The sequence below is a fragment of the Bos taurus genome, chromosome 4 (genome assembly GCF_002263795.3).
Source record: "Bos taurus isolate L1 Dominette 01449 registration number 42190680 breed Hereford chromosome 4, ARS-UCD2.0, whole genome shotgun sequence".
NCBI classification, from domain to species: domain Eukaryota; kingdom Metazoa; phylum Chordata; class Mammalia; order Artiodactyla; family Bovidae; genus Bos; species Bos taurus.
In genome coordinates, this window is record NC_037331.1 from 14,848,611 (window position 1) to 14,920,699 (window position 72,089).

Below are 72,089 nucleotides of genomic sequence, written 5' to 3' on the forward strand. Positions count from 1 at the left end.
AGTGCTCTCATTGTCCCTAAACTCCTCCCAAGTATTCTAAGTCTGACTGGCATTAACAGTACAATTTGATTGAGTTTTATTTGGCTCAAATTGCTGTTTTGGTAGCCTTACTGCCCAACAGCTGCTCATCTAATCCAGAAAAAGAAAAAGCCAAAACTCACTGAAGAGCCATTTCCTTGCTTCATTTTATTCATGTGCTACTGGCAATTGAATTACATTTTCAAAATATTTCATATGCAGAAAAGTTTAGAACATTCAATAAAGCCAGCTGTGGAAGACAAAGTCAGATTAAAGCCACAGCAAGGCACAAGAGATTTATTTTGATTGGAAAGGTCACCCCTGGCAATGGCATTTTTTTTAAACTGATTTGCCCCTCTTCTGTAAGTATACTGTTGTTTCAGTAAGTAAATGTGACATTCTGAGCAAAGCCACTGAGCTTTTCCTGACAGTGCCACCTGGAAATACTACCCCTCTACTGATTTAGGTAGGCTTCCAGTCACTGCCTTTCCGTAGCAGTAGCAGATACGTGCATGTGTGGGAAGTCTCTTCAGTCCTGTCTGACTCACTGCGACCCTATGGACTGTAGCCCACCAGGCTCCTCTATCCAAGAGCTTTTCCAGGCAAGAATACTGGAGTGGGTTGCTGTGCCCTCCTGCAGGGGATCTTCCCGACCCAGGCACTGAACCCATGTCTCTTACGTCTCCTGCAATTGCAGGCGGGTTCTTTACCACTAGTGCCGCCTGGGAAGCCCCAGCTTCCCTTTAAGAAACCCATTGGCCTAGATGAAAATAGAAACTTGCTTACTTGATTTCCAACTGAATTCTGCCAAAGATCACAGCAGAGAGTAAGCACAGCAGGGCTCGCTAATCTGGAGTCCCAAGGATAGTAACCATGTGTATGTCAGCACCACATAACTCCAGGGAGCATCAAGCATCCTCTTATATTCCTGTGCTGTTTCTCTAGTGTTCCTATCATCGTGCATTTTTCTCAGAAGAGAGTCCATAACTTCCATCAGACTTCTAAAATTATTCCTGACATCAAAAATTAAGGATATTCATCAGGTTCCAAGAAAAAGAATAGAAAATATCTTGTCTTTGTATCTGATTTCTATTTTTTTCTATATTATGCAAAAGAGACAATGCTGCAAAGTGGCTTCTTTGCGTTTATGTTAAAAGCTTTGATTTATCATTAATCAAGATTATTCAGAGGCAAATTATGCATGTCTGCATTTGTCAGTCTTCTCTGCCTATTTTATTTCTGACTATCTTCACTAACTGATTATATGCTTGTCTACCAGAGGGTATACAGAAGGTAATGAGGTGAATATATTACTTATTCATTCTGCTAAAAAGCTGGGTGAAGAAGATATAATAATATAATCTAATATAATCTATTGGTTTTCAATGAGAAACTATTATTTGACATTTTCAATTTTCTTGTTGTTTACATCTCTTTTACCACTGATAATTGAAGGTCAACCTTGCAGTGAGATAGGTATGTATTACCCCACACAACACAAGTATTTTTCTTTCCTGCTTATCCAACTGTATGATCTTCCAAAAACTTTTTGGAAAAGAAAACACTATCTATCAAATGTACAGAAATGACTGACGAGTGATATTCTGTGAAATCAAGTACAGAAACAAATAGGTTGTATGTGTGTTGGAATAGCGGGGTGGAGGGGGGTGGGTCAGAAAACATCAAACGTTCAGCCCAGAGACGAAGTGACCAGTAGTTATTCGATAGTAATTATCTTCCTGGTGAGTATGAGCAGTCTCTTCTCCACATTCTGATACAAAAGACATAGAAAATTTGCTCATTCACACTAAACAAATGGCACTGGAATCTACATGCACTGCAACAATGTAGAAGATCATTACAGCTCAGGCAAAAGGAATTCAATCACCTCGTGGAGATAATGAAAGAGCTGCACACTTTTAATCAGATATTGATTGATTACTGTAATATTCTCCTATAACAGTAGCTGTGGGCATAAGAAGTAGGGGAAGAATGGAAGAGATTTTCAGGAGGATATAAAGTAAATAAATCTTTGAGACTTGAAAACTGCAAAACAGCTCAACTGATACTTTAAAAGCCTGATTTTTACTTTTGCAGCCTATAATGAAGTCCGTTCTTATTGATTATTGGGCAGCCGACAGAGTATAAGAATTTGTGGATGGTTCTCCAGTGTTAATAAATGTCCTTGTTTACTAGATTTCCTGCCAGCTATCCCAACCATTTAGTTTTATTAGTGGCTCAAACAGCAAAGTCTTAAAACTACAAGTTCCATTTTATTTTATATTCCAAGTTGTGTGTGGAATGGGCTTCCCTTGTAGCTCAGCTGGTAAAGAATCTATCTGCAATGTAGGAGACCCTGATTTGATCCTGGGTGGGGAAGATTCCCTGGAGAAGGGATAGACTACCCACTCCAGTATTCTTGGGCTTCCCTCATGGCTCAGATGGTAAAGAATCTGCCTGCAATGCTGGAGACCTGGGTTTGATCCCTGGATTGGGAAGATCCCCTGGAGGAGGGCAGGGCAACGCACTCCAGTATTCTTTCCTGAAGAATCCCCATGGACAGAGGAGCCTGGCAGGTTACACTCCACAGGGCTGCAAAGAGTTGAGCACGACTGAGTGATTAAGCACATACATAAACTGTGTGTAGCTGTCATATAATCGTGTTACTAAAGTGAAAAGTGAAGTCGCTGAGTCGTGTCTGACTCCCTGTGACCCCATGGACTGTAGCCTATCAGGCCCCTCCATCCATGGGATTCTCCAGGCAAGAAGACTGGAGTGGGTTGCCATTTCCTTCTCCAGGGGATCTTCCCGACCCAGGGATTGAATGCAGGTCTCCTGCATTGCATGCAGATACTTTAACCTCTGAGCCACCAGGGAAGCCCCTAACTTTAGATGAAATCTACATTTCTTGCTTTGCAGAACGTGCAGCATAATGTGTATGGACTTGTAATAACTGTTATAGATGAAGAAAAAGTCCTGGAATGGTCTTTTACATCTCTATTCTGAGTTTTCACTAGTTGGTGAGACTTTTCTGCATGTCTCTGAGGACAAGTGAATCAGCATGACTATGTTAATAATAAGAGATCAATTCCATTTTGCAAATGTTTACAGAACATATTAAAAATGCATGAACACATTTTACATTACTTTGAGATATTGTATGTTTTTCTTGTTTATCTTTTTGAAATGTGTTTCTATTTAATTTTCCCACAGAAATTCTTATTTAAATATCATACTTTTATGATTAAAATATTTAATTGATCATTTGTAGTTCTTTCCAAAATATGCTAATAAATTGAAATGATATTTTTCTGTGACAGGAAAAGCTCATTAAATGTTGAAACATTCTTTCAGATTCAGCTATCATTAAAATTATTGCTATTATATAATAGGTCAAAAGAAAGTAAAAATTTCCAGAAATGGGCTATTTAATGAGCAAAATAAGACTATATTTTTTCCACTTAGCTCCTGCATCCATGAATGGATACCAGTTATTGGTAGAATAACACAGAGCTCAAGATCCACTATTTTTACTTTTGTTTTATAAATAAATACTTTGAGGAATCTTGTTCATATCTGTTTTTTTAATACTAATGTTATTCAAGTAAATGAATTCCTTTTCAGTTAAATACTAAAAATCATAAAATGATCCACCCTGCAGAAACAATTTAATCCTATCCTCCTTCAGTTTTCTTGAAAGCAAAGAATTAGGAGCCACCTGACTTTCAAAAAGATCTTGTTACTCGATGATTTGAGTTATTCATTTTCTCAATTTCTGGGAAGATTACCAAGAAGACTTTTCTAAGACTTATGAAATGCTCATTAATTATACATTTTAAAAAATTTAGAGGCAAGACATTTTTCATGGCCAATGCAGTTAGTCAAATCAGACTTAGAAAAAAATTCAGAGAAAGTCAGAAAAAGGTTGACTTTAATATATGCATCAATGAATATTATAAAATCTACTAAGAAATAGATTGTATTGTACAAAGTATTTATTTGGGTTATCCAGTGATTGCATATGAAACCACCTTAAAACTTAATGGATTTAAATGGCAACACTTTATCTTTTCCATGATTCTGTGGGTTAACTAGACAGTTCTCCTGCTTCACATGAGATACTAGGATAGCTAAAACGTTCAAAATGACCTCACTCACATGACTGGTGGTTGGTACTCGTCAAAGGTTGGGAGGTTAGATGTGGCTGTTGGCCAGGGACCCCAGCTCTTAATAGAAGCCTCTCTATGTCTCTGCTTGGACTTCTCATAGCAAAGCTGTTCCTAAACGAAGCTTCAGGAAGACAAGCCCCAGGGTACAAGCACTTATTAAGACTTGTATCATTCTCACTAATGTCTCATTGGCTGAAACTGACCACTAAAAGCTAAGCACTCCTTGCCTACTGTGGTCGAAATGGTGGAGCAGGAAGACCCTGAGCTCACTCCTACCATGGGCACACCAAAATTACAATATTTACAGAGTAACTACATATGAGAATGACTGGAAGACTAGCAGAAAAGACTTCTAGAACAAAATATATAAAGAAGTAACTACAGTGACACAGGTAGGAAAGGCAGAGGTCAGTCAAGACCCCGATCCTCAGGTGGTGACCCACAAGCAGGAAGATAATCACAGCTGCAGAGGTTCTACCAAAGAAAAGAGGGGTCCAAATCCCACATTGTTCTCCCCAGACTGGGAGTCCTACACCAGGAAGATGGGACTAGAAATCAACTACAAGGAAAAAAAAAAAAAAAAAAAATCCTACCAAGCACATGGAATCTAAACAACATGCTGCTAAAGAACCAGTGGGTCACTCACCTAAGTAGTCAAAGGGGCAATTAAAAAAATACCTGAAGACAAGTGAGAATGAAAACACAACCATTCAAAATATATGGGGTGCAGCAAAAGCAGTCCTAAGAGGAAAGTCTAGAGCCATACAAGCCTACCTCAAGAAACAAGAAAAATCTCAAATAAACCACCTAACTTTACACCTAAAGGAAGCAGAAAAAGAAAAACAAACAAAACCCAAAGTAAGTAGAAGGAAAGAAATAATGAAAAACAAAGCAGAAATAAATGAAATAGAGACCAAAAAAAGAGAGAAGCTCAATTAAAGTAGGATCTGGTTCTTTGATAAGCCTCTAGCCAGACTCATCAAGAAAAAATGAGAGAGGGCCCAAATAAATAAAATCAGGAACAAAAGAGGAGATATTACTACAAAATCCACAGAAATACAAAGGATCAAAAGAGATTACCATGAACAATTTTTATGCCAGTAGAAAGGACAACCTAGGAGAAACTGATAAATTCCTAGAACTTATTCTATTATTCTCAAACTATCCCAAAATATTGAAAGAGGAGAAGTGCTTTGAAATTCATTCTACAAGCAAGCATTTCTCTGATACCAAGATCAGACAAAGACACCATAAAGAAAAGAAAGTTACAAGCCAATATCATCAATGAACTCAGATGCAAAAATCCTCAACAAAACATTAGCAAACTGAATTCAACAATATATGAAAAGATAATTCACTATGATGTTTTGGGATTTTCCCCAGGATACAAGAGTGATCCAATATCAGTAGATCAATTAATGTAATACACCACATTAACAAAAAAAAGGATAAAAATCATATGATCATCACAATAGGTATAGAAAAAGGTTTTGAAAAATTTCAACATCCATTTACAAAAAAATTCTCAGCGGAGTGGGTGGAGAGGGAACGTACCTCAACATTACAAAGACCGTGTATGACAAACCAAGGGAGGGAAGAATATACTATAGGGAAAAGACAACCTTTTCAATGAGTGGTGGGGGGAAAACTGGACTATTATATGGAAAATAGTCCAACTGGATTACTTTCTCACACCATATGTAAAAATAAACTAAAAATGGATCAAATACTTAAGTGTAATATCTGAAACTATAAAAATTCTAGAAAAAACATAGGCACAAAGCTCTTTGACGGAGGTCTAGCAATATTTTTTTGAGTATATCTCCTCAGGCGAGGGAAACAACAGCAAATATAAACAAATGGAACTACATCAAACTAAAAAGCTTTAATACATAAAGAAAACTATTAGTAAAATAAAAAGACAGCCTACTGAATGAGACAAGATATTTGCAAATGATATATCTGGTAAAGCGTTAATACCTAAAATACAAAAAGAACTCACACAACTCAACTTCAAAAAACAAAAAGCCTCATTAGAAAATGAACAGAGGAAAAGATATTTTTCCAAAGAAGACATACAGATATCATAGACATGAGAAGATGCTCAATAGTCTTTTGATTGATAGGGAAATCAATTGATTGCTAATCAATACCACAATGAGATATCACCTCATACTTATAAAAATGGCTATTATCCAAAAGACAACAAATAACAATTGTTGGTGAAGATGTGGAGAAAAAGGAGCCCTCAAGCATTGTTGATGGAATTGTAAATCGATACAGCCACTATGGAAAATGTATGAGGTTTCCTCAAAAATTAAAAATAGAGCTGCCATATCATCTAACAACTTCACTTCTGGGAATTTACCCAGAGAATACAAAAACACTTGTTTGAAAAGACATATGCACTCCAATGTTCATAGCAGCATTATTTACAATAGTTAAGGTACAGAAGCAACCAAGTGTCCATCAACAGATGAATGGATGAAGACGTGGTACACACACACAATGAAAAATTAGCCACAAAAATTAAGTTACAAATGGTGATTTGTAACAATATGGATGGAACTGGAGACTATTATGGGAAGTGCATAAGTCAGACAGAGAAAGATACATACCAAGTTGTCCCACTGGTATGTGGAATCTAAAAAACAAAACAGCAAAATAAAGCAAAATGAAAGACTCATAGGTACAGCAACCAAATGAGTAGTCTCCAGGAGGTAGGGGGAAGGGCCTTCTCCTTGTGGCCTTGTTTTATCACTAAGTTGTGTCTGATTCTTTTGTGACCCTGTGGACTGTAGCCCACAAGACTCCTCTGTCCAGTGGACTTCCCCAGGCAAGAATACTGGCTGCTGCTGCTGCTGCTAAGTCACTTCAGTCGTGTGTGACTCTGTGCGACCCCAGAGATGGCAGCCCACCAGGCTCCCCTGTCCCTGGGATTCTCCAGGCAAGAACACTGGAGTGGGTTGCCATTTCCTTCTCCAGTGCATCAAAGTGAAAAGTGAAAGTGAAGTCACTCAGTCGTGTCCGACTCTTAGTGACACCATGGACTGCAGCCCCAGGCTCCTCCATCCATGGGATTTTCGAGGCAAGAGTACTGGAGTGAGGTGCCATTGCCTTCTCCAAGAATACTGCAGTGGATTGCTATTTCCTTCTCCAGGGGATCATCCCTGGCCCAGGAATCAAACTCCCGTCTCCTGCATTGGCAGATGGATTCTTTACCACTGAGCCAGCAAGGAAGTCCAGGGGGAAGGGAGGGTGGATCAAACAGATGAAGAGGATTAAGAGGAACAAATCTCCAGTTACATAATAAATAAGTCATGGGATTGTAATAAATAGCACAGGGAATACAGTCAAATAATATTGCTGGAACTTTGTGTGGGGACAGATGGTAACTAGACTTATGGTGTTGATCATTTCATAATGTATACAAATGTAAAATTATTGTGTAGTACTCCTGAAACTAACATAATAGTAGTGTGTGTTAGTCGCTCAGTCATGTTCAACTCTTTGCAACCACGTGGACTGTAGCCCACCACACACCTTTGTTTATGGAATTCTCCAAGCAAGAATACTGGAGTGGATAGCTATTCCCTTCTCCAGGGAATCTTCCCAACCCAGGGATCAAACCTAGGTCTCCTACATTGCAAGCAGATTCCTTACCGTCTGAGCCACCAGGGAAGCCCCCATGGAGGCCATAGTTTTACTCCTGAAACCAACATAATATTGTATGTCAACTATGTTTCAATTAAAAAAAGAGAGAACTAAATACTACTTAAAAACCACCTCTTAAACCAATAGCCAAGCCCAGAGTCAACACAGAAAAGGAAAGACTATAAAGCAGTCAGAATATTGGGAAGCATGATTTATTGGTGGGCCACTGAAGGAACAGTGTATCATAGAACTTTTTAAAATAGAAAAAGTATTCAAGAAAGTTTAAGTTTTTGTACAAATAATATCCTTTTGACACTGTAAATGTTTAACTCTATTCTCCTCTTACTTGTGTGGTCTCTGAAAAAAAGTCTCATGTAATTCTTCTCCTTGTCCCTCTGTAAGTAAGCTATTTTTATTTTTTCCTTCTCTGGCTTCTGTCAGGATTTTCTCTTTGTCTTTAATTTTATGAAGCTTGAATATGATATTGTTGAGTGTCAATTTTTTTTTATATTTACCATGTTTATTGTTCTCTGAGCTTCCTGGATCTGTTGGTAGGTACCTGTCTTTAAATTTAGAAAGTTCTCAGCTGCTATTATTTCAAATATGCCTTCTGTTCCTTTCCCCTCATTTTCCTTCTAGTGCTCCTATTATATATATGTTAAACCTTATGCTGTTGTCCCCCCGTTCTTGGATATTCTGTTCTGCTTTTCTTACTGTTTTCTCTTTGATCTTCAGTTTGGGAAGTGTCTACTGAGATAGTCTCAGTCTCAGAGGTATTTTCCTCAGTGATGTCTAGTCCACTAATAAGCCCATCAAAGGCATTCTTCATATCTGTAACAGTGGTTTTTATATCTAGCATTTGTTTTTAGTTCTTTCTTATAATTTTCATTTTTTGCTTACATTGCCCATCTGTTCTTGCATGCTACCTACTTTATCCATTACATTCTTTAGCATATTAATAGCAGTTATTTTACATTCCTTGTCTGATAATTCAACGTCCTTGTCATACCTATTTCTGATGATTGCTCCATCTCTTCAAGTTGTGTTTTCCTTTCCTATTGGTATGCTTTGTAATTTTTTCTTGATAGCCAGACATGATATACTGGGTAAAGGAGCTGAGGTAGCTAGGCCCTTAGCATGAGGTCTTATGTTTCTCTGGCTAGGGGTTAGGCAGTGCTTATTGTTTGTTATAGCTGTGTGTCAGAGGCTAAAATTTCCTCTAGAGTCTTTGCTTTTATTTCTTTTGTTGTCTTTTTACACCCCAGAGATTCATTAAATAGCATCTGAGGCTTGCAGTTCATTTTAGCTCTATTACTATGCTGAAGCCCTGCTGATACGGTGTTAAGTTGTCATTGAATGAACCTGAGTTGGACATTTCCTTTTCCTCAAGTGGGTTAGGCTTTGGTGAAAACCCAGTCCACTACATTCTGATCAACTAATTTCCTTTGATGGCAGGCCTGGCTGTGGAGAGCTCTGGATGCATTTCCAGAACATATTTCCCCTCCTCCTGCTGGGTCTTCACTGTGAGAACCAAGGCTTCTGGGTGTAAAGCTCAAAAAAAGTGCCCCCCACCCAAATATTGGATCCCTCAGTGTGGACTAACTGTGAAGTCAGTCCACACTGAGCCTCAAGCAGTTCATCAATTACAGTCTAAAGTGTTACTACAATTACTGGCCCCAAATGATAGCCTTTTCCCCCAGCTTTGCTGCCTGTAAGCTATGGTTCTATGTATCTGCCTGTTTGTCCAGTTTGGGGGCCAATATTTTGCCTCGGACCTCAATTCTCTGATGGATCTAAGAAGAGTTGTTGGTTTTTATTTTCTTCAGCTTTCTTCTTATTGTAAGAACTTCTAAGCACTTTACATGTTGAACTGAAAACAGGAGGTCCTTAAAATAATATTAATTTTCCATTGATTTATTTTCATGCAGATGCTGTGTAGCTAAAATTATAAGTTATTGTGAAGCAAGCTGTAAGATAAAAGACTTGGATTTTCCTCAGTAAATGTGTATGCATGAGTTTGGCTTTTAGAAATAATTCAGAAATCACTCCATTAATTTTTTAGATACAAATGATAAAATGTTACTTACATATTAAATGAACAATCAAGATACATATTACTAAAAAGTAATCACTTCTAAAAATATTTTGTGTTAATAGGAAATAAAAATATTAAACATTTCATAAAGTAACATAAGAGGATTGTAATGACTATGATTACTACATGATATGATTTGATAATATAGGTTTTAGGTACCTCATTGAAAACCTCACACCTTTGTTAAAAGAAATCATCTATAATTTGAATATGTGGTTTTATCCAGTATAATTTGAAAGGTCTAATAATCCATTAAACCTTACAGTTGAAATTAGAAGTAGAGCATCATTAATCTGTTCCATTTTGACTATTTGAAGTTACTTTTCTTTTCAGCCAATAAAAAAGAGATGAGTATAGAGAAAACCTGAAACAAAATTGTTTGCATATAATTACAAGATATGAGATTAGGCAAGATAAGAAAAAAATAAAATAAATCATTCTAGAATTCACTGTCAAAAGAACTGCATGTTCTGACAGGGGATAGAAGAGATGGGGTTGCTAAATATTTGCCAATACGCTCTCTACCCATATTCTATGTTCTACACTATATTTAATTTCAGAACCTCCCAACAAGGACCAAAACATCCTAATTCCAAGGTAACTTTTCACCATTTTCAGAAAAACTCTAAGGCCAGCAAAATGAGAATGCCTTGTCATATGTTTATACGTCAGTAGAGGAGGCTTCTTCAAACACCAGTATCCAAAATGATCCTTTGTTTAGGGTCCTAGGTGTCTCTACTTCCAAGGGCAATATATTAAAGTAGGATTTAGAATAGATGAGGGCTTCCCAGGTGGCTCAGTGATGAAGAATTGCCTGTCAATGCAGGAGCCGCAGGAGACATGGGTTCGATTCCTGGGTGGGGAAGATCCCCTGGAGAAGGAAATGGTAACCCACTCCAATATTTTTGCTGGATAATCCCATGGACAAAGGAGGCTGACAAGCTACAGTCCATGGGGTCAGAAAAGAGCTGGACACAACTGAGCACACACACAGTAGGACAGACTTTTTGTAAAAAGAGAGAGAAAGCCAATTATCCAAGGAGTAGAAAACTACTTCTCCCAGCCTACAAAAAGCTGGGAAAGTATATGAATGGAATTTGTGAATAAGCAAAATGATCCCCTTAACACCACAGAGCCCATATACCCTGAAAAAGTCTTTGTATATTTTCAGAGATACATGTTCACCAATTTGGTGACCAAGAGCCCACTTCCATATTTTTTAAACGGATATGCAGAAGCTCATAGAAGTTAAATGGCCTGCCCAGCCCTTCACAACCACTTGGTGGAGGAGGTGGGACTAGAAGTTAGGTTTTCCATCTCCCAAACAGTGTTTTTCCAGCACACTGTTATTCTCATTTTATCTATGACAGAACTAGGTTCCAAGTCCAAAGATGTTAAGCATCCTGACCAAGATCTCTGTAATCTGGGGCAGAATTAGGGTTAGGAAAAACTTCACGTACTCATAGATCCTTCATCCTTCAATTGTCTAAATTATACACTTAACCTATTGTTAAAATATCAGTTTGGAAGGAGTTAACATTAAATTATGAGTCATTTATCTCTCAGTGTGCATAAGGTAGGTTTCTATCAGAGAAATAAAAAGAAAGAGACAGTGCCTTTGTATCAGTTACAGTACAGTCAGAGGAGCAGACTCACTATGAGTGATGCGATTCTCCAGAGTACTCTGCTCTGGCATGGCAGCTAGGACCGTTGGATATGGTGGAGTCTGGAGGACTGGAGTAATTGAATCAACCAGAGTCTCTCTGCTGCCCTGAGATAAATACATTACATGAGTAAGAGATAAAACTTGGTTATTTTAAGCACATGGCATTTGGGGGAGTGTTTCTTGCATAGCATAACCTTGTCTACCCTGAGTAATGTAGAAAGCAGGGCAATTATCTAGACATTTAAATTAAATAATATTCTCTAGTCAAGTGAATGACATCCTTAGGAATGTCCAGAGTGGGATAATAGCAGTAAGGAACAATTTGAAGAATGTTGGCTAGGTCAGTGTAATCCCCAAACGTCTGCATTGTCTCATCCTTCCCTTCAGTGTCTAAAATTTCATCTTGAAGTTGGGAATCAGTCTCAAGTTATCCATTTAAATAAGGCAAAAAACCCTGGGATAAGTAATGTATAAATGATCAGATGTTTGCATGCTCCAGTGAATGTGTTTTTCCAGTCCATTTCCAGGATGAATCAGGGTAGCACAACAGTTATGCTGGAGATAAACTCAGAAGGTTTTCCTGGCATATATCTCAGAAAAGAAATATGTGCATGAGGGAAATTATGGAGGCTGTTTAATTATGGAAACAATTACTGAAATCCATCCTGACTTACTATTACAACAAGCCCAACCAATTAAAAGGACTACTGTAAGTACAGCCTCAGCAACTAGCTCAAGAACACTTGATAAGTTATAGCAAAGCTCCTATCTGACTCCCATATCAGGACTTTAGCCACCATACCCTGATACTACTTTGCCAGTTCTAAGACAAGGTGCCATGCACCACTGAAGAGAAAGAGGCAACAAAACAGACACCCATGAAGGAGAAGAAATGAGGACCCAAGAGGTAAAGAGTGAATCCCTTCCTGAGATCCAGTCTCATGCCTATCAACAGGTAACATCAGAGAGCCTTGTATCCTTTCTTTTGTTAGAGTCGGTTTAGGTTTATTTCTCTTACTTACCATCAAGAGGGTCATAACTTAATGCTTGATTCCTAGCTCCATGGCTCTGTTTGAATTGGGAAATTTACAAGCAAGTTTCCTTTCTATCAACATTTGTCTTTTCTCAGGTTTGAGTAACAAGCAGCCAGACCTGAGTTTGGTAACGGTTTTCCTCTCTGCATAAAAAAGTTCTTCATCAATTCATTCTTCTCTGCAAGACAAGGAAGTTCCCATATCCCTTTACAGTTGTACTCGTGCTTCTGTTGTTGTTGCTGTTGTTATTGTTAAGGAATGAAATGAATGAAGTTGTATCCACAAGTGGATCAGACAGCAGTACCAAGATGGTGGAAGGTTATCAAAATTTAAATTAAACTAGGAGGAATTGGAAGCAAGACTTGATAATCATGAGGAGACAGAAAGCATCCATTCCTTCCTAGGAATCCCAGGATCCTTGGAAATATATCAGGGCACAGCAATATTTGAACTCAAGTCATTTTATCTGGACATAAAAATAAAGGATATAATCTAAGGACTTTAGGACCACCCAGCAGGGGCCATCTGTCTAGATTTCTATGTGGGTCTTATGTGTCATTTCCCTTGACGAAGCCATGAGAACAACAGAGTTTTACTCTGAAACGAATGAAGCTAAAGTCCAGGGCCCTACATTTGCCTAGGTATCTTCAAGACTCTGGGAGGGATCCTCTCAACATTTTTGTTCAGTCATGAGCTTGGCAGGCTCTACAGTCTATGGGATTGCAATGAGTCAGTTGTGACAAGGCACAGTGCTACATGCTTCTGTAAACTCTGCACGGCACTGATATTTGGACTGTATTTACTTAAGATCACTGCCCCTTTCTCCTCTGACTAGTTTTGGGGTCTTACTTCCCATTGTGTCATACGGGATTGAGGTGATGATGGGGCTCAGGATATACTACCCCAAAATACGGCACCTTGGCATATTGAATATTGTTAAGTTGTAGGAGTCTAAGCAAATGGAAGAAGCAGGGCAGTTATTCTGACCCCACCCTCTCCTTCTTCCCTAAACCAAGTCATAAAACCCTCAAGTGAGAGGTGACCTCTCTATACCTTGAGGAAAGGAGTATCTTAATCTCTAAAATAACAAAGGAACATGAAAAAGAACCCTAACAAGCAGGCCTTACTAAATTTCCCTCAGTCTAATACAATTACCTCCCATTAGTTAACTGCCGTATTCTCCCATGACTGTCCACTCTTCATGGAACCTAGCATTAAATACTCACATCTTAGGGTCTTCATTTCCTTATGAAGGTTCCTGCTTCACATAAAACTTATATTAAACAAAATTTTATGTTTTTATTCTATTAACCTGTCTTTATCAGTTTAATTTGCAGATACAAGCAGGGACCTTAAGAGGGTGGAGGAAAACTACCCTCTTGTATAATGACCATGGACAATTTTGGGATCCAGCTGTGGGGAAGTTGAGTTGGGGTACATTTAGTTTGTGTGTGGTGGGATGTATTCGTGTGATTCTAATCACTTCCATGCACAGAAACAGGAGTCATAGCTTTCAGGAACCTTCTACCCTGCTGCTTTACCTGGCATCATATGACAGAAGTGAGGAGTGAGATCATATGGGAATAATAGTATTCCCTCCTCATAGTATCAGGAGCAGATGATAAGGAGAAGAAACAAGCACTGAAGTTCACCTATGGAAAGTTCTTCCACTGATCACATGTGGGAAATTGTCAGCAGAGCACCCTTAATACCAACAGACAGTGGAAGCTCTCTCTCATTAGGAATGCAGCACAGATACACAAGATTTGTGTTTCTTTTTTGATGGAAATTGTAGGATACACAATTGCTCAGAATTCCTTTGTTTGCAAGGCACAAACCTGTAGCAGCCCAACAAAAAGTGAGTATGTCTGTGAAAAGTTGCAGATCTATGGATCTTAACTAGCAATAATTTCAAAAGCAAACTTTGATCAACCCTGTAAAGAAAAGATTGAATTATATTTCTATTGTCTCTGAAGAAAATAGTACAGAGTTTACAGAGCATTGTCATAAAAATGACTGTAAAATGGTGACCAAAAGAATGTTGAAACATTATACAGAAATGTTGAGAAGTAAATATTTTAGAGTTTTAATCTAGTGTTTTAGTTGTGGTATTTGTCAGCTTTTGTTGTGATTTCTTATCTCATGCTGAAATATTCATGTTTATGTCTAATTTTGTATTATTTTCATTAAAGACAATGTCTTTAATTGTATAAGCTTCAGATTCTACAAAGCTGAACAGTCCCTAAATAGGAAGCAAAGACAATTTACAAGACTTACTTTCATTGCTCCAATTACACTTTAAGCCTATTTCCTATACTATGCCTTGTGGAAATGCCTCTTTCTTTCAAATGTGTTGCTGTCAAAGAAAATGAAATTAATAAAATTAAATCAAAGGAAAGTCTAAGACTGTAGTTTGAATTGGAAAGGAATTACTGATCTTGAAACAGAATCACAAGAGGTTTTGTATATATGTGTATTATTTAGTGCAAAGGATTATTTTTAAGAACACAAATCATGTAGGTAAATGTATATTTGTGATCACTTGTGGTTCTTTTGTTAGACTAATAATTAGTTTTAATTTCATATTCAAAATAATGAATGACAATATGCTTGAAATGTAACTGGGCAGTTCTTGCAATATACACCGGAGGAACAGACAATGCATTCTGTAGGTTCTGATCATCCATGTTTGTTATTTTTATCAGTTTACTCTGCAGGCTTCTATAAAGGAATGAATGACTTTTAAGAAATAGTAAATAGGGAAAAACCTACATGTATTAGTTAGAGGAAACAAATCATTAATCCCATTTTCATTTTAGCAAACACAAGTCATCATCATTTACGTGATAAAAATTACCTGAGCTGCATGAGATAGTATTTCACACTGAACTGATACGATTCCAAGCCAGAACAAAGACTTTTAATAGCTTACACAGATTATCACCGTCTAAGTACCATATGTTCAGAATATTACCAAAAATGGAAAAAGTTTTTTTGGAGCCCCAGGAATAAAACAATGGCCAAATCATTCATTTAAGATGCATTTTGTGTGTTTTTTCACTGCTGTGTTCCTAGACAGCACCTGATACACTACAGATGCTCAATAAATAAGGCTCATCGTGTGGCTGTACAACAGACTGAGGTACATCATAGTTCACATGAATGGCACTCCCTAGAATTGTGTTATGTTCAACCTATGCGACCAAACTTGGTGGCCCTAAAAATTACTTGTTGAATGAATGGATGGATGAATTAAATATAGTGAAAGTCTTCCATTCGTCACCTCTGTACTAGGCACTGAGGAAAGGCAAAAGAATAAGACAGTCACTCCCCAATTAGCAGGGAGAGGCAGAGCAATTAGAGCATAATAAAATGTTATACCTGCTAATATGGACAGATGAAAATTTCCATGGCAGTGATTAAATCTGCCTAAGGAGGTTAAGGAGTCTTCCCAGAGTCGGTTATATTTGAGTTGGGTAAAGGGTTTTTGCTAGGCAAAAAAAGAAAAGGAAAGGGACTTTCAGAGAGAAAGAACAGCCTGAGCCGAAGCCTGCAGCTGTGAAAAGACAGACTGGGAACCAGTGTGCAGTGAGTGTGGTGTGGTTCAGATGGAGACATTATCGGAAGTGGCAGAAGATACAGCTAGAAAAATTAGTTCTGAAATATAAAGGGATTGTAATCTCATTTATCTCTGAATTCCCTAAAGCACTTAACACAGTGCCTAATACATAATCAGTGCTCAGAGGCTTAATATGATGGATAGATGCATGTAAACCTGAGCAAGCTTTTCAGCCTGGCTCAACGCTGTTACAATCCGTAATAACCTCATATCCTCATCTAATGTTAATGTACTGCTTTTTACGATGCTCAGAAAACAGTCTGTCCACTGACACTTTGAAATAGAAACATCTTTGACTATATGTGCATAAACCTGACTTGGGGCTTCTGAGGTGACTCAGTGGAAAAGAATCTGCATGCCAATACAGAATGCAAGAGATGCAAGAGACATGGGCTCAATCCCTGGATCAGGAAGATCCCCCGGAGAAGGAAATGGTAACCTACTCCAGTATTCTTGCCTGGGAAATTCCATGGACAGAGGAGCCTGGTGGGCTACAGTCCATGGAGTCACAAAAGAGTCAGACACGACCTAGCAACAACAGCAAACCTGACTTGCTAGAAGAGCTTGTCACCCCTCAGTTAATAATAAATGCCCACTGAAAATATAGTTTATTTTATAATACCTCCCTTGTAAGAATTTGTAATAAATCTTTTCTTTGATAATGTCTAAAAAGGAATGTTCCTCTCTGGTTCAAAATCTTGTTACAATATAGAAAAACAAACTCTCAGATTCTTGTTGGTGCCTAAGTTATGCTGAATAGCTCATTAATACATTACTAATTTTCATACATATCATATTAAGACTCAAACCCAGTGAGAGATTTTGGTAGTAAAATGTAAAGATTCCAAGAAAGAAAACAGAAATTCACCTAAGTTGAAACTGAAAAAAAAAAAAGGGGAACTGCAAGGGGAATCACATGACAAGCAGCCCCATTTTGAGGAGTACTCACCTCTCTGCTGGGCCTGAGACTCGCCACCCTACCATAGGACTCCACACCGCTGAAGGCATCAATAAGGAAGATCTAGAATAATAAGCTTTTGGCTGCCTGGTGGAAGCGCTTTCATCTTTATGGGCTGGAGGCTCGCTCATCCTACTGAGAATGGTGAAGTTCCTTCTATAACTCAAGCAAAGCAGCAGGGACCAGTGGAACCCCAGTGGCATGAAATAAACCAAAAATGATACTGCAAAGCCTCCCAAGTTTCACTGGAATTACAGTTCACAAAAGTAGGCCAGGATCTGCAGGACAAACCTAAATAGGTTGACTACCAGATAAAATAAAAATTTTAAGTAGGATCTAGAGTTTTCTAACATAATAGCTGAAAGGTGCTAGCTTTAATTTTTAAAAATCTCTGTCTTACCAAGAACCAGGCAAATCATAACCTAAATGTGAGAAGACAGCCACGGACACCAACACTGACCTGCATCTGCTGTTGGAATTACCTAACAAGCACTTTAAAGCAACAATTACAAAAATGATTCAGTAAGCAATTACAAATTATTTTGAAACAAATGAACATAGAGAAAAGTCTTAAAAAGAAACAAAAAAATTATTTTAAAAGAACCAAATTATAGAACCAAGAAGAAAAAAAAAAATCACGCCAGAAAAATATAAATTCTCTACCACTAGTCTCAGGAGTAGAGCAGAAATGACAGAAGATTCAATTGCTGAACTTGAGAACATATCAGTAGGTTTTATCCAATATGAACAACAGAGATAAACCAGACTGGAAAAAAGTAAATCACAACTCAGGAAACTGTGGAACAATAGTGAAAGATGCAACATTCATATCACTAGAATCTTAGGAGGAGAGGGGTAAAGAAATGGAGCTAAAGTATTCAAATAAATAACAGATAAAACTTTCCAAATCTGTTTAAAGATTTAAAATCACAGGTCTAAAAAGGTGGACAAGCCTCAAATATAATAAACCTAAAGAAATCTGGGGAAAGCAGCTAGAGAGAAATGGAACATTAGCTATAAGAAATACAAATTCAAATGTCAGTGGATTTATAATCAGAAAACATATAGGCCGGATGGAAGTGACATAATATTTTTCCAGTGCTAAACGAAAAGAACTGTTAACTTATGATTAACAGTTAACAGTTTTTTGATACCCATAAAAACTGTCATTCAGGATTCAGGGAAATAAAATCCATATTTATAATGTTTGTTCACCCTTAGCAACTGATAGAGATATTAGACAGAAAATTCACAAGGATAAAGAACTGAACAATACAATCAACCAACAGGATATAATTGACATATTCTTCATCCAACAACTGCAGAATATACGTTTTTTCCCCCAAGTATTCATGGACTATTCACCAAGACAGTACATATCCTGGGATGAAACAAACCTCAAAGCATTTCAAATAATTCAGATTGTACAGTGTATGTTCTCTGACAAAAGCGAAAATTAAGACAAATCTCTAAACAATTACATCTTAAACAAAAATGTCTCTAAATAACTCCTATGTTAAAGAATAAGCCTCAAAGAAAATAAAAGCATACATACAATTGAATAAATATGAAAACACAACATAAAATATATGGAATGTATCTAAAGTAGTGCTGAGAAGGAAATGTATAGCCCTAAGTGTTAAATTAAAAGAGAAAACAGATCTAAAATCAATAATCTAAGTTACTGCTTCAAGAAACTAGAAAAAATTCAAAGAAAAAGAAATAGTAAGAGCAAAAATAATACCAATGAACTTGATAACAAGAAAACAAGAGAAGAAATTAATAAAGAGAAAAAACTGGTTTCTTGAAAAAAATGAATAGAATTGATAGACTTCCAGCAAGTCTAACAAATATAAGATGAGAAAAAGACACAAACCATTGATATCAAAACTAAAACAAGAGATATGACTGAAGACTCTGTAGCTATTAGAAGAAATACTATGAACAATTATGATTATAAATTCAAGAGCTTAGAAGAAATAGAACAACTCCTCAAAAATACAAACTAGCAAAATTAAAGCAAGATAAAATGGATAATCTGAATACTCTTATAACCATCAAAGAAACTTCATTTAGAATTAAAAATCTACTGAAAAGAAAGCTCCAGGTCCAGATGGTTTCACTAAATAATTCTATCAAACATTTAAAGAATTAACATGAATTTTACACAATGTACTTCCCACAAACAGAAGAGGAGGTATTACTTCCCAACTCATTTTATGAGATCAATATTACCTTGCTACCTAAAGCAGACAAAGATAATAATAAACTAATATCTAACAAAGATAATAATAGACTAATAAATTAACAAAGAAAACTAATAAACCAATATCTCTCATGAACTTAGAAACCAAAATCCTCAATAAAATATTAGCAAATCAAATTCAACAATGTAGAAGAAGAATTATACATCATGGCCAAGTGGGTTTTATTCCAGGTATGCAAGATTGGTTCAACATTTAAAAATCAACCAACATAAACTATCACCTCTATCAGATAAAGAAGAAAAACAATATGATTATATCAATTGACATGGCAAAAGCACTTTACATTTCTGGTCCATACCAGTGTTAATAGATAAAGCTGATAAAATCTGTATCAAAAGGAAAGAAATGTGTTATTTTATTCACCTCTATAGTTTTATTATAGGAAATAAATTTTAGGTAAATATCACAGGTAAGAAATTTCCATTTTTTTAAATAATGAATATAATATGAGCACCAACAAAGAAATATTCTTTGGCACAATAATAAAGTCACAGCTTTCAAGTGGTCCGAAATGCCCAACTCACAGCTTTGGGCATGAGGGACTTACTATGAGCTCTTATTGAGGGTTTGAAATAGTTCAGATGTTACTTCAAATCCCAGATTCACTATGTACCTCTTGTGTTATCAAGAGACTCATCCTCTGTAAATCTTAATTTTCTAATCTACAAAATAGGAACAGTTATATCTATTTCTTATAACAGCTGTTATAAGAGCTAAAAATTTATAGATAAAAAATTATAGCTAAATCTACTGTTGGATGATCAAGAGTATAAACAACAAATGAGATCCCAAAACAGAGCCATCTCAGTGGGGTTAGTCAAGCATCTTTCATACAATTATTTTTACATGTATTCTCCTTTCATTTCCATCTTATTCTGTTTTTCTTTTCTAGAACTAGGGATAGACATTGCAACATAAAGGAAGTATAGAAGCAAAAGACAGGCAAGAGAGAGCTGGTGAAAAAAAAGCTATCTACCAGAATCATGAGCTTAGATTGCTCATGGTACTTTGAAATGTCATGGTCTCTTACAGACTTAAAAGAATGAACTTGTGGTTACCAGGGAGGAAAGCTGCAGGGAAGGGATAGTTAGGGAGTTTGGGATCGACATGCAATAATACATATTGCTGTATTTAAAATGGATAACCAACAAGGTCCTACTTGCTGCGCTGTCTCAACAGCATGGGAAACTCTGCTCAGTGCTATGTGGCAGCCTGGATAGGTGGGCAGTTTGGGGAAGAATTGATACATATATATGTATGGCTGAATCCCTTCACTGTCTACCTTAAACTATCACAATATTGTTAATTGGTTATATTCCAAAATAAAATAAAAAGTTTTTAAGGAGAGAGAAAATCATGTTCTCTTGTTCTTCTCTTTTGAGGTTAAATTTCTCAGGTTTTCCCTGGTTTCTCATTGTGGCAGACACAGGAAGTTGTTCACCCAATAAGCATTCTCCCTCTTCCTCATTACCAGAACTCTGATTTTGTACAGGACAACAATGAGCCAAATTAAAGATATGTTCTTCCTCCTACCTCCCTGCAGATTGAGCCAGAACTGATAGTAAAGTCTTCGAGTTTAATTTCAGCTGTGCAGCTAGAACTTGCAGACAAGGCTTTCCTACTGTCCTCAGTTCTGGCCAATGAGATTTAAGTAAATACCTATTGGGTGGTCCTAAGAGGAAAAAAAAAAATTTTTTTTTCTATTTAAAACAAGACATGTTGAGCTGGCATGCACCTTTTCCCTTTAGCACTCCCATACTTTTTTTTGCTGCCTGAAATGCAGTTATAATGCCTAGAAGTAGAGATGCCATCTCACAGCCAAGGAAACAAAAGCCACACTTCAATAGATGGGATGGGGGAGCAGGATTTAGATTATGTGCCTCTGATATAGTCCTACCTGATATTTTTGTGAAGCTTAAGTTCCTGTCCTCTTTTCATGTGGATGGCTGCTGTCCTGGAGATTTTGTGTATCTGAGAAGCACCCAGAACCAAGAATGATTGACTTCAGCCCAGAGGAATGAAGAAATCTCTAAATCTGTCTCTTAAAGCTCTTGCTTTACATCACTGTTCATGCTTCAACTGCAATATCAGTTTCTCTACAGAATTCATGCTTTACCATTCACCTTTCACTCTTTCCTATAATTGAGGTCAAATATATTCACCTTGTTTTCTATATTATAGCCTCTTTTTTCTGTATTCAAGTCCTTCAAGCCACATAAATAGCTACTAAATTACTTTCTCCTCTTCTTGGTTATAACTCACAAAGCTGCAAACACACAGCCGTGATCCATCCCCGCCAATACTGCTATTTACTATAAGGAAGAGAAATCTCTGTGGGGACCATCAGGGAAGATCAGATCAGATCACATCCGTCGCTCAGTCGTGTCCGACTCTTTGCGACCCCATGAATCACAACTTGTCTGCAATTCAACCACTGATATTAAACTCCAAGATTTCACTAGAATTTTCCGTTCAGCCCAATCAGTGGCTCCAAGAATTTGTCACATCACCCCACTAACGAGAGATCACACTCTAGATTCACAATGGTAACTTTTCATTTTTATGTATATTCTACTTTTTAGAAAAGTTCAAACTCCCTTAACTGTATAAAAATTCATAAAATTGCTGACCTCAATTTGTTCCAATGTGTCTAAGCTTTCCAGGTGGTACTAATGGTAAAGAATCCACCTGCCAATGCAAGAGAAGCTAGTTCGATCACTGGGTCGGGAAGATCCCCTGGAGAAGGAAATGTCAACCCACTCCAGTATTCTTGCCTGGAGAATCCCATGGACAGAGGAGCCTGGTGGGCTACAGTCCAGGGGGTCAAAAGAGTCAGACACGACTGAGTGACTGCACAAGCAGGCTAAGTTTAGGTTCCCACAAAAGTAGAGTGTGAGGCAGGAAGATGGGTACAGGTTTGCTTTTCTTTCTTTCTTTTTTTTTTTTTTGAGGTGTGTGGTGGGAGGTGATACCAGGAAGCAGCAGCAAAGGGCAGAGAAGACTAAGATTGAGACAGAGAAGGCAGAAAGCCCAGATGTAGATTTGTGACTGAGCTAGTTGCCACCTTTTCACCCTCTGAGAAACCATCCGTCTGAAGGACAGGATGCTAGGCACTTAGTTACATTTGGAGGGTTTCTCCTGGAAAAATCTCCTGAGGCCCAGGTCCTGTCTGTATGCTGAGGGAGCCCCCAGAGGCAGTAGTGAAGCATGAGAGAGGAGAGGCTCTGTGGGATCCTGAGATGGATGGTTCACAGTGCATAGGAACTGTTTACAGCAGCTGCAGCTGGAGTCAGAGCTGAGGCAGCCTGGGGCCCCTTGAGTCTCTGCTTTTGCATTTTCCAAACATAATCCAAATAGATAAGATGCTTTCAGTGGCTATTCTATCTATCAAATTATTGGTGATAAATAATCAATAAAAAATTTCAAAAGTCCCAGGATATTAAAAAAATTTAATTAAAATTAGTGAAATTCTATTGTAGTGGAAAGTTCACAGTACCATTTAAACTGCTTTATCCTAATACAGTGTATTAAAAATCTAAACCATCTTTGAGCAAGAAATTAGATAAGGCAAATTTTCTGTCTCCTCTTAGGAATTTTACACATTTCACTTCTTCTCATCTTTGTTATTGACTCATCTTATACATTCTTGTTTTAAGGGCTCTTCATGGCCAGTATTTCGTTTTGAATCACAGCCTTCTTAGGAATGAACTTTTGCCTGGTCTAAATCTAGACAAGACTGTCTATAATGGGGTCACCTGACTTAGGTCTGTTTGCAGATGTGTAGGAAGGTAAAGCTAAGAAATACTCTCAGGGAGAATTTATCTTCATGAATATGAAAAGGAGCCAGAGACTGGGGCTTGATTGAGGTCCTATCTAGAATTCCCTGGAAAGCAGAATCTGAGGTTCAAAATCAGATTGGCATGGCGAAGGTCAGGAAATAATGGGAAATGAAGTAGAGAAAGATGGGACTCAATGGACTGGACGTGTTACAATGCCAGTCACGACTCTTCAGCATAACTTCCCAACAAAGAGACACGGCTGACTGCTCTGCAAGCAGTTTCCTCGGCAAGCCAGTCTTCTTTAAGTGTAATCTCTTTAGCCTGCTCCTGAAAGGGAGCCAAAAAGGGGAGGACCATGTGGTCCATCACAATGCCCATCCCAGGTAATAGGGCTGTAGGGCAGGAGACCACAGGAAGGCAAGCAGAGAGCTGAGCGGAGAGCAGCCATTGTTAGGCATCCCATGGCCCTGTCTTAAGGAAGCGTGGAGCCCCTGCTACTGGCAACCTCAGGGCTACACTGTGCACTTTCCTTCCCAGAGCATGTGTGCTCAGCTTCTCCATACCTTCTGTGATTTCCCTAGACATCCATGCATCCTCAGTCATGTCTGATTCTTTGTGACCCTATGGGTCATAGCCCGCCAGTCTCTTCTATCCAGGGATTCTCCACGCAAGCATACTGGAGTAGATTGCCATTTCCTACCCGGGTGGATCTTTCCAACCCAGGGATCGAACCTGTGTCTCCAGCATCTCCTGCACTGCAGGCAGATTCTTTACCTGCTGAGCCAACAGGGCTTCTGGATTGACCCAGGTGTTGTCCACTATCTTTCCTACCACGATTCCCCAATGTGCCTTCTTAAGAGAGCCGGAGTCTTGTCTTTCTCCCTTGCAAACAGAACAGATTGGGAGGAAGAGGAGGGAATAAAATTTAAAGTAAAAACTTCTAGAAATCTGCCTTATGCGACTGAATCTAATTCTTGTTAAAAATTTAAAAAGATAGCTTAGAATTCCTGGAAATGTCAGTGGAGTTTGAAAATTAGCTTATCTGGACAGCTGACTTATTATTATTATTTAGTTGATCTAGTTGGTTTCTTCCAGGATTTATAGACCTGAATGTCTTCTCTCTGATGGTTTTAAAACCCTGTTATTATCTATTGCATTAAAACTGTCACTCCAATGTTGCTAACAACACTGTTAATAAAGATACAATAACCCAAACATAAATTTAAGTATATAATGATACTGAAAGCATTAAAAAGCTTATTTGCATTTTGTGTTGCTTCTGCATATAAATGTCAACCCTGCCAAGTAAATTTATATAAGCAGTTGAGAGAACACGCCCTTGTTCTCCCTGAAGAAAATCCATTCAGAAGGCCCTTATTTCACACTCTGAATTTCGGTATGCCAGTACCTAACAACCCTCCCAGTCATAATCTCCCAGAAAGTATGACAATTAGCATCCAGCCTCCAAGCATCTTCAATCAAGACTGGCTTCTGTTCTGAAATCCTGGCACAGATTCCACTCTAACCAGGCTCTCACAAGAATCTCCTGGGGATCCAGGAAACTTCAGTGGAGACAAAAACCAATGGATGTGCTTATAAAACATGAGCAGATTTGGACACTCACTGTAAGGTCGGGAGCAGGAGCAGGAAACTAAATATTTAACAAGTGTATCAGGTGACTCTATAAATATTATTTTTTAAAGCCTGTTTTTGAAGGTACTTTTTTTTTTTTTTTAGTGAGTTAAGTTTTATTTGGGGCAAAATGAGGACTGCAGGAGGCAGCATCTCAGATAGCTCTGAGAGACTGCTCCAAAGCAGCAGTGGGGGAAGGTCAATACACAAGGTTTTGGTGAAGGGGGAGTTCAATGCCATGAAGCACTCATTTTACCAGTTTTTTGTTTGTCACAAGGATCTGAAGTCACCATGGAGGGATTTAGTGCTTCTCTAGATATGAGAAGATGCAAGGATTGAGATAATAAAATCTGCTCCTAAAAACATCCAACTATCTAAAGACCTGTCCCACCAGATTCCCTGGAGCACAGAGTTCCTCACTCCACCCTGAACTCCCTCAGGGGTTGCTGAAGGCCAGCAGCTGCAGCAGCAGGGGGTTCAGGCTCCAGAGGCAGAAGGCAGATGCCTTCGTTGTTCAGTCTTTGATGATGCTCTTGGTAAGTGCTAACTTGTAATTGACACATCCCCACTGTGGTCATAAATCCGACCATACTTTGGGGGGCATTTCATGACCATTTTGTCCCATGTTGCTGGGAAGGCTTGTTCCCAGTTCTGAAGAAGGTTTTTTTTGATAGACCAGTCAATGTGCTATTACTGGACCAAGTCTTAATAGTCAAAGATCTCTGGACACCTGTCTTCTGTTATGGTCCAGGAAAGTATTCCCTTTGTTGCATCTTCCCACATCTAGAGTTATACTATTACAATCATTGATCATATATCAAGCTATACTTTTGATCAACTGCTTCAAGTCTAGCTAACATTATTTTCATTGGAGGCTCAGTCATACACTTGGTGATATAAGAAACAATAATCTTAATGAAACAGGCAAAATACAAATAGTAGTTAATGACATTAGTGGAATTAAAGTAAATAGTTTAGCCATGAGCCTCCCACACCCAAACCAGTTTTTTTAAAAGATTGTCAAGACTAGGGAATGGGTCGCTTAAAGCAGAAGTCTGATTTTTCATATTCATCAAATGTATTACATTAAAGGATTTATCAGGTATGAAAATATAGCATTCATTTTGAATTATAGCACAGATATCTCCCTGAGATGCTATAAGATGTCAAGGGCCTTGCAATTAAGTAGTACTGCCTTTCTCATCATCAGTTCAGTTCCGTGCAGTCACTCAGTCATGTTCAACTCTTTGTGACCTCATGGACTGCAGCACACCAGGACTCCTGGTCCAGTCCAACACCAACTCCCAGAGTTTACTCAAACTCATGTCCATTGAGTCGGTGAAGCCATCTGACCATCTCATCCTCTGTCATCCCCTTCTCTTCCCACCTTCAATTTTTCCCAGCATTAGGGCCTTTTCAAATGAGTCAGTTCTTCACATGAGGTGGCCAAAGCATTGGAGTTTCAGCTTCAGCATCAGTCCTTCCAATGAACATTCAGGACTGATTTCCTTTAGGATGGACTGTTTGGATCTCCTTGCAGTCCAAGGGACTCTCAAGAGTCTTCTGCAACACCATAGTTCAAAAACATCAATTCTTCAGTGCTCAGCTTTCTTTATAGTCCAACTCTCACATCCACACATGACTACTGGAAAAACCATAGCCTTGACTAGACGGACCTTTGTTGGCAAAGTAATGCCTCTGCTTTTTAGTAAGCTGTCTGGGTTGGTCATAACTTTTCTTCCAATGAGCAAGTGTCTTTTAATTTTGATGGCTGCAGTCACCATTTGCAGTGATTTTGGAGCCCAAGAAAAAGTCTCTCACTGTTTCCATTGTTTCCACACCTATTTGTCATGAAGTGATGGGGCCAGATGCCATGATCTTAGTTTTCTGAATGTTGAGCTTTAAGCCAACTTTTTCACTCTCCTCTTTCACTTTTATCAAGAGGCTCTTTAGTTTTCCTTTGCTTTCTGCCATAAAGGTGGTGTCATCTGTATATCTGAGGTTATTGAAATTTCTCCCAGCAATCTTGATTCCAGCTTGTGCTTCATCCAGTCCAGCATTTCTCATGATGTACTCTGCATATAAGTTAAATAAGGAGGGTAACAATATACAGCCTTGTCATACTCCTTTCCCAGTTTGGAACCAGTCTGTTTTTCATTTCCGGTTCTAATTCTTGCTTCTTGACCTGCATACAGGTTTCTCAGGAGGCAGGTCAGGAGGTCTGGTATTCCCATCTGTTGAAGAATTTTCCACAGCTTCTTGTGATCCACACAGTAAAAGGCTTTGGCATAGTCAATAAAGCAGAAATAGATGTTTTTCTGGCACTCTCTTGCTTTTATGATGATCCAACAGATGTTGGCAATTTGATCTCTGGTTCCTCTGCTTTTTCTAAATCATAGCGATCTCATCATTCAATAGGCTAATAGCCCAGTTAGCATCATTTAAAGCTTATGAAAGTTGTTAAGGCTTCAATATGGCCAATTACATCCTCCAACCCCAACGAAGGTGCACACACACACATAAAAGCTGCTAAATGGTCATACCAGTAGAATGCAGATCTTTGACCCATTGGGATCATACCAATGGTAGATTGGTTAGGGTTACCTCTAATTTGTTAACTGTATGACCTTAAAGTCATGAGAAACCCAGGCTACACCTTTGTATCCATCCCTGTAAATGTCAAGGCCATAAATTAGTGCCACAAATCCACTGAGCTCCATACCAATCACTCTCTCTAAGGGTAATGATAGTCATAGTTCATAAAGTACCCAGCCTTGTCTCATAATTACCAGGTTGATCATTTTTAGTATGAATTAACCATTTCCAATATAGAGGAGCTTTTAAATTTAAATGATCATAGCCGGTGTTAACCATACAGATCCTCCCCCTAACTGTGAGAGTTTCCTTTTAATAGATGAGAGGTTAATTTTTTTATTGAGATTTAGCTCATCACTCCAATTGAGTTTGAATGACCCTAAGAGAAAAAGCTATGGCCAGAATTAGAGCAGGTATTATTGATTGGCCAGGTGAGAGGATCACATCTAGTAATATCATAAATAGACAGAACAGGACTGAACTCTCGTCTAAAATAAATTTCCTAAGGAGTATCCAATCAGAGCCCTAGAAAATAGAAATCCACCCAGGTAACCCAGAAGTACCAGACACAGGTAATTGGCCACAACCCAACAATTGGATTGAATTTTAAACTAGCATAGAATTGTGTCCATGGTAGAAAACATTTGATTGATAGGCATAGGTCCAAGGAATCAAGAAAACATTATAAATGATCATAGAAGTCAGATTAGCATCTTGGGCAAGCTGCCTACTTCTGATGTCGTCTTCATCTTGTCCTATTGTAGTTTCCTCTGTTTGAGCATTGTTTTAAGGTGAGTTTGAGGTCAGCAGGCCTCTCTATAGACCAGTCCGGCTTAGGGGCCTTTGGAAGTGAGAGTTAACCCAGGAGTCAATTTCCCTTCAGTTTCATTGGGTATGAGCTAGTTAAGAGTACCTGATAGAAAGGTCCTTCCACCCAGGTTGGAGACAATTCCTTAAATTATGTCTTCTTCTGGTCTTGGTTGCAGGTCATGCATGAGGCACCTGATCTTCAACCAAAGACAGATTACTGAGATAAGTTTCAGAAACAACCCTAGAGTGTCCCAAATTCATCTGCACTCCCCGAGGAGGTGGATGGGCACAAGGGGCCTCTGCTGGTACCAAGGCTCCATTTCCTCATGGAGTCCAGTTGAAGTAAGGAAGTCTACCATGGGTCACTTCGTTGGTCACCGTAACTGTCGACTAAAAAACATGTACAACTTGAGAGTTGCAAGTTAAGTTTTATTGGGGGCAAAATGAGGAATGCAGCCCAGGAGGCAGCACCTCAAACAGCTCTGAGAGACTGCTCCCTCTGCAGGTACTCAAAAGAGAATGATAAAATCACAAGAACTATCCAGTAGTGTGGGGTGTGTGTGTGTGTGTGTGTGTGTGTGTGTGTGTGTGTGTGTGTGTTGAGAGGAGAGGGAGATGGTGAGAGAGAAGAGAGCAAAAAACCACTCACACTGATGCTTAAGAACAGTGACCATAAAAATCAGAAAACAGTACTAGTCTCATATCTACCATCAATACACTAAAATGAATTTCACACTTAATATCTTCTTTAGGAGGTTTCTTCATCTGCAAAAATAGACAAAACTTATATCCTACCCAACTCAAGTGTTCTAAAGATTTTAAAAGGTAATAGATATTAGAGGTGAGCATCATCTTATTTTTTAAAATTTAAGAAAGCTGTGGTGCATATACACAATGGAGTATTACTAAGCCATTAAAAAGAATACATTTGAATCAGTTCTAATGAGGTGGATGAAACTGGAACCTATTATACAGAGTGAAGTAAGCCAGAAAGAAAAACACCAATACAGTATACTAACGCATATATATGGAATTTAGAAAAATGGTAACAATAACCCTGTATACGAGACAGCAAAAGAGACACTGATGTATAAATCAGTCTTATGGACTCTGTGGGAGAGGGAGAGGGTGGGGAGATTTGGGAGAATGGCATTGAAACATGTATAATATCATGTATGAAACGAGTCACCAGTCCAGGTTCGATGCACGGTACTGGATGCTTGGGGCTGGTGCACTGGGACGACCCAGAGGGAGGGTAGGGGAGGGAGGAGGGTGGAGGGTTCAGGATGGGGAACGCGGGTATGCCTGTGGCGGATTCATTTCGATACTTGGCAAAACTAATACAATATTGTAAAGTTTAAAAATAAAATTAAATTAAAAAAAATTTACAGATAAAATTTTTTGTGAAGAACCGAATATAAACTTCTATTATTACCAAGGGAAAATTTATTAAGGAAAAGATTCTTCATATTCAAAAAGTTTCTCTTTCAAGCACTTCAGTGATGACACATATAGCAGCCACTCCCCTGATACACACCTGAACGCAGGGGAGTGCTGGTGAGGCCTGGCCCAGAGATGGGCTATGCCCCTCATGCATGCTGAAGGACCACCTGGCGAGGACTTGAAGCAGAGGTGGGACTGAGAACAATGGCGACTCCTCAGAGCAGCGCCTGTGTGGGACAGGCAGGAGCCTGGGGCCTTCACACCAGGAGCCCAGGTCCCGAAGACCTGCTGTGGAGGTTCGGAGTGGGCATATACCTGACAGCTTTTCCTACCCCCTCTTCTCTGAGTGTGATACGGTGGTTCAGAGTAGAATGGGAGAGCAAGCAGGAGCAGCAGCCCAGACAGATTCAATTTGAGTTCTAGAAATCCTCTGAGACACTAGAATACAAAAGGAGAACTTTGGAATGTGTCTCAGGCCACGCTGTGGGAGGCTGGTAAATTTCAAGTCTAATTGTGAAAGTAGGCTGCAGTTGTCCTCACTGTCTGGTGAGGTCTAGGCTCTCTGGATTGCATGTACAAAATCAGATGCACTTACAGAAGCTAGAGCTGGATCCACAATTTATCTTAGGAAGGCATCTGCTTTGCAAAAACATTTTGACTAGAGCTCAAGGTAGAAGGCAAATTTATCATCCTTCCTCTGAAAATGAGGATGTTGCTTGACTCTACGTCCCCAGAGGAGGGATACATTGCTCTTAGTAATATACAGAGAGAGTAATATGGTGCCCTCTCTACTGTGCAGAAGAGAAGGAGTGATAACAACAGGGAAGAGACTAGGGTACCAGCAAGACGGTGGAAACTACACTTGTGAGATGTCAATTCTTCTGAGGATTCCCACACCAGCAGCACTAGATCCCACCACCGTGCACACAAATTGTCAGTAATATCCTCCAGATTCATCAGGGCTTAGTGTGAGGGAATTCTGTAGGGCAAACTGAGAGGGGAGATGAGTTTCTCATAGGAGTCAGAAGATGAAGACAGAAGAACTAATCAAGGAAGTCAGCAATCAAGAAGACCCCTAGGTATGAGCAGAAATTTTAGACAGGGTCTCAGACTACCCAGTCTATACAGTAAGGGAATTCAAGGTTATTCCACCCAGATTTCAGGAATGAGGGAAGTCTTAGCTGATTTATGAGTTACCCAGGGTTTCAAAATTCGTAATTAAAAGACAGGCAAATTGAATTCAACAATAGTTTGAAAAATTAATCTCCAGGACTAAATAGACTTTTATCCAGGAATATAAAGTGGTTTAATATTGGGGAATCAATTAACAGTATACCAAATGATCTAACTGGGAGCGAAAGAGGCAGGTGTTTTCAACTCTCTCTAAAAAACAATCAGGTTTCTGTTACTTAGCAGGAAAAAGTGACAGATAACGGTAGACATTTTACAGCTTCTATCACAAAATATGATGTCAAAAAATTGAGATCGATTTATGTTAAAGATACTAATCATAGCATTATTGGTATAAGCTAAAAACTGCATAAGGTGGAAGTCTAACAATTTCTAAATGGCTAAATGAATTATGGAACATTCATACAATGGGATTCCATGCTGCCATTACAACTGTGCCTTGAAGAATATTGAGTGCCATGGAGAGAAAAGGAAGATATAAAAATTGACCCTAGTGTAATTTTTCCTTTCTTCCAAGTTCCCTCATGGGAAGAAATTCTCTGCCCTCCTCAGGATCCCTGAAGATTCCAGTTTGTGGTGGGGAAGATGGGATACTGCCCATGTCTGGCTGTCACCCTTCTCTCTGAATAATAGGTCTCATTTTGTTTTCAGTAGCTGTTTGTTTTCTCTCATCTCAGCTTTACTCGTGGAAGATGATGAATCTCCGTCAGTCTACAAATACTATGCCTGAGGCTACTGGGTAGAGCAGAATTGGTCTGAACACCTGAGAGGTAACTGAGACGTACTGTGGCACCTCACAATGTAGAAAACAACTTTTACTGAAAAATTAGGCATCACCATTATATCACTGCGATGCAGTTTTGCATCTGCAAACCAACTGCAGTAAACTTATTATCAGCCTAAACGTACTGAAAACTGGATGCATGGCAGATACTCTTCTAAGCCTTTTCCTGTATCATCTCCATTGAATTCTCAAAACAATCCTGTAATGTAAGGGGCATTATAATTGCCATTTGATAGAAACACAAAGTGGAAAGTTTTAGGATTGAGAGCAATGTCAAATAGAGCCATAGTTATAACCCCTGATATGCTGGTTCCCAATGAAGTATATTGGAAGGGCTGCTGCTGCTGCTGCCGCTAAGTCCCTTCAGTCGTGTCCGACTCTGTTCGACCCCATAGATGGCAGCCCACCAGGCCCTGCCGTCCCTGGGATTCTCCAGGCAAGAACACTGGAGTGGGTTGCCATTTCCTCCTCCAATGCATGAAAGTGAAAAGTGAAAGTGAAGTTGCTCAGTCGTGTCTGACTCTTAGCAACCCCATGGACTACAGCCTACCAGGCTCCTCCGTCCATGGGATTTTCCAGGCAAGAGTACTGGAGTGGGTTGCCATTGCCTTTTCCGATTGGAATGGCTAGAAGTTTATAAAATTGATGAGAAAGCTGGAGAACTAGATTTAGTGATGGGCAGCCCCCTCAGTGTTAAGATGCAGAAACTACTGCGAGCATCTTTTGGGCATCAGTGCCAGAATCAATCTATTTCAACCATTTTCAGACACTCTATTCAAATCACAATTCCAACTAGTTAAGTTGGGTCACATGCCTGCCTTTTGATTCAAGTCAAACAGGGCATCTGATTAATTGTCTCACATTCTGTACCCAGTGAATAACAGCTAATTCTCCCAAACAATTCAGGTTTTCCTTCAGTTCAGTTCAGTAGCTCAGTCATGTCCAACTTTGCAACCCCATAGACTGCAGCACTCCAGGCTTCCCTGTCCATCACCAACTCCCGGAGCTTACTCAAACTCATGTCCATTGAGTTGGTGTTGCCATCCAACCATCTCATCCTCTGCCGTCCCCTTCTCCCTTTTGCCTTCAATCAAAAAAGGAGTATGCCAAGGCTATATATTGTCACTGTACTTATTAAACTTACATGCAGAGTATATTATGCAAAATGGCAGGCTGGATGAAGCACAAGCTGGAATCAACATTGCTGGGAGAAATATCAGTAACCTCAGATATGCAGATGACACCACCCTTATGGCAGAACATGAAGAAGAACTAAAGGGCCTCTTGATGAAAGTGAAAGAGGAGAGTGAAAGAGTTGGCTTAAAACTCAACATTCAGAAAACTAAGATCATGGTATCTGGTCCCATCACTTCATGGCAAATAGATGGGGAAGCAATGGAAAAAGTGACAGACTTTATTTTGGGGGCTCCAAAATCACTGCAGATGGTGATTGCAGCCATGAAATTAAAAGATGCTTGCTCCTTGGAGAAAAGCTATGGCAAACCTAAACAGCATATTAAAAAGCAGACATTACTTTGCCAAGAAATGTCCATCTAGTCAAGGCTATGGTTTTTCCAGTTGTCATGTATGGATGTGAGGGTTGGACTATAAAGAAAGCTGAATGCCGAAGAATTGATAGTTTTGAAATGTGGTGTTGGAGAAAACCCTTGAGAGTCCCTTGGACTGCAAGGAGATCCAACCAGTCAATCCTAAAGGAGATCAGTCCTGAATAGTCATTGGAAGGACTGATGCTGAAGCTGAAACTCCAATATTTTGGCCACCTGATGCAAAGAACTGACTCATTTGAAAAGGCTTTGATGCTGGGAAAGATTGAAGATGGGAGGAGAAGGGGACAACAGAGACCTTTCTTAGAGAAATAAAAAAGGGAATGATGCTGAGTAGTCAAGTAAACAAGGTCACTTACCACCATTTATAAATATTCCCTTGGCCACTCTTCAACCAGGAACTCTTCACAGTACTCTTGCTCCTGTCTGTTGGCATTTGAAGCCAGAAGGCAGGAGAGCAGTGAGGCCCTCATTTTCACCCTCTGGATTCCTCTCCTCACTCTGATGTCTCTTCTGGGCACAACACCTCTAATTCCCTTTTTCAGCTGCCTGTCAGAGGAAAATTGAAGTTTCCTATTATTTTCCTTTCTAGGCTAAGCTGAGGCCTCTGCTTGCATTCCAGAAAAGCCTAACTTTGCACAAACAGTCATTAAAGTGTTTTCCTGAACCAAAAAACCTTTAACAGATGTACTCACTCTTAATAACAAAATAGTCCCAATTTTTCTTTTTAGTGAAAATAGCCATTTTCCCCTTGCCATCCAGTTTTACATTTTTTAACACAAAGGGCAGACAAGATCAAATAACTAGACAGTAAAACACCAAGAAGCTTTGTCTTAAGAGATCATTTTTTTAGCTAGTCCCAGATCAATATATTTGGCAGAGGTTTCTTTCTCTACAAAGAATCTCCATAAGAAGGAGCTTCACAAGGAATATTGTCCTCTTCCTTCTGAGAACAGTGTGTTTTCACTTGCAATGTATGCCACACTAAAGTAACCAGATGAGGCCAGAGGTGGATTCACTCACACTAAGCCCCACATCAGCAAACCAAAACTGAAGCTTCTATGCTGAGCTCTCCCAGAAGAGGAAGGTCTAAGTCTACCAATCAGCATTGGCCTGCTCCATACAAGTTATCTGACCGGCTCCAAGACCTCTCTTCTCCATGTAAAGAGGGTAACCTGCTTTGACCAACTAGCAAATGCCCAGGATAACTTGCTTCTTTCTGTTCACTTGGGTCTGTAAAAATTTCACGTTTAGAACAGCTCTTTTGAAGGTCCTTTCTATTTACTAGACTAGATGTTGCTCAATTCATGAAAATAAAGGCGACTAGGTTAGTAAATTGTGGAAAATTTTTGTAACACCCATAAGTTTAAATTTCATGGTCTTAAGAGTTCACAGGCCCTGGTATAATACAGCTATACTGATAATGGTATATCATAAATTATATATCTATATTTCTACATTATATCAGAGCTTGTGAACCATACAAAATAGATAAATAATTTCACAGTATTGTGAGATACATATATATATTTCAATTATTATTATCTTCTCTTATAATTGGGCTTCCCAGGTAGCGCTAGTGGTAAAGAACCTGCCTGCCAATGCAGGAGGCATACAAGACATGAGTCTGACCCCTGGATTGGGAAGATCCCCTCCAGGAGGACATGGCAACCCACTCCAGTATTCATGCCTGGAGAATCCCATGGACAGAGGAGCCTGGCGGGCTATAGTCTATGGGATGGCAAAGAGTCAGACATGACTGAAATGACTTAGCATGCACACAGGCATAGTTATAATTATGATTAATAATTTATGATATCTTACATATCTCACACTGACATAATTTATTGTACCTCAAATTTCATATATCTATTTCTGCTTTATGGACTATGCCAAAGCCTTTGACTGTGTGGATCACAATAAACTGTGGAAAATTCTGAAAGAGATGGGAATACCAGACCACCTAACCCACCTCTTGAGAAACCTATATGCAGGTCAGGAAGCAACAGTTAGAACTGGACATGGAACAACAGACTGGTTCCAAATAGGAAAAGGAGTACGTCAAGACTGTATATTGTCACCCTGCTTATTTAACTTCTATGCAGAGTACATCAGGAGAAACGCTGGGCTGGAAGAAGCACAAGCTGGAATCAAGATTGCTGGCAGAAATATCAATAACCTCAGATATGCAGATGACACCACCCTTATGGCAGAAAGTGAAGAGGAACTAAAAAGCCTCTTGATGAAAGTGAAAGTGGAGAGTGAAAAAGTTGGCTTAAAGCTCAACATTCAGAAAACTAAGATCATGGCATCCAGTCCCATCAATTCATGGCAAATAGATGGGGAAACAGTGGAAACAGTGTTAGACTTAATTTTTGGGGGCTCCAGAATCACTGCAGATGGTGACTGCAGCCATGAAATTAAAAGATGCTTACTCCTTGGAAGGAAAGTTATGACCAACCTAGATAGCATATTAAAAAGCAGAGACATTACTTTGTCAACAAAGTTCCGTCTAGTCAAGGCTTTGGTTTTTTCAGTAGTCATGTATAGATGTGAAAGTTGGACTATAAAGAAAGCTGAGCGCAGAAGAATTGATGCTTTTGGTGTTGGAGAAGACTCTTGAGAGTCCCTTGGACTGCAAGCAGATCCAACCAGTCAATCCTAAAGGAAATCAGTCCTGGGTGTTCATTGGAAGGACTGATGCTGAAGCTGAAACTCCAAATATTTTGGCTACCCGATGCAAAGAGCTGACTCATTTGAAAAGACCCTGATGTTGGGAAAGATTGAAGGCAGGAGGAGAAGGGAATGACAGAGGATGAGATGGTTAGATGGCATCACCGACTCAATGGACATGAGTTTGGGTAAACTCCGGGAGTTGGTGATGGATAGGGAGGCTTGGCATGCTGCGGTTCATGGGGTCTCAAAGAGTCGAACGTGACTGAGCAGCTGAACTGAACTGAATATCATAGTCATGCCTTATACATCACAATTATATATATATAATTTTATTTGTATATATATTTCTTTAAATATTTCTGTCTGACTTTATTTTTGGCTCAAACCTCTCATCTGCCTAATGCAGAAAATTTAATATAGTTATTTTCAAGTGAGCTCTGTCAATTTCTGTGTTTTCTCAGGCAGTGCTGTTCTAAGACTGCCTCACACTTTCTACCAGTGTTGATACCTGGTTCAAGGCTTATTGAACACCTTGGCACAGCTTCTGCCTGTTCGGTATGTTCTCTTTCTCAAGAGATAACCAGCCTCCTCTGCTCTTCCTTTTGAGCTGACTAGCAGCAGCAGTGAGTCCAGCGGAGCAGTCGGCTTTGCCTTGGCTTTTCAGTCACTCCCCAGGGTAACTCAGCACATTCTCTCTGTCCTGGATTATATCCATGGCCAGTTTGAGGGTCTCATGGAAGGCTGTCCATTCTGCTTCCCTTTGGAACAGACTACTTCAGGACACCACACTGGATGCCCCTGACATCCCTGGCAACCATGACTAAACTGAGGCCCCACCCCACTGGGGCACAGGAAATGAGCCTGCTGCTGCTGCTGCTAAGTCACTTCAGTCGTTTCCGACTCTGTGCGACCCCATAGACGGCAGCCCACCAGGCTCCCTCGTCCCTGGGATTCTCCAGGCAAGAACACTGGAGTGGGGTGCCATTTCTTTCTCCAATGCATGAAAGTGAGAAGTGAAAGTGAAGTCGCTCAGTCGTGTCCGACTCTTAGCGACCCCATGGACTGCAGCCCACCAGGCTCCTCTGTCCATGGGATTTTCCAGGCAAGAGTACTGGAGTGGGGTGCCATTGCCTTCTCCGGGAAATGAGCCTGAGAACCATCAAAACGCAGCCCAAGCTCACCTTGAGGGCTGTGTTGCCATCTCTTTCGCTTTCAGTTCTGCACCTCCCTCCACAGTTAGGCAGGAGGAATAGGGGAGGCAGGGAGGCAGAGGGCAAACTGGAATCTAAATGCTCTTGGAATCTTCATCCAGTCCATAAACAGGGGCATGAGAAGGAGAAAATGTTTCCAACCAATACTATGACTTTTCCAATCTTGCTGTGTTCAAGACTTAAAAAGTACTTTTGTACTCTGGTTCTTTTGTTGATAATCCCTAAATAGAGAAATGTCACAGGATAAATACAGAGTATAAGAAAGAATATATCCAATGATGATACTTGACATATTAAGCCATATGCTTATAAGTGGAGTTTCCCTTGTAGCTTAGTCAGTAAAGAATCTGCCTACAATGCAGGAGACCAGAGTTAAATTCCTGGTTTGGGAAAATCCCAGAGAAGGAAATGGCAACCCACTCCAGTATTCTTGCTTGGAGAATCCCATGGGCAGAGGAGCCCAGCAGACTACAGTCCATGGGGTCACAGAGTTGGACGTGACTGAGCAGCTAAACCACCACCACCATGCTTATAAGTATGAACCTGTGTGTAATGCCAAATATGGGTGTACTGTGTTATTATATAATATAGAGACTACAATTCTAAGTTCAATAAATAAAAGGTAAACTAGACTATGAGTCTAATTTAATGGACAATTAATTTAACCAATAAACATACCTACATAGAAAAATTTTGGCTATTGGGTTATACACTTAAAGGTTAAAAACTGTTCAGTCGCATCCGAATTTTTGCAACCCTGTGGATTGCAGCACTCCAGGCTTCCCTGTCCTTCACTATCTCCTGAAGTTTGCTCAAACTCATGTTTATTGAGTCAATGATTTCATCCAACCATCTCATCCTCTGTCACTGCCTTCTCCTTCTGTTATCAATCTTTCCCAGCAGCAGGGTCTTTTCCAATGAGTTGGCTCTTCCCATTAGGTGGCCAAAGTATTGGAGCTTCAGCTTCAGCATCAGTCCTTCCAATGATTATTCATGGTTGATTTCCTGTATGACTGACTGGTTTGATCTCCTTGCTCTCCAAGGACTCTCAAGAATCTTCTCCAGCACCACAATTCAAAAACATCAGTTTTTCGGTTCTCAGCCTTCTTTATGGTCCAACTCTCACATCCTTTTGTGACTACTGGAAAAACCATAGCTTTGACTATACAGACCTTTGTCGGCAAAATGATGTCTCTGCTTTTGGATATGCTGTCTAGGTTTGCCACAGCTTTTCTTCCAAAGAGCAAGCATCTTTTAATTTCATGACTGCAGTCACTGTGACAGTGATTTTGGAGCCCAAGAAAATAAAGTCTGTCACTGTTTCCATTGTTTCCCCATCTATTTGCCACGAAGTTATGGGATCAGATAACACGATCTTCGTTTTTGGAATGTTGAGTTTTAAGCCACCTTTTTCAGTGTCCTCTTTCACCTTCATCAAGAGGCTCTTTACTTCTTCTTCATTTTCTGCCATAATGGTGGTGTCATCTGCATATCTGAGGTTATTGATATTTCTCCTGACAGTCTTAATTCCAGCTTGTGCTTCATCCAGGCTTGCATTTCACATGATGTAATCTGCAAATAAGTTAAATAAGCAGGGTGACAATATATGGCCTTCACATATGCCTTTCCCAATTTTGAACCAGTTCATTGTTCTATGTCTGGTTCTAAGTTGCTTCTTGACCTGATATGGTAATTTTTATATTCCTCTTGATGCTTTCTATATTTTCTAAATTCTGTGTTCAGATTATATATATATATATATATATATATATTCCTTTAGAGCCATAAAATAAGTGAATCATAATAGTTTTTGCTGTGTTGAACTTATAGTTACCAAAGGGGAAAGAAAGGTGGGGGAGAATGATAAACTGGGAGTTTGAGTTTTACATATACACACTGCTATATGTAAAATAGATAACCAACAAGGACCTACTGGATAGCACAGAGAGCTCTGGTCAATATTCTATAAAAGCCTAAATGGGGAAAGAATTTTAAAAAGAATAGATATATGTAGAACTGAATCACTTTGCTATACACTTGAAACTAATACAACATTGTAAACCAGCTATGCTGCTAAGCGGCTTCAGTCGTGTCCGACTCTGTGCAACCCCATAGACGGCAGCCCACCAGGCTCCCCCGTCCCTGGGATTCTCCAGGCAAGAACACTGGAGTGGGTTGCCATTTCCTTCTCCAATGCAGGAAAGTGAAAAGTGAAAGGGAAGCCGCTCAGTTTTGTCCGACTCTCCGAGACCCCATGGACTGCAGCCCACCAGGCTCCTCCATCCATGGATTTTCCAAGCAAGAGTACTGGAGTGGGCTGCCGTTGCCTTCTCCGAAACCAGCTATAGTCCAGTATAAAAAATTAAAACAATAAATAAAATTAAAAACTTAAAGTCACGTTGAAAGAATTTGCTGTGTTGGACATAGAAATAGACCACTATATCCACGTACCATGGCATTCCATCACATTTAATAAAAATTAGAAGAAAATAATTAATAAAAATGTAGGGATAGATGAAGCAACTTTTTCCAGAAAACCTATTATTTTCTTTTTTTTAATTATAAACTTTTGGCTTTATTTCCTGTGTTATATAACATATCCTTTAGATTGTTCTTTATACATAACAGTTTGTACCTCTTTTTAAAATTTGTTTATTCTTAATTGGAGGATAATTGCTTTATAATATTGTGTTGGTTTCTGCCATACATCAACATGAATCAACCATAGGTATACATATGTCCCCTCCCGCTGAACCTTCTTCCCACCTCCCACCCCAGCCCACCCCTCTAGGTTGTCACACAGCACTGGTTTGAGCTGTGTCATACAGCAAATTCCCACTGGCTATAGAATCCCCTATTTTGCATATGGTAATGTATATGTTTCCATGCTACCCTCCCAGTTCATCCCACCCTCTCCCTCCCCCACCTTGTGCACAATTCTAACAAAAACTGCTCAGGTTACAAACACAGATTGCTTTTACACAATATTTTGAGGTATTCATTAGGCAGGCTTGTATTGCAATCCCATTCAGGAATTAAGGCAAATTTGCTAAATTATTACATGTTGTTTCATTTTCATACAGTACTTTCTGGTACCAATTTTTGTGTTATTCCTGTAAAACAGAGTCTTCAAATTAGATTTGACTTTATAAATTCTGACCTACTCTTTACTGTCTGCACAGAAAGGACACTAGGGAAACTGTCAGCCAGGAGAGGAACTGGCTACAGATGGAGCCACAGAGGCCAAGAGGTGTTAGGCATCCCGGGAAGCATAGAGAGGAGGTGGCCGTGGAGACTGGGGGCCTGCCCAGTTAGCAGTCTGCTTCTCCACTCACCTGCCTTTCATGTCTTTGTGTATATGATTTTTGATAAATATTTTAGAGACAGTGTATTTAAAAGATATTACATTTAAAAGACAGATTGCCTGGTAGGCCACAGTTTGAAAACAAAACAGAACTAAACAGCAATATGGTAGTTCGGCAATAGACTTGGGGAGCATTTGGATTGATTCCTGGAAGCATAAGTCTGTGTCCAAAAGACTGATTAACTACCAATCTCTAGTAGCAGATTAATTCACTTTAGTTTATTGCCTCCCAAGACCTGACAGGTGAAGAATAAAGAGTTTATATCCTAATCCGGACCAGGTGTCTGACAGGGCTCCTGATTCTAGAAGGAAATCTTCCTTCACAGGTTTTATTGCTGATCTTGGTACACAAAACCTTTGATACCTTTGGTAACAGAATATCAAGTAAAATTCCTGGTGTCTTAGTCCATCTGGATTGCTATAACAAAATACCACACAATGGGTAGCTTATAAACAATAGGAATTCTAGGTTCTGGAGACTGTGAAGGCCAAGGAGTTTAAATGTCTGGTGAAAGACTCCTGCCTCATTGATGGCTGTCTTCTCATTGTAACCTCATGTGGTTAGAAGGGCCAAGCAAGCTCTCTGGGGTCTCTAAATCCTGCTAAACTCACTTATCACATTGATATATTGGATGTCACTTGCTTAAAACCACTCCAGCATAGACAGTCTGATATATTTGTAATTTAAGTAATTGTGAACAGTTGGTTAGCCTTTGAGGTGGTTCTAATCACAAATATACACACCAGAGGTTAACAAGCCTCTACAATGTCCTCATCAGAAGTCCTAACCCAATTACCATTAAGTGTTTCTAATCCTTTTATCTGGGTCCTCCTTATCAAGTCTATAAATCAGTCTGAATGTGAGAATTAGTGTTTCTTATTGAATCATTGGTTCAATGAACTGTATTTAAGGTATATGGATTGGTTTAAAATACTATACTGATATTTTCATCATTTCATGAAGGTAGCATAAGAAACTGAAAAGTCCGAAAGCCTCCTGCTGCTGCTGCTAAGTCACTTCAGTCATGTCTGACTCTGTGCGACCCCATAGACGGAGGCCCACCAGGCCCTGCCGTCCCTGGGATTCTCCAGGCAAGAACACTGGAGTGGGTTGCAATTTCCTTCTACCATGCATGAATGTGAAGTTTCTCAGTAGTGTCTGACTCTTCACGACCCCATGGACTACAGCCTACCAGGCTCCTCCGTCCATGGGATTTTCCAGGCAAGAATACTAAAGTGGGTTGCCATTGCCTTCTCCGCTGCAAGCCTCCTACTTTAGGAGTAATTCTTTAGGTCTCGAATTCCATTTCATCCCACATCCACCCATTAATGAAATGTCTGTTTCCTAAGCCAATCAAAAGTTCACTCAACCTTCTTAAAACATCACCATTTTCCACTGGAGAGAATCTTTCAGCAACTGCTTAATGAAGTACTAAAGGGACATGGAACAGAAATTCAGAGTTCACAGAAAATAGTGACTTTTGCTCTGGGGCATGTTATTCACCTCACTGATAGTAAATATTTGTGCTATAACAGAATTTTGTTGAGGACTTGCCTTCACTGTAATGTGCCATCTAGTAAGAAAATTGTGGGAGGAGAGAACTATAGTGTTACCCACTCCACTTAATAGAAGGTACTTACATGTATAAGCAAACACAGATACAAATCAGGATAACTGTGAAGAGCTAAACAATACATGATTTGGCTCTTTTCAAAGCACATATTCTCATCTCAAAAACAGTGGCAGGACACTATGTCCCATGCTAAACTTTGGATTATCCACAAATTATATGATTTACCCCTTGATGACTCATTTCTGACAACTATCCTAGTAGCAATTGCCTTATAAAATTTTAAACCCTAATTCAGTTTTGCGTAACAGTGACTTATTAAGCCAGAAATTATAGAAGAAATTAACACTGATAGAAATTATAGAAGAAATGAAGCCAGCACCCTCGATAACAATGTTCTCTTTAAAGGGAACATGTTCTCTTTAAAGCAGAGACTATGAATCACCTTTTTTGAAGACTTTTTGCATCATGTTCCTCTTACAGGCAGATTAACTTGACATTGATTTTCCTCATATCCGTGCTGACTTGCAACACTAATTAAAACAATATTTAAAGTTTTATTGAGTTTTCTCATTAGATTATCCACCCAGAGGCAAAGGCAGTAACGATCTACTTATTTTCCAGAGCATGAGGTTGAAATGCTATAAAGAGACTCAAAGTTGATTTAGAAATGGGGGAATAGAGGAGAGATGGGACCATGTCCATGCTTACTTTTATTCCATTACAGGTGCTTGACTTCTACTTATTAGTTTCAAAACTACAAAACTTGCCTTAGAATACTGTGACATGATGTTTAAAAAGAGGGTTGTGTTTTTGTTTAGTCACTAAGCCGTGCCCAACTCTGTGAGCTCATGGACTGCAGCATGCCAGGCTTCCCTGTCGTTCATTATCTCCTGGAGTTTGCTCAAACTCATGTCCATTGAGTCGGTGACGCCATCCAACCATCTCATCCTCTGTCAACCCCTTCTCTTCCTGCTCTCAATCTTTCATCATGTTTTTTTTCCCCAGTGATTTGGCTCTTTGTATCAGGTAGGTAGCCAAAGTATTGGAGCTTCAGCTTCAGCATCAGTCCTTCCAATGAATATTCAGCATTGGTTTTCTTTAGGATTGGCTGGTTTGATACCCTTGCTGGCCAAGGCACTCTTAAAAGTCTTCTTCAGCACCACAATTCAAAGGCATCAGTTCTTTGGTGCTCAGCCTTCTTTATGCTCCAAATCTCACATCCCTTCATGATTACTGGAAAAACCATAGTTTTGACTAGACAGACTTTCGTTGGCAAAGTAATGTCTCTGCTTTTTAATATGCTGTCTATCTTTGTCATAACTTTCCTTCTAAGGAGTGAGTGTCTTTTAATTTTGTGGCTGTAGTCACTGTCTGCAGTGATTTTAGAGCCCAAGAGAATAAAATCTGTTATTATTTCCACTTTTTCCTCTATATTTGCCAGGAAGTGATAGGACTGGATGCCATGATCTTAGTTTTCTGAATGTTGAGCTTTAAGCCAGCTTTTTCACTCTCTTCTTTCACTTGCATCAAGAGGCTCTTTTGTTCCTCTTTGCTCTCTGCCATTAGAGTGGTATCATCTATGTAGCTGAGATTGTCCATATTTCTTCCATCAATCTTGATTCCAATTTTGGATTCATCCAGCCTAGAATTTTGCATGATGTACTCTGCATATAAGTTAAATAAGCAGAGTGAAAATATACAGCCTTGATGTACTCTTTTCCCAATTCTGAGCCAGTCTGTTATTCCATGTCTGGTTCTAACTGTTGCATCTTGACCTGCATACAGGTTTCTCAGGAGGCAGGAAAGGTGGTCTGGTATTCCCATCTCCAAGAATTTCCCACAGTTTGTTGTGATCCCCACAGTCAAAGGCTGTAGTGTAGTCAAAGAAGCAGAAATAGATGTTTTTGTTTTTTTTTTTCTGGAATTCTCTTGCTTTTTCTATGACCCAACAGATGTTGGAAATTTGACTCTCTGATTCCTCTGCCATCTCTAAATCCAGCTTGTACATTTGTAAGTTCTCAGTTTATGTACTGTTGAAGACTAATTTGAAGGATTTTGAACATTACCTTGCTAGCATGTGAAATGAGCACAATTGTCTGGTAGTTTGAACATTATTTGGCATTGCCCTTCTTTGAAATTAGAATGAAATCTGACATTTTCTAGTCCTGTGGCCACTGCTGAGTTTTCCAAATTTGCTGACATATTGAGTGCAGCACTTTAACAGCATCATCTTTTAGGATTTGAAATAGCTCAGCTGGAATTCCATCAACTCCACTAGCTTTGTTTGTAGTAATGATTCCTAAGGCACACTTGACTTCACACTCCAGCATGTCTGGCTCTAGGTGAATGATCACACCATCATGGTTATCTGGGTCATTAAGACTTCTTTTGTATAGTTCTTCGTATTCTTGCCACCTCTTCTTAATCTCTTCTACTTCTGTTAGATCCTTACCATTTCTGTCCTGTACTGGGCCCATGCTTGCATGAAGTTTTCCTTTGATATCTCCAATTTTCTTTAAGGGAGCTCTATTCTTTCCCATTCTATTGTTTTCCTCTATTTTTTTGCATTGTTCACTTAAAAAGACTTTCTTATCTCTTCTTGCTGGAACAATTTTCTGGAACGTTGCATTCAGATGGGAGTATCTTTCCCTTTCTCCCTTGCCTTTTACTTCTCTTCTTTCCTCAGCTGCTCATAAAGCTCAGACAACCATTTTGCCTTTTTGCATTTCTTTTTCTTTGGGATGGTTTTGTACATGGCCTCCTGTACAGTGTTATGAACCTCCATTCATAGTTCTTCAGGCACTCTGTCAGATGAAATCCCTTCTATTTATCACCTCCACTGTATAATCATAGGGGATTTGATTTAGGTCATACCTGAATGGCCTAGTGGTTTTCCCTACTTTCTTTAAGCCTGATTTTTTCTGTTTTTGAGAGTTGTAGAAAAAAGACACTCAGCAAATTTTTGATATAACAATCTGAAGTGCTATTTTAGAGCTGGCTCAAGATAAATTATGGGCTAAAATTTGTCTGGGGGTGGCTTTACAACTTCCCTTTAAGTAGCCTGTAAGGGTGACATGACAGATGCTCCACCATAATTTTGATTGATAGATGTCTATTAGTTGAGACATGTAAACTGATATCTGTGAAATACTATATTCACCTCAGCACAAGATCAGTTCAGTTCAGTTCAGCTGCTCAGTCATTTCTGAATCTTTGCAACCCATGGACTGAAGCACGCCAGGCTTCCCTGTCCATCACCAGCTCCCATAACTTGCTCAAACTCATGTCCATTGAGTCGGTGATGCCATCCAACCATCTCATCCTCTGTCGTCCCCTTCTCCTCCTGCCCCCAATCCCTCCCAGCATCAGAGTCTTTTCCAATGAGTCAGTTCTTTGCATCAGGTGGCCAAAGTATTGGAGCTTCAGCTTGTCCTTCCAGTGAATATTCAGGACTTGCCTCCTTTAGGATGGACTGGTTTGATCTCTGCAGTCCAAGGGACTCTGAAGAGTCTTCTCCAACACCACAGTTCAAAAGCATCAATTCTTTGGTGCTCAGCCTTCTTTATGGCCCAACTTTCACATCCATTCATGACCACTGGAAAAACCATAACTTTGACTAGACAGACCTTTGTTGGCAAAGTAATGTCTCTGCTTTTGAATATGCTGTCTAGGTTGGTCATAGCTTTTCTTTCAAGGAGCAAGCATCTTTTCATTTCATGGCTGCAGTCACCATCTGCAGTGATTTTGGAGCCCAAGAAAATAAAGTCTGTCACTGTTTATTATGTCACTGAAATATTATATTCAACTCAACACAAGATAATGAAGGCTATTTCTGGTAATTGAGTAATTTAAATGAGTTTCAAGTTTTCAGGCTTACTAATTCAATATCAAAAGTGAAAATGTCTATTCATATTGACATCATATTTGATGGATGCATTTAACAAACACTTAAAACACCATCTAATAACTATGTAGGAGGAATCTTGTTAAGGGCTTAAAGTATAAATGGTTGAAATCTACCAGATTTATGATTAAACCTTAATGGAAAGCATAAGAAAAGAGAAGGATTTAATTCAAACAAGAACAAATACAGCCATTTGTCCAAAAATTGACCCTATTTTGAGTGTATATTTCTGCATTTCCCTGAACCTAACACGTAGGCTCTTCTCTTTGGGTACTCAAGACAACTGCCTGTGAAGTGCTTGTTACAATGCTGATGGTCATCTCCTCTCCTCTTTCCAGAGCTACCTAATCAGGATTTCAGGAGTAGGGAGCAGGCTTCTATACATAGGAAAGCTCTACAAATATTCATGGTATGTGTTGGGTGGGCAGCTACAAGTAATCATGGTATCCGTTGGGTGGGTGATGAGAAACACTGGTCCAGCCAAGCAGCTGGGAAAGGAGTCTTAATTTGCCCTCCCCCTCCCATCTTCAGAGGCTTCATTACTAAGCTCATTTTAAGGGTGATGGAAGAGCTACTTGTCAAACCATCCTCCTCACTGGGAAGATCAGGCATGTCTCCCAAATCTCAGCCTCCCTTAAATGCTAATAATGATTGTGGCAGTCAAGAAGAGCAGAAGACAAGAATTGGGATGACAGTACAAGTTGCCCAGAGAAATCTGATTAAAAGACAAATATTACAATACGAGATCACAGTTTGCTTTCGCTCTGTCCTAAAGTGACAATAGGATCTCCAGTTATTTCCATGGCAGTCACCGCAGGAGGCACTGTACTTTGTATGAAATCCTATACAAAATCTACATTTATGAAATTGACATTCAAATCTGTTATCCACAGTTTATTCCTAGCCTGGGAATTGGTTTTCTCAATTTATACTTTTTGAAATCCATTAATAGCTTGTGTCTTATTTGCTGTTATTTTAAACTTTTAAATGCCTCAAGTATTTACTTATTAACATATTGTATCATTGGAGTGAAACATACCTGGCCTAATTACTAATTCCCCTTGAAGTGAAGTGAAGTGAAGTCACTCAGTCATGTCCGAGACTCTTTGCGACCCCTGAACTGTAGCCTACCAGGTTCCACCATCTACGAGATTTTCCAGGTAAGAATACTGGAGTGGGTTGCCATTTCCTTCTCCAGGAGATCTTCCCGACCCAGGGATTGAACCCAGGTCTCCCACTGGTAGGCACTGTAGGCAGAGGCTTTACTGTCTGAGCCACCAGGGAAGATCAATTCCCCTCAAGACCAGAAATTTCCCTTTGAAAAGCTTCCAGGTCACAATGATCATCTTCCCTGCCCACCCTGCCCCTACCACAGCTCTCTATGACCTTCTTTTGTTTTTCCATAAGATTAACACTTCCTGTGTTTTCAGTCCATTGGGTACAGTTTAGAATTTGTCATAAGAGCATGTGATTCTGAAACATGATAAATGCTGCTTTTGCGATTAATTTTTTCAGGCATTTATGCTTTGTCTTCCCAAATATATGTTAAACTCCTTTTCTGCCAACTCCTGTTTCTACAAATTCAAGAAGAGATGATCTTTGTAAATTTTATTTATCAAAAATCCTTAAGTTGAATTTCTCTTGCCCATTGATACCCAATTACCATTGGTTTTGCAAGTTAATAAGGAAAAATGAATCACTTTTTGAAATTACTAATATTTTCAACTTTTTCCCAGGCATCAAAAGTTGCCGCATGAATCCTATCATTTCCAAGAAGCATTTTTTTTTGGAAATGTACAGCAGACTTATTCTGTACCCATTTAAAATAAAATAAAATCTCCCAATATTGCATTACATTTCTGGTATGTTTTCATGAGTCATCAAAAGACTTAGCTTTAGAGAGATCTCTAAAATCCCTTAGTGAGATATTCTGTAAAGTGCTTTTGCAAGAAGACGATTCATTATGGACGCCATGACTTAGTACCTTGTGTGGTTAATCACAAGCAGTGTAGCATGAATCAAGAACCCAATGGATATGATGCTTCTTTTCCTTGGGATTTTTTTCAAAGGTATTTTATTGCCTTATGTGGAGCCTCTATCTGAAAGTTTCCCTTTAAAAAAAAAAGGGTCACATAATTGTATATATCTGAAAAGGATCTTCTGCACCCAGTGAGTTGCTGACTCAAGCATTTTACTTTTATTCCTGGTTTAAAATATTTACTTATTTGTTAAGTACTCTAACCTAATGTGTTACAGACATTAACAAAATCAAGTTCAGAAAGTGAATGGAGGATGGGGGGACTCCATCTCAGGGCAGCAGGGCCTTTTGTTACTTATCTAATGATATCTGTTTAATTTTTCTTGCTCCTCCTTTACAGATTGACTTTTTATGTCTACTGTAGACAGGTCTGCTTTAGTACTTTTCAATTCTGCCATTTAATAAAACAGATTAGAACCTGCATCCTAAGTCTCTAAAGAGGGCATCTGTTTGGCTCAATGTCATCTTAGTTGTTCTCAGGTCCAATGAGCAATGGCCATCGCTCAGGAAATGTCCAGGAGTTGGGCTTTTCAGTTCTCTCAGAGGTAAAGGAATAAACCTGTGGCCAGAGCTGATCCAGATCTTTGCTTAAAACCCCTCAACCCCTGCATCTTTACAGGAGTGTCCTTGCTCAAAACCTGCCAACTCCCCTCCACCTTTAGCAGGAGTTAATGCAAATCTTTAAGTTAAAGGGTTCAGAGATAAGAAAGAAAGCTACAAGCAACAGCAACAACAAAAAACCCAAATAGGACCAGCTAGAACCAAGATGGCAATGAATCTCCAATAGACCCTGTCTTATTATATTTACATGAATTTTACTACATTCACATATTAAATAACATACCTACTGGTGGCTATGACCATTAAGGCATTAAGGACCAAAAAAGGATAAAAAGAATAGCACCCCACTCTCTCAAAAAAGCCCTCCCCTTCCTCATGTAGGCTAATGCATATGCCTCCCATCACTGGTCTCACTCACCTTTATCATTACTTTTAAATCATTCTCTCCAGTGGGTGAGAAATTGAACAATGAGCTTAGTTCCTGATTCTGTATTCTTTGGCCACTGAATAAAGCTTGTGTTGTGTTGATCTCATCTTCAATTTTGTTATTCATCTGCTTGGACCCAAACAGAAAAAGAACCCTCCCCTGCTGAGGCAGAGAGCCTCACCCAGTCTGGAGCCTGAGCAAGGTCCATACAACTTAATTCAGTAACAGACCCACTGAAAAGAAAAAGGTGGGACAGGCAAGTTCAGTTCAGTTGCTCAGTCATGTCCGACTCTGCAACCCCATGAATCACAGCACGCCAGGCCTCCCTGTCCAACACTAACTCCCAGAGTTCACTCAGACTCACGTCCATCAAGTCAGTGATGCCATCCAGCCATCTCATCCTCTGTCGTCCCCTTCTCCTCCTGCCCCCAATCCCTCCCAGCATCAGAGTCTTTTCCAATGAGGCAACTCTTCGCATGAGGTGGCCAAAGTACTGGAGTTTCAGCTTTAGCATCATTCCTTCCAAAGAAATCCCAGGGCTGATCTCCTTCAGAATGGACTGGTTGGATCTCCCTGAAGTCCAAGGGACTCTCAAGAATCTTCTCCAACACCACAGTTCAAAAGCATTAATTCTTCTGTGCTCAGCTTTCTTCACAGTCCAACTCTCACATCCATACATGACCACTGGAAAAACCATAGCCTTGACTAAGACAGACCTTTGTTGGCAAAGTGATGTCTCTGCTTTTCAATATGCTATCTAGGTTGGTCATAACTTTTCTTCCAAGGAGTAAGAGTCTTTTAATTTCATGGCTGCAGTCACCATCTGCAGTGATTTTGGAGCCCCCCAAAAATAAAGTCTGACACTGTTTCCACTGTTTCCCCATCTATTTCCCATGAAGTGATGGGACCGGATGCCATGATCTTAGTTTTCTGAATGCTGAGCTTTAAGCCAACTTTTTTCACTCTCCACTTTCATTTTCATCAAGAGGCTTTTTAGTTCCTCTTCACTTTCTGCCATAAGGGTGATGTCATCTGTATATCTGAGGTTATTGATATTTCTCCCGCAATCTTGATTCCAACTTGAGCTTCTTCCAGTCCTGCGTTTCTCATGATGTACTCTGCATAGAAGTTAAATAAGCAGGGTGACAACATACAGCCTTGATGAACTCCTTTTCCTATTTGGAACCAGTGTGTTGTTCCATGTCCAGTTCTAACTGTTCCTTCCTGACCTGCATATAGGTTTCTCAAGAGGCAGGTCAAGTGGTCTGGTATTCCCATCTCTTTCAGAATTTTCCACAGTTTATTGTGATCCACACAGTCAAAGGCTTTGGCATAGTCAATAAAGCAGAAATAGATGTTTTTCTAAATAGATATATTTTAAACACACTTTAATATAGCTATGTTGTGCATGCATGCCAAGTCACTTCAGTCATGTACAACTCTTGGTGACCCTATGGACAATAGCCCACCAGTCTGCTCTGTCCATGGGATTCTCCAGGCAGGAATGCTGGAGTGGGTGCTGTTTCCTTCTCCAAGGAATCTTCCCAACCCAGGGATTGCAACTGCATCTCTTATATCTCCAGAACTGGCAGGCAGATTCTTTACCACTGGGAAGCCCAGCTATGTTGGTTATGTTCAATAGGATAGTAACATGATTGAGAATTTAAACAGAAAACTGAAAGGAAAAATTCATAGCATATATGAAATAGAACAACATAAAAATATTAGTGCTAAAAATTCTAACACTTAAAATTGAGAACCCAGTGGATGAATATAAAAACAAATTAGGCACAGCTGGGGAAAAAAAAAAGAACCAGTTAACTGGAGAGGTATGTCAAAAGAAATTACAAAGATCTATTTCCAGTTTTTTAAGGAATCTCCACACTGTTCTCCATAGTGGCTGTACTAGTTTGCATTCCCACCAACAGTGTAAGAGGGTTCTCTTTTCTCCACACCCTCTCCAGCATTTATTGCTTGTAGACTTTGGATCGCAGCCATTCTGACTGGTGTGAAATGATACCTCATTGTGGTTTTGATTTGCATTTCTCTGATAATGAGTGATGTTGAGCATCTTTTCATGTGTTTGTTAGCCATCTGTATGTCTTCTTTGGAGAAACGTCTATTTAGTTCTTTGGCCCATTTTTTGATTGGGTCACTTATTTTTCTGGAATTGAGCTGCAGGAGTTGCTTGTATATTTTTGAGATTAGTTGTTTGTCAGTTGCTTCATTTGCTATTATTTTCTCCCATTCTGAAGGCTGTCTTTTCACCTTGCTAATAGTTTCCTTTGATGTGCAGAAACTTTTAAGTTTAATTAGATCCCATTTGTTTATTTCTGCTTTTATTTCCAATATTCTGGGAGGTGGGTCATAGAGGATCCTGCTGTGATGTATGTCGGAGAGTGTTTTGCCTATGTTCTCCTCTAAGAGTTTTATAGTTTCTGGTCTTATATTTAGATCTTTAATCCATTTTGAGTTTATTTTTGTGCATGGTGTTAGAAAGTGTTCTAGTTTCATTCTTTTACAAGAGGTTGACCAGTTTTCCCATGTACCACTTGTTAAAGAGATTGTCTTTAATCCATTGTATATTCTTGCCTCCTTTGTCAAAGATAAGGTGTCCATAGGTGTGTGGGTTTATCTCTGGGCTTTCTATTTTGTTCCATTGATCAATATTTCTGTCTTTGTGCCAGTACCATACTGTCTTGATGACTGTGGCTTTGTAGTAGAGCCTGAATCAGGCAGGAAATAGAACTGCCATACGACCCAGCAATCCCACTGCTGGGCATACACACCGAGGAAACCAGAATTCAAAGAGACACATGTACCCCAATGTTCACTGCAGCACTGTTTATAATAGCCAGGACATGGAAGCAACCTAGATGTCCATCAGCAGATGAATGGATAAGAAAGCTGTGGTGCATATACGCAATGGAGTATTACTCAGCCATTAAAAAGAATACATTTGAATCAGTTCTAATGAGGTGGATGAAACTGGAGCCTATTATACAGAGTGAAGTAAGCCAGAAAGAAAAACACCAATACAGTATACTAACGCATATATATGGAATTTAGAAAGATGGTAACGATAACCCTGTATGCGAGACAGCAAAAGAGACACAGATGTACAGAACAGTCTTTTGGACTCTGTGGGAGAGGGAGGGGGGAATAATTTGGGAGAATGGCATTGAAACATGTATAATATCATATAAGAAACGAATCACCAGTCCAGGTTCAATGCATGATACAGGAAGCTTGGGGCTGGTGCACTGGGATGACCCAGAGGGATGGTATGGGGAGGGAAGTGGGAGGGGGGTTCAGGATGGTGAACACGTGTACACCTGTGGTGGATTCATGTTGATGTATGGCAAAACCAATACAGTATTGTAAAGTAATTAGCCTCTAATTAAAATAAATAAATTTAAATTAAAAAAAAGCAAAGCAAAACCAAATTAACTTCCTAAGTATAAATAGCACTTGTTATTCATTAGAAGAATGCATTAAGAACAAATTTACCTATATGTCTCCTTTCATTAACAAATAAATTAATTCACAAATGTTCAAAACGAAAAAAAGAAATTACAAAGAGAAAGAACACAGACAAATGAATGCAATGTACCTAAGAAAGGTATGGATAATACAGTGAAGAGAGCAAACATTTAACTCCTTTTGCAGGTGAAAAGGAGAAAATGTGGAAGAAACAAGAAGAACACAATGACAGTTCACTGCAATATTGATGTATCTTTATAATATCAACACAGGTCATGATTATTACTTGACACTGTTCAAATAAACACAGCTTTTGTGATAACCTCGAAGTGTATTAGAAACTCTTCCTGGAAAAGGCATGGAGTTAGTGTATACCATGCTTGCTAAGTGCTTCCTAGCCTTTGTTCGGTAATAAATAAAAATCACAAGTCTCACATCATTATAACAGAGAAATGAATATCTTTCTCTGTACTTTTGATCTGTGCTTAATCATGGATCATGCCGTGGATTCTAAAAGGTTTTATTTCAACTATGTGTACAATTAATACATGGTTATTAATAAAAGTGAATGGCTAAAAAAAAAAAGATTATAACTATGAATTTCCTAAAACCAATAAAAGAAATCATCCACATATTTAAGACATTCAAGTGTGAAAAATGCTACATATGCCACACCTATATATATCATAACAAATCTTCAGGAAACCAAGTATAAAACCTTAAAAGCCGTCAGAGAAAGGTAGATGTTATTTTCAAGTGAGTAATGATTAGAATAAGAGATAACTCCTTATCAGAAAAAAATATAGTGATATTGCCAATGGACTGAAATAAATAATGGATCTATGCTAGTAAAAATATCATTCAGAATGGTTCTGGGGTGATCCATAGGTCAGAACCTGCCTCACTGGTTATCCTTAAGAGAAATTTCTTAAAGAGAAAAGGCAGCAGTGTTTAAATTTGAAGCTTATGTAGCTTGTTGTTAAAATGTATCCCTTCTCACTCCCCCTTACCTGTACCTCCACAAGAAATAGAAGGAATTGACCAAAGCAGTCAAGACTGGCTGGCATGTCTCATTCTTCCAAATACATGTTTAATTGTAAAATCTTGAGCTACAGGTACTAACCCAGTCATCATTCAGCCACAGTGGGGGAGCTGGTTGGCTGTGAGAGGCGGGCAGGGGAAGTCCTGAAAGCTTCCTGAATTCTGTACTGACAGCCCAGGTTGGTCAGGACTGATCTCTTACACAAATAGCAAGTGTCTTAAAGCTCCAGAAACAAGAGTATATAGCATTGTCTTTAACAATTAAAAATGGAAGTATAAAAATTATTACCTGAAAGTATTACCAGTTTTAGAAGAGGAAATATACATATCAGCATTTAAGTTTATAATTATTCCTTTGTGAATTCACCAAAACAATATTGGTTTTTAAGCCACAGTTTATGTGGCTCAAGCAGAAATATAAATTGTCAGTATTGCAATATCAGATTAGATCAGATCAGATCAGTCGCTCAGTCGTGTCCAACTCTTTGCAACCCCATGAATCGCAGCACACCAGGCCTCCCTGTCCATCACCAAATCCGAGAGTTCACTCAGACTCATGTCCATCGAGTCAGTGATGCCATCCAGCCATCTCATCCTCTGTCGTCCCCTTCGCCTCTTGCCCCAATCCCTCCCAGCATCAGAGTCTTTTCCAATGAGTCAACTCTTCCTATGAGGTGGCCAAAGTACTGGAGTTTCAGCTTTAGCATCATTCCTTCCAAAGAAATCCCAGGGCTGATCTCTTTCAGAATGGACTGGTTGGATCTCCTTGCAGTCCAAGGGACTCTCAAGAGTCTTCTCCAACACCACACTTCAAAAGTATCAATTCTTTGGCACTCAGCCTTCTTCACAGTCCAACTCTCACATCCATACATGACCCCTGGAAAAACCATAGCCTTGACTAGACGAACCTTTGTTGGCAAAGTAATGTCTCTGCTTTTCAATATGCTATCTAGGTTGGACATAACTTTCCTTCCAAGGAGTAAGAGTCTTTTAATTTCATGGCTGCAGTCACCATCTGCAGTGACTTTAGAGCCAGGAAAAATAAAGTCTGACACTGTTTCCACTGTTTCCCCATCTATTTCCCATGAAGTGATGGGACCAGATGCCATGATCTTCATTTTCTGAATGTTGAGCTTTAAGCCAACTTTTTCACTCTCCACTTTCACTTTCATCAAGAGGCTTTTGAGTTCCTCTTCTCTTTCTGCCATAAGGGTGGTGTCATCTGCATATCTGAGGTTATTGATATTTCTCCCGGCAATCTTGATTCCAGCTTGTGTTTCTTCTAGTCCAGTGTTTCTCATGATATACTCTGCATATAAGTAAATAAGCAGGGTGACAATATACAGCCTTGACGTACTCCTTTTCCTATTTGGAACCAGTCTGTTGTTCCATGTCCAGTTCTAACTGTTGCTTCCTGACCTGCATACAAATTTCTCAAGAGGCAGATCAGGTGGTCTGGTATTCCCATCTCTTTCAGAATTTGCCACAGTTTATTGTGATCCACACAGTCAAAGGCTTTGGCATAGTCAATAAAGCAGAAATAGATGTTTTTCTGGAACTCTCTTGCTTTTTCCATGATCCAGCGGATGTTGGCAATTTGATCTCTGGTTCCCCTGCCTTTTCTAAAACCAGCTTGAACATCAGGAAGTTCACGGTTCACATATTGCTGAAGCCTGGCTTGGAGAATTTTGAGCATTACTTTACTAGCGTGTGAGATGAGTGCAATTGTGCGGTAGTTTGAGCATTCTTTGGCATTGCTTTTCTTTGGGATTGGAATGAAAACTGACCTTTTCCAGTCCTGTGGCCACTGCTGAGTTTTCCAAATTTGCTGGCATATTGAGTGAAGCACTTTCACAGCATCATCTTTCAGGATTTGGAATAGCTCAACTGGAATTCCATCACCTCCACTAGCTTTGTTCATAGTGATGCTTTCTAAGGCCCACTTGACTTCACATTCCAGGATGTCTGGCTCTAGGTCAGTGATCACACCATCGTGATTATCTGGAACGTGAAGATCTTTTTTGTACAGTTCTTCTGTGTATTCTTGCCATCTCTTCTTTATATCTTCTGCTTCTGTTAGGTCCATACCATTCCTGTCCTTTATCGAGCCCATCTTTGCATGAAATGTTCCTTTGGTATCTGTGATTTTCTTGAAGAGATCTTAGTCTTTCCCATTCTGTTGTTTTCCTCTATTTCTTTGCATTGATTGCTAAAGAAGGCTTTCTTATCTCTTCTTGCTATTCTTTGGAACTCTGCATTCAGATGCTTATACCTTTCCTTTTCTCGTTTGCTTTTCGCTTCTCTTCTTTTCACAGCTATTTGTAAGGCCTCCCCAGACAGCCATTTTGCTTTTTTGCATTTCTTTTCCATGGGAATGGTCTTGATCCCTGTCTCCTGTACAATGTCACGAACCTCATTCCATAGCTCATCAGGCACTCAATCTATCAGATCTAGGCCCTTAAATCTATTTCTCACTTCCACTGTATAATCATAAGGGAGTTGATTGAGGTCATACCTGAATGGTCTAGTGGTTTTCCCTACTTTCTTCAATTTCAGTCTGAATTTGGCAATAAGGAGTTCATGTCTGAGCCACAGTCAGCTCCTGGTCTTGTTTTTGTTGACTGTATATTTTCTCCATCTTTGGCTACAAAGAATATAGTCAATCTGATTTCGGTGTTGACCATCTGGTGATGTCCATGTATAGAGTCTTCTCTTGTGTTATTGGAAGAGGGTGTTTGTTATGACCAGTGCATTTTCTTGGCAAAACTCTATTAGTCTTTGCCCTGCTTCATTCCGTATTCCAAGGCCAAATTTGCCTATTACTCCAGGTGTTTCTTGACTTCCTACTTTTGCATTACAGTCCCCTATAATGAAAAGGACATCTTTTTTGGGTGTTAGTTCTAAAAGGTCTTATAGGTCTTCATAGAACCATTCAACTTCAGCTTCTTCAGCGTTACTGGTTGGGGCATAGACTTGGATTACTGTGATATTGAATAGTTTGCCTTGGAAATGAACAGAGATCATTCTGTCATTTTTGAGATTGCATCCAAGTACTGCATTTCGGACTCTTTTGTTGACCATGATGGCTACTCTATTTCTTCTGAGGGATTCCTGCCCGCAGTAGTAGATATAATGGTCATCTGAGTTAAATTCACCCATTCCAGTCCATTTCAGTTCGCTGATTCCTAGAATGTGGATATTCACTCTTGCCATCTCTTGTTTGACCACTTCCAGTTTGCCTTGATTCATGGACCTGACATTCCAGGTTCCTATGCAATATTGCTCTTTATAGAATCAAACCTTGCTTCTATCACCAGTCACATCCACAGCTGGGTATTCTTTTTGCTTTGGCTCTATCCCTTCATTTTTCTGGAGTTATTTCTCCACTGATCTCCAGTAGCATATTGGGCACCTACTGACCTGGGGAGTTTCTCTTTCAGTATCCTAGCATTTTGCCTTTTCATACTGTTCATGGGGTTCTCAAGGCAAGAATACTGAAGTGGTTTGCCATTGCCTTCTCCAGTGGACTACATTCTGTCAGATCTCTCCACCATGACCCACTCCATCTTGGGTTGCCCCAGGGACATGGCTTAGTTTCATTGAGTTAGACAAGGCTGTGGTCCTAGTGTGATTAGATTGACTAGTTTTCTGTGAGTATGGTTTCAGAGTATTTGCCCTCTGATGTCCTCGTGCAAACACCTACCGTCTTACTTGGGTTTCTCTTACATTGGGCATGGGGTATCTCTTCACGGCTGCTCCAGCAAAGTGCAGCCATTGCTCCGTACCTTGGACGAGAAAACAGCCCTATAGACCATTTGCAAAGGAATAATGGTTATCAGATCAGATCTGATCAGTCGCTCAGTCGTGTCCGACTCTTTGCAACCCCATGAATCGCAGCATGCCAGGCCTCCCTGTCTATCACCAACTCCCGGAGTTCACTCAGACTCACGTCCATTGAGTCAGTGATGCCATCCAGCCATCTCATCCTTTGTCGTCCCCTTCTCCTCCTGCCCCCAATCCCTCCCAGCATCGGAGTCTTTTCCAATGAGGCAACTCTTCGCATGAGGTGGCCAAAGTACTGGAGTTTCAGCTTTAGCATCATTCCTTCCAAAGAAATCCCAGGGCTGATCTCCTTCAGAATGGACTGGGCTTATATTACTTTCTCCTCTCAGAAACCTCTGTTTTCAAAATAAAGTACTATAATCATTACAGTGAAAACATAAAGAAAAAATATAAACACTTACTTAACCTATAACTTTCTACCATCTTTCTGATTAATTTCTCCCTTTCTAAAATTGGGTTCATGTGATCATTTTTAAAGGGATATGATGGAAAGTCCTTTAGAAGAAAACCATGATTGCTTAATAGAAGTTTATAGATGTTGAATACTAAATCATAGGTGATACAACAAGTATAACTTTTCAGAAATACTTCAAAGTAATTTTGGTCTAACATACTTTCAGGTGAATTAATTCAAAAGTTTTCACATAAAAAGGCATACAGTTGGGTTAATCATATAAAAATTGATTGCATTTTTAAATTTGTTAAATATCCCAAGTAGATACACTTCACTGAATTCTGCATAATAAAAGAAAGCACCTGGTTATCTATGAAATATTTATATATATAAGGTAAGAGGAGGGATTTCCCAGGTGATCCAGTGGCTCCACGCTCCCAATGCAGGAGGCCCAGGTTTGATCCCTAGTCAGGGAACTAGATCCCACGTGCCTCAGCTACAAGATCCTGCATACCATAACCAAGACCCCGAACAGCCAAATAAATAAATATTTAAAAATAAATAAATAAAAGCTAAGAGCATAAACTGGCTAACAGTGCACAGAATGCACTATTTCAGTGAGTGCTACATTTTTGTAAGGAATACCAGGATTTAAAATCATAATAACTGGGTATTAATTGAACTCCTTCAGGAAATATTTACTGAAATATATAATGGTTTCTAAAAGATAACACAAAAGTTTAGTATACTTGCTAAAGAGAACCAATTGAGAATTTCATTCCCAAACTATTGAATTGTATACCTCTCTTGATCATCTGACAAAATCATAATCACTTTAAGAAAACTGAATTAGACACTTTGAAATAGACATAGAGTCCCTTCTGCAGGGTTATCAATGACAGGGACAGTGTTAGAGATTGCAGAAAAGCTCTCATCAACTAAAACATTTCAAAGTTTAAAATTCCAGCACTGACATACTTTAATGATGACAGCATAGAAACCCTCCTCCAGTTGTACAATGAAAAGATAGGATTTTTCAGCATGATAACCACTGAAAAGATTAAGCAAGGAAACAGGACACATTTCTGTCACTTCTACATCTGCCTGCTGTGCAGGTACACAAAGAGAGAAAGAAGCCGTCAGTCTAAGAAGCATTTTCCAATCTGGAAGCTTTTAGGAAAATTACAGGGCATTGAAGAATTACAGTTCACATTAGAACTGATTGGTGTCACAGTCAAAAGAGGAAAGCTTTCTCGTCCTTTTGCAATAGGGATTTGTCTTCCATGAGCAAATATAATCACCTTCTGCAGTCACAAAACTAAAGTTAGAGCTAATGGGAAGAAATCATCCACTGAGGTAAAGCCTTCATTGGCTCTTAATTTAGTACTAAGTCTTCATAAATGCCAGGCAGCTTTGACCATGTTGTCAACATCTGTACAAGAAATAATGCTTCTGGACCAAGGTTTCTCCATGGTTCTAGCCTAGAAAGATGCTTGGCTGCTATTGATACTGATTGTCACTCTGATTCTAAATAAAGGATGATTTTTCAAGATCCAGAGCAGCATCATTAGGGTGATCATATTAAACAGGACAATAGCTGCCTCTTCTCTTGGAATCACTAATCACAGGTCTTGCCACTGCTTTCTTCTGAATTTTAACTCAGAGCTAACAGAGAACAACAAACCTATCACTATGCTATTCAGCAAAGGAAGTAGAAGTAATGGGTGATCTAATGTTTTTAACAATATCTATATCAATTGTTTACTTAGAGTATAAGATGTTTTAGGAGCAAAATGATTCAAAAAGACTTGAGGATATCTGACAAAGCTAGATAAGATAGATTTGTACCTAATAAACACATTTAAGAAAACTGAATGCGACTTGTTTCTTAAAATAATAAAAATGGTGGAGCACTTAGCAAGTTACTTAATTTTAGTTAGTCTAAATATTATGAAACTAAGTATATAAACCTACAGGGATTCATGGACCACAAAACTGAATTATCTATTCCTTTGGTAAAGGAAGAGAAATAAATCATACAAAACTCAAAGTCACAATTAAAACAGGCCAAAAAGCTCTATAAAATATATCTTGAATGATTAAGTTAAATTTCATTCAGTATTTAGAAATACACTTATCATTCTGAAGATATTCTCCAAAAGGGTAAAAACATTTAAAGCAATACAAATAAAGTATACTGCTTGATGGAAAACAGTTAAATGATAGCAACTAAAAAATCTGTTTTTGGATGTTTTAGCCTAACTCATTTTGTTTTAGTTGTTTTAATATTGGCAAGGCAAAAGTGTTATACACATGGGGAGTATTGTATAAGGAGCAGCATCGTTCTGTCTCACCAGGAAACAGAATTTCATTAAGGTGGAGCAATTCAAGGGACCTTAATAAAGGAACTATTTACAGAGTGTGGACAGAGTTAATAAAAACACTGAAATGTTGAAGTTCCCAGGGACAGCAGAGCAGAAAGCTGTTACCACCCTAAGCTGGAAAGAAAGGAAAGAGTAAACAATGTTATCAGAGCTACATTATGGAGGAGAGGTTACTCAACAGAAGCTGTTGTCTTTTTTTTTTTTTTGTAATGGAAGGATAATTGCTTTACAGAATTTTGTTTTCTGTCAAACACCAACATGAATCGAAGCTATAGTCTTGAGTGCCCAGAGCCACGGCCAGAACACTGAAGCAAAGCAGAGAAGAAGTGGTGAAGAAATTCCTCTCTCTCTTCTTTCTTTCTCATTTCAGTGTTCTGTTTGTAGTTTTCCTTGGCTGAACTCAACAAGTTTATCCAGCTGACAAGAGAATCTGCCCTGAGACCTAAGTGTCAGACTTGCAGGGCAACAAATAAAGAACAGAAGGATGGAGAATGAAGATGAAGGAAGCAAATGTGGAATAAGAAATACACACTGTATGTCTATTGGTTGTTAACAGCCACATAACTAGCTGTGAACTAATGAGGAGACACTTTTGCTGATATGTAGTAATTTCAATTATTCCTTCCTTTAATCTTTTATTAAAGGCTGCAATTTATTTAACTCCTCCCATACTGTTAAATTATTTCCAATTTTTTACTGTTACAAACAGTATTGCAATAAATATTCATTACTGAGAGGTAACAGAGTTGTAGAAAAGTTGTTTTTACTGCTATATATAATAAAATGGATAAACAACAAGGCCCTACTGTATAGCACAGGCAACTATATTCAATATCCAGTGATAAACCATATGGAAAAGAATATGAAAAAGAATGTATATATATGTCTAACTGAATCATTTTGCTATACAGTAGAAATTAACATGATATTGTTAATCAACTATACTAAAATAAAAATTTTTTTAAGAAAAATTCTTTTTAAAATAAATTTAACTTGAGTATAATATACTTATAATAAAAGCATCACATTTTAAGTGTACAGGTTGGTGACATTTGACAACTGACACCCTTGTAAACACCATACCAATCAAGATATAGAACATTTACATCCCCCCAAAGAATGCTTCCGTATGTCCCTTTGAAGTCATTCTCCCCCAACAATTACTCAGTCTAGGCAATAGCTGATCTGTGTGTGTTTGTGTGTATTTCTAATACATTAGACTTGCCTATTCTAAAAGTTTATAAAAAGGCATGCATGCCCAAATGTCTATGAAATGCAGTGTTTTGTTGCATAATATTTCTCTTTCTTATTGCTGAGAAGTGTTCTGTCACAGGAACAAACCATAATTTGTTCATCCAGTTACCTATCAAAGTTTCCAGTTGAATGAAGATGCTATAAATATTTAGGTTTAAAAGTATTTATGTTAAAATATAGGTATATATTTTTATTTCTCACTGATCAGAACCTAGGAGAGGAATGACTAAGTTATCTGATGATAATATACTCCATAAAAATGGCCCAAACGTTTTCAAAAATGCTGTACCATTTTACGCACCCACCAGGTACATGTGATAGTTTCACTGACTTTATATCCTACAAATATCTTCCCAATATTTTCAATTTAGCTGTTCTAGTAGGTAGGTGGTGTTGTGTAGTCACTAAGTCATATTGGACTCTTTCGTGACCCCATGGACTGTAATCTGCCAGGCTCTTCTGTCCATGGGATTTCTCAGGCAAGAACACTGGAGTGGGTTGCCATTTCTTTCTCCAGGGGATCTTCCCGACCAAGGGATCAAACCTGCATCTTCTGCTTGGCAGGCGGATTCCTTACCACTGAAGCAGTGGGTATGGAGTGGCTCAGTCCAGTTCAGTTTAGTCGCTCAGTCATATGTGATTCTGTGACCCCATGGACTGCAGCACACCAGGCTTTCCTGTCCATCACCAACTCCCGGAGCTTGCTCAAACTCATGTCCATCGAGTCGGTGATGCCATCCAACCATCTCATCCTCTGTTGTCCCCTTCTCCTCCTGCCTTCAATCTTTCCCAGCATCAGGGTCTTTTCCAATGAGTCAGTTCTTCAAATCATGTGGCCAAAGCGTTGGAGCTTCAGCTTCAACATCAATCCTTCCAATGAATAATCAGCATTGATTTCCTTTAGGATGGACTGGTTGGATCTCCTTGCAGTCCAAGGGACTCTCAAGAGTATTCTGCAACACCATAGTTCAAAAGCATCAATTCTTTGGCACTCAGCTTTCTTTATAGTCCAACTCTCACATCCATACATGACTACTGGAAAAACCATAGCTTTGACTAGACAAACCTTTGTTGGCAAAGTAATGTCTCTGCTTTTTAATATGCTGTCTAGGTTTGTCATAGCTTTTCTTTCAAGGGGCAAGCATCTTTTAATTTCTTGGCTGCAGTCACTATCTGCAGTGATTCTTATTTTAATTTGTATTTCCCTAATGACTACTGATGGTGAGCATTTTTTTCATGTAATTTTGGGTTGTTTACATATCTTCTTTAATGAAAGGTCAGTTCACATTTTTGTCTTTTAAAAAAATATCAAGTTGTTTATCTTTTATTATTATAAAATACCTTTATATATCTGGATGAGGTCTTTTGTCAGATGCAAGATATCTTTACATGAGCATTTTGATGGAACAGAATGTAATGGCTTTTATTTTCTTTTATGACTTGTGATTCTTTTGGTACACATTGTCTTAAAACTCTTTATCTACTTAAGTGTCATGAAAATTTCATTCTACCTTTTCCTCTATATGTTTTATACTCTAGCTTTTATGCTTAGGTTCATAATATAACGTAAATTAATTTTTATGTGGTCTGAGGTAGGAGTTGAAGTTTGTAAAAATTTTCCATATATTTCGCATGTATTGAAAACACTATTTTCTCTGTCAAAGTACTTACATCTTTGACAGAAAACAGCACTGTTTTTGGGTGCTCTATTCTATTCCATTGGCTTATATATCTGTTGTAAAGCATATAATTCTACACCCTGATCATTATAAGTCTTAAAATCGATTAAGGTAATTTCTCCCACTTAGTTTCCATTTTAAAAAATTATTTTGGCTATTCTCAGTCATTTTCATTCCTATGCAACTTTTGACATTACCTTGTTAATTGTTAAAAAAAAAAAAATCCCTCTGCTAAAATTTGGATTGGGATGACACTGCATCTGTAGATAAATTTGGGAAGGATATAAATCTTAATATTACTTGGTCTTCCAATACATGAATACTCTATACCTTCCTAATGATTTAAATAATCTTTCATTTCTTTCAGTGATGTTTTATAGTTTTCAAAGTACAGGTCTTTTACAGATCTTGGTTAAATTTATTTGAAAATATTTTATGGTTATTTTGATATTATAACAAATTGTATTATTTTAAAGTCTTCATATTCCAATTTTTGTTACATCCATATAAAAATACAGATGAAATTTCATAAACTGAATCTTGTATCCTACAATTCATTTACTACTGTCACAAATTCATTTATTATTTCAACAGTTTTTTAGTGTCCTCAGGATTTCCTGTTTAGGCATTTATGCTCTCTCTGAATAAAAATGGTTTTATTTCTTCTTTTCCAATTTGTATATCTTTCATTTATTTCTCTTGACTTATTGTAGTGGCTAGAATTGCCAGTAAAATATTTAAAAAAATAATGAGAAAGGGCATCCTCTCATTGTTCCTGATCTTAAGGAGAAAGAATTCAGAGTGTCACCATTAAATACAAAGCTAGCTACAGAATTTTCATCAATATCTTTTTATCAAGCGTCCCTGATTGTTTAGTGGTAAAGAATCTGCCTTTCAGTGCAGGAAATAGAGGTTGGATCCCTGGTCCAGGAAGATCCCACACGCTGTGGAGCAACTAAGCCTGTGTGCCACAACTATTGAACCTACAGCCCATGCTCCACCAGAGAAGCCACAGCAATGGAAACCTCGTGCATTGCAACGAGAGAGCAGCCCCCGCTTGCCACAACTAGAGAAAAAGCCCATGCAGCAGCCAAGACCCAGCACAGCCCAAAATAAATGAATTAATTTCCAAAAATAAAATACTTCACAAAAACATATTTTATCAACATCTATATAAAATAAAATATTATATGATATATATAAAATGAAATATTACTCAGTCGTAAAAAAGAATTAAATTCTGCCATTTGCAATAATGTGGATGAACCTAGAGGGTATTATGATTAGCGAATTAAATTAGAGAAAGACAAATACTGCATATTATCACTTATTTATGAAATCTAGCAAATAAAACAAATGATCGAGTATAAAAAAAACAGAAAGAGAGACACAGATAAAGAGACTAAATCAGTGGTTACCAATGGGAAGAGGGAAAATTTGAGGGGCAAGATAGGGTATGGGATTAAGATATACAAATTGCTAGGTATAAAATAAACAATAAGGATATATTGTACAGCACAAGGAAACATAGCCAGTATTTTGTACTAATATTAAATGGAGTATAATCTATAAAAATTCTGATTCACTCTGTTATACATCTGGCACATAATATTGTAAATCAATTAACTTCAGTTAACAAATACAAACTAACACTACATGGGGATATCTTTTTCTCCTTTATCAGTTTGATTAAAATCTAAATTTGATAAATATCTGTTAGCAATGCTATGGAGGAAAGGCACTCTTGAATTTCTCATTGGGATTGTAAATTAATAGAACTATAATAGACTAGAATTTAACTACATGTACCAAATTATATACCTTTACCTTCCAAGAAATACCACTTCCATGAATTTATCCCAAAGATTCGTGACAAAAAAAAAAAAGGTGTACACAAAAAATACAAAAATATCTAAGATCATTTATTCCCTGTGACAGTATTTTTAACAAAGTGAGGCTTGAAAGCAACCTGAATGTCTATTCAGCGGAGCTGACTAAATGAACTTGGTACATGCAGCAAGTAAAATGCTATGGGGTTGTAAAAGAAATAGAGAATATGTCTATGTATGTCCTTGGAGTAATTTCCAGAAAGTATGTCTGACTAAAAAAGTAAAGTGGAGAAAAGTATGTAGTAGTATATTGTACTACTATTTATGAAAGAAAAGAAGAACACATGGATTTGCTTATACATGTATTTCTAGCTGAAATGTAATAAAATAAAAATAAATAGCTAATTCTAATAAGAAAGATGTAATATGGTAGAAAAGATAGGGTAGATGACACGTTTTCCCAGGAGTCAGACATTCTACCCTATGTGTACATCTTTATTCCACCAACACTGTGGGTTCAAAAAAGGAGACAGTATTTGAGATGCAATTCTTAAAGAAAGCATCCTCGCATAGGAGGGGAAGGTCATGCATCCTAGGGTTGACACCAGGGCTGGGATGGTGGTTTTTTCTTCATTGACCAGTGGGACTTTGGGCAAATTACTTCTCTAAGATTCACATTTCTCATGTATCAGATGGAGATAAAATTAGTACCTATCACAATAGATTGTGCAAAGAATTAAATAAAATTGAAGTGACTTCACAAAGCAACACTTACCAACAGGAATATCAATGTCCAAAGTCATGATCAGTTTGGAGGTGTGGCTAGAAATGTGTGGAAAATGTGAATGATTTAATTCAATTTTTTTTAGTAGATTTAAGATTTTCTTTGTAAAAAATATCACTGTTATAGCTACTTGCTTTCTTGAGCAGAAGGGAAAGCAGCTATAGCCCATCAAGAATGTGAGTCAATTGTCAGAAGTACATCACATGCATGTAAATTTACATGCATACTCACGTTTATCAGAGGAAACTGTTGAGAATGGTTGGTATACAGGCTAGAACTCAATGGTAAAGAGTATATGAATGCTCAACACTGGCTAGCGATCAGAACGGTTGTCATCAAAACAATTAAAACATATTAAGGAGTTGTTTTGTAATTAGAAAACTGGCTTTCTGAGTGACCTACGAAATGTCTCAAGTTTTCTCTCCCTTCTCTCCCTCTCTGATGTTTCTCTTCCAAGAAAAAGAAAAAAAAAATAATAAAGGAAGTTGAGTCAGAGATTCTTTAAAGACTTTCTCAGTTCTGACGTCTTATGAGTTGACAATGCAATAACCCCAAACTTTCAAACTCCCACCTAGCACAATCCCCAGAGTGACAGAGGAGCAGGCATTCCCTACAGATGCAGCAAGTTGCTTGCCATGTGGCTGTGAGGCTGTGCGATTCGCCATCTGGAGTGAAATCCTATGAGTTCAGTTGTTACATTAATCTTCTCTGTGTAGAATTGTCATTTGTGTTCCTGAGGTGTGTCATTACTTTTTCTTGGCATTTAAATTTGAGATCATTGTGGTTTTGTTGTGTTTATCCCTAAACAGAAGAGTCAAACCAGTTACCTCCTCTCAGTTTCACATAATACAAATAGAAGTGCTTCACATAAGCACTTAATGTTCTTACTGAAAAAGAAATATCCAAAAAACAAACAAAAATGAATTTCTGAATGGTGGTATTCCACATTATCAACTATCAACTTTGTTTTAGAATAAAAGGATGGGAGACATTAATGCATTTTTAATGTAGCTTCATTAACATTTTTTATACTTATATTAGTCAGCCAAATTTCACTTCCATTTAATACTGGTTCAGATTACATATCTTGGGCTCTAAAATCACTGCAGATGGTGACTGCAGCCATGATATTAAAAGACGCTTGCTCCTTGGAAGAATAGCTCTGACCAACCTAGACAGCATATTAAAAAGCAGAGATGTTACTTTAAAGACAAAGGTCTGTATAGTCAAAGCTATGGTTTTTCCAGTGGTCATATATGGATGTGAGAGTTGGACCATAAAGAAGGTTGAGTGCTGAAGAATTGATGCTTTTGAACTATTGCAGTGGGAAAGACTCTTGAGAGTGCCTTGGACAGAAAGGAGATCAAATCAATCAATCCTAAAGGAAATCAACCCTGAATATCCATTGAAAGGACTGGTGGTGAAGCTAAAGCTCCAGGACTTTGGCCAATTGATGTGAAGAGCTAGAAAAGACCCTGATGCTGGGATAGACTGAGGGAAAGGGGAGAAGGGGGCAACAGAGTATGAGATGGTTGGATGGCATCACTGACTCAATGGACATGAGCTTGAGCAAGCTCAGGGAGACAGTGAAGGACAGGGAAGCCTGGCATGCTGTAGTTCATGGGGTCACAAAGCGTTGGATACAACTTAGTGACTGAACAACACCAACAACAGATTACATATAAACATGGTGTTGGATTCTGCTAAACACTCAATGACAAAGACATTTTTCCTTTAAAATCCAAGATAGTGTTTCCAAAAAGAAATGTATAGGCCAAAATGCTCCAGAGGAAATCAGCTTTGTAATATTCTATATAGCCCAGTCAACTCTTTATGATTGGGTTTAATAGTCTCTATGTTGATTTTCAAATGACTAGGATATTCTGAACTCTCTAGAGGAGACAACAATCAACTTACAATGGGAATCAGTCAAAACATAATCATCACTGGTCCAGATGCTGGGGAGTGCCTCAGGGGCCTCTGCACACAGGCAGAAGAAGTCTGAAAAGTTTTCTCCACTGATGAGGGGTCTCAATCCACACCAGTCACCCCAAATTTGATGACTCTTCATGCCTTCAATATGATTCCATTTAACCTAGAGTTCTACTTTGCAAGTAAGTCACTGAAAAGGTAGTTATATTGTAACTTCTCCCATCTCATTCTCCTTGTAGCACTGGCTTCAATTTTACAAAGCAAACCTAACCATGCTTCATATTGCCTCATTTTAGTGACTTATGATGTCACTAAAAAGGCACGGTTCATAGATCAACCATATTAAATGAAATTATTTACATTTCCATTGACAAAGCAAATATTATACTTTCATAATCCACCAAGCACCCCTCTGATCCAGCTAAAGGTGCTATTCCATTAGTGCTTAAAATACAAAGATTTTTGTGGGAAATTATTCTCCCTTCCCTGCCAACATTCTCTATACTCAATGTCATCAGTAATCCTTACTGGCAGAGTTGGTTATTCTTTCCACAATATATATAATATTTTTCTTGTGATTATAAAATGGTACATGCTTATTGTAGGATCTTTGGAAAATAGAGAAAAAAGAAGAGAAAATAATAAAAAGTGCTTATAATCCCTCTGCCCAGAGATGACAAATTTTTACATTTGGTATATTTCTTACTTAAATTGCCTATCATTTCACATGGTTTAAAATCAATTCTTTAGAGCAGTCATGGTTTCTAAAACCTCCCTTGTCAGCTCTTGAATTTATATCCTGAAAGTTGAAAGTGTTAGGTCACTCAGTCACATCTGACACTACAATCCCATGGACTGTAGCCTGTCAGGCTCCTCTGTCCATGGAATTCTTCAGGCAAGAATACTGGATTGGGTAGACATTCCTTTCTCCAGGGGATCTTTCTAACCCAGGGATCGAATCCTGGTCTCCCATGTTGCAGGCAGATTCTTTAGCACCTGAGCCACTAGGGAAGGCCCATTTTATCCTGAAATTAATACATTATCCTTGGCTGAAGTAGACTCAGGAGTTGAAGCTTCAAGAGTGAGGGGAGAGAGAGAGAGAGAAAACAGACTCTGTTTCAGTTGTGAAATTATTACAGTAAGGAAGTAAATGGTCCCCTTCAAAGTTACTCCCGAAAGCCTCTACTCTCATGACTTTATTATTGCCTTAGTCTGCTCTTTTGTCTTGAGAGTTCAACTATTAATACCATTTCAAGTCCTTTTTTATTTTGCATTTGGATAAAATGCCACCTCCCATTCTACTGTGTGGTACCCAGGATAATCCCTTTTTACTTTCCCTGATTCTGAGCCCTCTGGGCATCCTCTCCTTGCTACTCAAATCTCCTCCTACACTTCTGACTAGCCTTGGGCAGCCCAGGAGACAGGAATAAAGTGGTTTGATGCTTGTTAAAAGAGTAACTGAATACAAAATATGCTCAAGAGGGAGACTAACCTTATCGATTAGAAAAAAAAAAAAACTACAGATTTTTTTTCAAGTGTAACTTTAACACAGTTACATAATACACAGCATAATACAACCTATGAGATCCTGCTAAAACCACTTTAATAAACAAAATAATGTATATTTGGGGATAGTAATAGTTGTATAGTAATAGCAGTTACATCAATGGAATCTGTGTTTTTGAGAATTGCAAAGCAAGCTGTATGAGAAATACTATGGTAAATTTAACTACACTAAATATGCTTGTCCTGGTTGTTTTTATTTTTTAAACTTGTGAGTGGTCCAGTGATTTGTCCTTGGTGAGTTTCCCATCATTTAAGAAATGTGAGCACTGGATGAATTTTCACCTGCCAGTGGGCATGCTGCTGCCAAGTCGCTTCAGTCGTGTCCGACTCTGTGCGACCCCATGGACTGCAGCCCACCAGGCTTCTCCGTCCCTGGGATTCTCCAGGCAAGAACACTGGAGTGGGTTGCCATTTCCTTCTCCAATGCATGAAAGTGGAAAGTGAAAGTGAAGTCAATCAGTCGTGTCTGACTCTTAGCGACCCCATGGACTGCAGCCTACCAGGCTCCTCCATCCATGGGATTTTCCTGGCAACAGTACTGGAGTGGGGTGCCATTGCCTTCTCCCGCCAGTGGGCATAGACATCAGCAGTTACCAATAGGACCATGACAAATATTCAACAGCTTGACAAAAAATAGAAAATATAAACAATGCAATAAGATGCCTTTTTAATAAAGATTTGCCATTAAAATATCCTTTATTTTATGAACTCAATAGTAGCTGGTAGTAGTTATTTGGTACTTTTTATCTTCTAACACAACTAAAGGAAAAGTTGCCAATCTTTTATCAGTCTCTCATTTTTATTTCTTTTACCTGAAAATTTACTGGTCTGTGAAATCCCAAAGTCTAGTAACCACTGGATTGGCTGACTTCTATGATTCTCTGAATTCTCAAGGTATACAATCATATATATGTAGATATTAAAACTTTAATTTTCTGTAAAATCCAACACTAGTAAAGTGATCTTTTTTAGTAATAATTTATTTTCAAACTCACAAAAAGGTTGCAAGCAAAGCTGTTTTATCAGTTACTCTCCTATGTGTGTGTATATTATTTTTTATGAACTGTTGAACAACAAGTTGTATCCATCATGCCCCTTTCCTCCTAAATGCTTCTGTGTATACTTCCTAAGAACAAAAGCAGACTTTTTACCTATTAGGATCCTTACCTATTAGGATGACTTTTATCAAAATGATAAGCAATAACAAGTGTTGGAGAGGATGTATAAAAGGGGATCCTCAAACACTGTGAGTGGGAATATAAACTGGTACAGCCATTATGAAAACAGTATGGAGGTTCCTCAGAAGTTAAAAATAGAACTGCCATATGGTCTAGCAATCCCATTTCTTGGTATACATATGAAAGAAATGAAATCTCCAAAAGATATCTACACTCCCATGTTCGCTGAAGCATTATTCATAATAGCGAAGACATGGAAACAACCTTAGGGTCCATCAATAGATAAACAGATAAAGAAGATGTCACACACACACATACCCACGTGCATGAAGTTACTCAGCCACGATGAAGAAGGTAATCCTGCCACTTACAACAACATGGATAAATATAGATAACATTCAGATCAGATCAGATCAGATCAGTCACTCAGTCATGTCCAACTCTTTGCGACCCCATGAATCGCAGCATGCCAGGCCTCCCTGTCCATCACCAACTCCCGGAGTTCACTCAGACTCACGTCCATCAAGTCAGTGATGCCATCCAGCCATCTCATCCTCTGTCGTCCCCTTCTCCTCCTGCCCCCAATCCCTCCCAGCATCAGAGTCTTTTCCAATGAGTCAACTCTTCGCATGAGGTGGCCAAAGTACTGGAGCTTCAGCTTTAGCATCATTCCTTCCAAAGAAATCCCAGGGCCGATCTCCTTCAGAATGGACTGGTTGGATGTCCCATTATGCTAAGCGAAATAAGTCAGACAGAGAAAGATATGATTTCAGAAAATATATGATTTCACTTAAATGTAGGAAAAAAAAAATTTAAAGTCAAACTCATAGAAACAGTGACTAGAATACTAGTTACCAGGAGTTGGAGGGGTGGAGGAAATGAGGAGATGTCCATCAAAGGGTTCAGTTCAGTTTAGTCGCTCAGTCGTGTCCGACTCTTTGTGACCCCATGGACCACAGCATACCAGGCCTCCCTGTCCATCACCAACTCCTGGAGCTTGCTCATACTCACTTCCATTGAGGTGGTGATGCCATCCAACCATCTCATCCTCTCTCGTCCCCTTCTCCTCCTGCCTTCAATCTTTCCCAGCATCAGGGTCTTTTCAAATGAGTCAGCTCTTTGCATCAAGTGGCCAAAGTATTGGAGCTTCAGCATCAGTCCTTCCAATGAATATTCAGGACTGATTTCCTTTAGGATGAACTGGTTGGATCTCCTTGCAGTCCAAAGGACTCTCAAGAGTCTTCTCCAACACCACAATTCAAAAGCATCAATTCTTCAGCACTCAGTTTTCTTTTCTTTATAGTCCAACTCTGATATCCATAAATGACTACTGGAAAAACCATAGCTTTGACTAGATAGACCTTTGTTGGCAAAGTAATGTCTCTGCTTTTCAATATGATGTCTATGTTGGTCATAACTTTTCTTCTAAGAAGCATGCATCTTTTAAATTTAATGGCTGCAGCCACCATCTGCAGTGATTTTGGAGCCCCCAAAAATAGTCTGCCACTGTTTCCACTGTTTCCCCATCTATTTGCCATGAAGTGATGGGACCAGACGCCATGATCTTAGTTGCTGAATGTTAAGTTTTAAGCCAACTTTTTCACTCTCCACTTTCACTTTCATCAAGAGGCTCTTTTGTTCTTCTTCACTTTCTCCCATAAGGGTGGTATCATCTACATATCTGAGGT